Genomic DNA, 72,089 nt, shown 5'->3' with positions numbered 1-72,089 from the left:
GCTGTGTTGAAGGCCGCAGGGCATCTGGGGGTCCCTCCCTCCCTGCTGCCTGTGGACTCCACAAACGACAGGGTGAGTCAGGGCTTTTGATACGGGAAGTTTGCTCTTCTGTGTGAGCCAGCGTCGACACTGCATTATCATTTGTGAAACTTACCCTATAAACTACATTAGAGTATCTTCGGTTTGCCCCCCCCCCCATACTTTCTGCTCCTAAGCTGGAGTTGGACTCGGTTTAGGGGGTCAGAGCAAGTTCTCACGTGGGAAAGTCGTGAGCACTGTTTTAGGAGTGTGACTTTATCGCGAGCATTTCTAACCAGAATAATAAATCCAGGCATTCCATTTTCTACTTACAGGGAGAAAGACTCAAGAGGCTCATTCTTTTCTCTATACCAAGAAGCCAAACCCCAACAAAATGCCACAAAACTTTAAATAGAAACCAGCCGTTCTTTTATGTCTCTCGAAGCACCAATTGTCCTCTTAAAAAGCCAGGTTTCCAAAATACACAGATGCTGTATTCTCACTGCTGAAATAAAAGACCCAATTTCACTAAGTGAGCAAATGCATCTATGCTTTGAGACAAAACTAAAGTACATCTTCAAATGTTCTGCCCTCTAAGTCAAAGATCTCCCTTTCCAACTGCTGAAGTGCAAAACACCAGGAATGAAGAAGATTGGTGAGAAAAGGAGAAGGAAGGACACAATGCTCAAAGAACTCACAATGACAATAAAAGGAAAAAAAACTGAGGGAAAAATGAGGACATACCCTGAGTCTCATACCTTGAGCCTCATATGGACCCAACTGAAGTCAGAAGCCTTCCTCCAGGCCCTCAGGAGTTAGTGGATGCAAAATGTACACATAGGAACTGGAGAACAAATAAACAAATACAAGCAAGTAAATGGGAGCACCAATGATCCAATGATGGACATGTGCATAGAAATTACAACAAATACTCAAGAAGTTTGATATCAAGATGGGTTAAAAAGAAATGGGATGGATCTTCTGTAGACTCGCTACCTCTGTAGGGATGCGGTTAGCTCTGACAGTAACAGGACAAATCTTGGAAATTAAAGCTGTATTTGTGGTCTGGTTCCACCAACTATATTTCTGATCTCAAATTATTGAAAGTTTCTGAGCCAACTTTTTCATTTGTAAAATAGGCATAATCCTACTAAAATTCTAGAGTGCTGTTTGTATTAAGTAAGGAATTTACAACAATCCTCATTTAATGAGTGTCTTCTGAACCTAGTACACTGCTCACAAGCATTCGCTCGACAAACGTTTACAAAATGCATGTCAAGAACAGTCTGTGCTTTTGTGGTGTGAATAGGCAAAGAAACACAACTGCTGAAGGGCTACGCTAGGAGGAGGGGGATGGAGGAAACAAGGAGGTAATTAATGTGTGCAGCAGTGTTTTTTCAGCTGGATGCTGGCTCATGCCGTGCCTGTTATACTTGCTACTCAAGAGGCTGAGATCTGAGGATCACAGCTCAAAGACAGCCCAGGCAGGAATGGTTGTGAGACTCTTATCTCTAATCAACCACCAGAAAACTGGAAGTAGAGCTGTGGTTCAAAGTAGTAGAGCACTAGCCTGAAGCAAAAGAGCTCAGGGACAGTGAGTGCCTAGGCCCTGAGTTCAAGTTCCACAACTAATCAAAAAAGGGCTTTTCTTTTTTTAAAAAAAGGTAATATTTATATTAATTTATCAAAGCAGTCAGAAGAGTGAAGCATGAGAAAGTAGAGTGTCCAGCAGAAGATGGGTAAGAGTTTAATGCACTTCCCCAGATGGAGGGTGAGCATGTCTGAAATGCAGCCAGGGAAAGAAAGGCAGAGCTACTGGTCTGTTTGTGGGACCGCTCCATAACTTGTTTATCTCAAGCTCACCAACTTCCACCTGACCTTTTTTTTTGGTGGTCCGGCCGTGGCCTGAACTCTGGGCCTGGGCGCTGTCCCTCAGCTCTTTAGCTCAAGGCTAGCGCTCTACCCCTTGAGCCACACAGCGCTACTTCCGTTTTTTTTCTTTTTGCTTATGTGGTGCTGAGGAATCGAACCCAGGGCCTCAGGCATGCAAGGCAAGCGCTCTACCACTGAGCCTCCTTCCCAGCCCCCTACCTGACCTCTTTTTAAGTGACCCATGTTTTGAGTTCAGCCTAAGGGAGGATCAGCAGAGGAGTCTGCTCCCGTCCCAGAGGCCTGGCTGCCAACTTCTGTGACAATAGTGGCTCCCATCTTTCTGGAGACACCTCCTCAGGCCCAGCTCCAGGTCTTCAGGGACCCGGCCACTCTGGCGCTGGCTTTGTGATTTTATAGCTTGAAGTCCCTCTCAGTAGAGTTCTGCATGGCTCTTTTCCTAAATTGGTTGCAAATTTGAAAAGAATGACATATATATATATGTATATATATGTATAAATCTTGTATTTTCTGAGATTAACTTTCAATACATTCCATTTAAATAATCTGGAGTTTAGGAATAGCATGCCAAACATTTCAAAAATTGACTACATTTGGCTAATATATATAAGGTGTCCAAATGAAAATGCAAAGAAATTACTAGTAAGTATAGTTAAAAAAAATACTCATTTATTCCTTACAAATGATCTGACAATACCCAAAAGACGAAGACGTAGAAAAGAATGGGAAGATAATGGTAGCACAAGAGAGAAGGAGGAGGAATCTGACTCATGAGAAAGGAACTTGAACTTCACTGTCTAAGACCACAGCCTTGAACCACACACTGCTACTGAACACGTGAGGGCAGCTCATTAGACTGAGGAAAGGGATTCTTAGTATCATAGAATTTTAATTCAATTAAATCCGCAAAAGCATACACCCAGCCAAGCATTAGCTAGTATTCAAGCAGAGCTAGAACAACTTAGGTATGGATAATTACTTTTCCAATTACAAATCTTATGAGTTGAAATTACAGATCAAATGTGGACTTTTAAAGGATCATCTCATCACCTTGCAATGAGGTAAGGGTTAGAAATCCACACTGGAACTTGAAAACTTAATACAAAACAAAATTTCAGGAGCTACAGTTCAGGCTGCGGGTCTCTCCAGTGTGCTGGATGCTCTGTAGCAGCGTTATCTCCTTTACATTGACAGGCAGGAAATGGTGAGGGACTCAGATAAGACAGGCTGCTTTGGTCCACAGTAGCCTCGGCACCTCCCCCACGCATCCACCAAACAGGGCCATGCGGTAGTCACTGTGAGGACAACATAGCAGCAAAGCGCTCCAGATCCCTTCCCTCCCCAAAAGCCATTGCTGTTCTAAGGCTCTGAACTTCCACAAGTCACCATGCCCCCTGTGCATGAACCAAGGTGTACGAAGTTATTTTTATTGATGAACCTGTAAAAAAAAAAGAAAAATTAGAGAAAAATGTTCTCAGTTTTTATTCTTCCTAAGACTCTGTCACCCTGTAATTTCCTGCATGTCAATGTTTCATTGCGTCCAAATTAGCATGAGTTGTCAACTTCAGTGTCTGAATCATTTATCCATTCGTGACAGTGAAACAAACCGTGTGTTGAGATAGAATTAAGAAATTAAGCGTTTCCATCCCAAGGCAGGCAGGGTGACAGAGCCTTGGGAAAGTGGTTAGCAGGGCCTAGAAGTCTTGTGACCTCCAGCTCTGACAGGCGTCTGCCCAGTCTCTGAGTCTAGGAGAAAATGGGCATGTAGGACTCCGGATGTTCTTGCCCTTTCAAGACTGGACAGACAGTGCTGTTTCCATTCTCAGCACCTGGGGTCCGGAAGGAAGCGCCAAGCAGGTCCACAGGCCTGGGAATCCATGACACAGGGAACTCACTCGGGGAAGCAGACCGTTCCCCTCCTTCCAAGGGGCCTGCTGCATCTCCCAGCTCCACTTCTTCCTCTGAGGAATGGATCCTCTTGGGTAATGGATCCAAGAGACTTATTCTTCTTGAAAAGGAATGGCCAGAAAGCATCTTTGGGGGAATTTCATTTTGGCTGAGACAGTCACATCACATTACAGGACACAGACCGCATCCTGCTCCTGGGAGGGAATCTCAGTGCTCTTGCGTAAGCTATGAGGACAAACAGGGTTGGTGACACCGATGGTCCGGGGCTCCTGGGGCCTCTGGAAGCCGTTACCCGAGCGACAGAGCCTGTGCTGTTAACCACCAAGGAATCTCCAACACAGAAGACATGCTTCTCCTCCCCTCAGTTCTCCGATGTCCACGGGCCCGAACACTGTGGAGCGGAGCCATGAGCATACTTCATGATGATCGCTCTGCCTATCCGCACTTTATCACTGTGTGATGAGCATCCTGCCACACCAACGAACCCCCTCCCTTCCCACGACAGTCCGCCCTGTAAAGAAGCCTACACACCAGTGATGAAATCAGGAGCTTTCTAGAAATTTCTTCTCCCTGTCCTCAAGCAGAACCAATTGTCCTGCCCCCAATTCCTGGAAACTGGGGTGTTGACATAGGACATTATGCAAAATATATGTAGGTTGCAAGTGTCGTTTTGTATTTAGCTTTGTGCCAGTGCCCAACTCTTCTACTAGAGGGTTAGTTGTTTGCTTGTTTCCTCTGTCCCATTTTACAGCCTGCAATATAATAGCAGTTGAGTGGAAATATGCATGCACCCCAGAGATAAAGTGAATGAAATGCTTTCCTCCATCTTGTGGTTCAGAGGACTGAAAAAAGGAAAAGAGAGGAGGAAGAAGGTGGAGTGAGGGAGGAAGGAAGGGGGCAAGGAGGGAGGAAGGGAGGAGCCAGGGAGAGAAGGAGGGAGGGAGGAGGGAGGGAAGAGCCAGGGAGGGAGGGAGGGAGGAGGGAGAGTTGTGCAACCTACTGGTGTTTGCTGAGTGCTTGTTTATTTACTGATGAGTTACTAAGCTGCAGAGGGTTTGCCAGCTGAAAGGAAGTCCTGCAGATAAGATAAGAGGTACAAAGGTTCAGCATTCCACAGGCAGTTTATAAAGCAACTTCAAAGCTAATCTGAAAAACAAAGGCCTGCAGGTATGGCTGCCCAGTGTAGGCAGACCCTGGATTCCTAGGGCTCTGAAGTGAAATAATGTAACGCCGACAAAATGAGGAAATTGTCCTCTCCATTATCAGAGCCTCAGAAGTGGCCTGGGGACGTGGAGCAAGGAGAGACGCTGAGGAAGACTAGACCATGACCGGTAGGAGTTACAGCGGAGGACAAGCCTAGCCTTCAAATAAGAATGGATGCCAGCCATGGGACCCTGGGCATAATTAGGTGTGGAAGTTACTAAGTCGCAGGGAGTGGTAGAGATTCTGACTCCATGTTTGGGAAGAAAATACTGCTTTCCAGAAGAGGTTGACAATGTGTTCATGGAGGTGCTGTCCCACTGCAAGTCACTCCTGAGTTCTAAGCGGGGGTTGACAGTGGATAGTTCAGCCAGGAGGGACGGCAGGGTGGACAGTGGACAGTTCAGCTGGGAGGGATCGCAGGGTGGACAGTGGACAGTTTGGCCAGGAGGGACAGCAGGAACTCTGTCCCACTTTGAGAGACTTGGTGTGGCTTGAGGTGGGGTAGAGAGGGGCTTGGTGAGCTACAGCATGGTGGCAGGCCAGGCCCAGAAGGCAGAGACTTCAGGGCAAGTCCTGCAGACCAGCTTCTCCACAGGGCCCCTCCAGGAGGGTCAAATCACTGGAGGCGGGCACTCCCTTTTCAGTATTTATTTATTTATCTATTTATTAATATGTTTGTAGGATGTGGGACTTGAACTTGGGGCCTGGGTACTGTCCCTGAGCTCTTTCACTCGCGGCTTATGGTCTATCACTTTGAGTCACAGGGCCACCTCTAGTTTTCATTGGAGATAAGAGTCTCATGGACTTTTCCTGCCTGGGCTGGCTTTGAACTGTGATCCTCAGATCTCAGCCTCCTGAGTAGCTAAGATGATCGTATGAGCCACTAGCACCTGGCTTCCTTTTTATTTTTTGAAGGTGTCATTTTCGAGGTTTCTCTAGGTGTCGAAGGTTGCGAAAGAGATCATTTCCTTCTGCTCTCATAAAGTCTGTATTAAAATCGCTGCGGTAGACGCGGTGTCTCTCCGTGGAGACCGCCACAGCAAGTTTTCTGGCTGTGAGAGAGAAGGAGGGGCTGTGGGAAGCAGAGCTACTCTCAAGAAATAAAACGCCGTCTAACAGGTTCAGACACAAACCCCTGTCTGCACAGCCGGCTGAGCCAACGTGGCCGGGACAGGCGCAGGCCTGAGCCAGGCCGGCTGCGTTCCCAGAAAGGCGAGGGTGTGTGTTTCTCGAGGTGCTGCCTGGGGCTGCCGCTGTCTGCACAGAACCCAACCGTGTCACTCGGGAAGCCTGCCAAACAAAATGCTCGCCACCCGGTCATCCCGGAATGGCGGTGAAGCCTTTCTGCCATGCCAGGTCTCGGCTGGGCCAAGGCGCTGACCACATTTGCACGGTGGGCCCGTCACCGCCTGCTTAGAAGAACACTGACACAAAAATGATCCAGCACCACTGATCTGTAAACCTACCACCTGTGTGTAACTTCCATTGCCTTTCAAGCATTTCGGTAAATAGTTATCTTTTTGCTTGCTTACCTCCTGCTCTATATGCATACACACACACAAACACGTCCACACATGTGTGTGCGCATATCTGCATATTGCAAGATAGGGCACTCTAAAGGCAGATTACCAAGGGAGTGTCTTTGGCTTTTATACACACTTACCTGTTCCAGGAAATAGATTCTCCCCAGACAGGTTGAGACACAGAATCTCAGCCACCAACTTACTGCAATAAGCAAAATTAGGTTTCTGAGATTCATTGTTGATACATTCTTAATTTTCTCATCACTTCTTTGGTAGTGTGAAGCTTCAGTACCAAGAACTGTTGCAGAGAAGCCTCGCTCGTATGTAGCATGACGTGTTGTGGGACAAGGTAATGAATCATAGCTTCCATGCCAACACAGGCAGCAGGATCATTACTTAACCTGAGGTTGCTTACACACCCTTACCTAGACCTTCTGAAAGTGAGTTGTTGTTTTGCTTTGTTTTTTGTTTTTGTCGGTCATGGGTCTTAAACTCTGGGCCTGGGCGCTGTCCCTCAGCTCTTCAGCTCAAGGCTAGTGCTCTACCGCTTGAGCCACAGCACCACTTCTGGTTTTCTGGTGCTTTATTGGAGATAAGAATGGCCTGGACTTTCCTGCCTGGGCTGGTTTTGAACTTCGATCCTCAGATCTCAGCCTCCTGAGTAGCTAGGATTACAGATGTGTGTCACCAACGCCTGGCGAAAGTGAGTTTTTGTAGCCACAGAAAAAGCCTTGTTTCTTCGTCCAAAGGGAGTGTGGGGAGCTGGCTCAGATAACAGTATAAAGCTTGTAAATATTTTTGAAGACTTTTATTATTGTCCAAGGTGTTCGTGGTGACTTTTCTACACACAAAGCACCCCATCCCTCCTCTACCTCTCTCCCCTCATCTCTCTTCTTCCTACAACTTCCCCGTGTTCACAGACATACATGGTGCTCGGACCACAGCACATTTCCTTGGCCTCTCCTAGCCACATGCTCCCAACAGACCTATTCCACTTCCAGCTGCTCGCTTCTTCACAGGAAGTCAGTCAAGAGCCCTGGCATCCCCAGGGCGTGGTACCCATGAGCTACAACTGCCCAGAGTAGCTGAAGAGGGAGCTGGGCCTCAATGAAAGAAAATAATAAATAATAACATATATTCCATTTTGCAGATAATCTGGCCTTTCTAAAGATAGAACAAAGGTAAGTTTAAGGTTTATTCCAGACCGTCCAACGGTGACGTTCTGTCCCTCGAAGCCGATTTGCCTGGCTGTTCAACCTTCTGAGATGGACTAGGCGTCACCCATGCTTCTGCTAGCAGGGCGGGAGCACTGCCACGTGCCTCGCCTTGAGAGTGTTTGATGAAGACAGTGTGAGGGCTGAACTTCACAAGTTGCCTGCAGCAGACCTGCAGCTTCTCTAGATCGAAGGATGAACATGCTGACAATATATCGTTATGAGGTGATGACTGGTATTTGTCCCCCAGTCCTCTTGCCTGACAAACACCTCCTCCTTCCATCCCCTCTCCAGCCCCACGGCAGTACGATTCTGTGATCAGGTGCACCTGTCTGTATATTTCTCACCAGGAAGCGTGTGCATGGGATGTCTCTTTCCACCCACTGGCTGTGAACTCCTCTTGAGCTCTGCCTATTAGAGTTCAGGTATTAATTTTTTTTTTTAAAGGCTGGAACAAAAGGATATAGTCTAAGCATTTCTCATGCCAAACATCAACAGATCAAAAGATACCCGCAGTGCCCAGTTCTGCAAACAAGTCACAGGATAGCAGTCCCTGCCGGCCATACCTCCCAGCAAACCCACAAGCACAAGGCGACCAAGGATGGAACAGAGCCGAGGGATGGAGGATTTCAGAACAGAAATTGACACTCACGTGAAGCGTCCAGATCGGTTCCAGTGACTCTGGAAGACTGTGGAAATCATTTCAAGCCACGTAGCTGTGGAAGGGGTGGAGTCAGGCATTTCCCACCCAAGTATCACTCTCAGGACCAGGACATGGCTGTGAGCAGTGAAGTGGCCCTGCCTCTCCGGAGCCCAACGGCCAGGGAGCACTGTCCACAAGGAGAAGGACTGACCAAGATTTGAAAACAGCCCTGGGACTTCTGACTGTGCTGTGTGAATTTTATATTCATATTCTCTACCTAAGTCATATTCTCTTCAGAAGATTTTTCTAGTGCTGTTTAACTTAAACAGCAAAGACCTATCCATCCATTACTTTATGTCTTCAGCGTGCCACTCAGTCCTACAGTATGTCCTCCTTCAGGATGACATTCACCATCCCGCCATCTACCTAGTACTTATGGAGTTCCGGTCACTCAGTCAGTCACCTAATACTTACAGCGCGCTATCACTGTGGCCAGGTATTCTTCTAGTCCCATGGGTAAATCTGACAAATCTCTAACCTCATGAAGCCAACATGCCTTTGGGGGAGACAGAAAATAAACCTAACAAACACCCACACTACCTAGTATATCACATAGACGGAAACTGTTGAATATCATAAAAAATCAAAGCCTGGTAATTAGTTTCTGAGAGAGCAGATCGGTGCTGTGGCACTGAGGGTGTAAATTTCAGAGAGGATGGCACTTCCTTGATGATGGGAGAAGCATGGAGGACAGTTCCAGATACATTGAGAAGCATGGAGGACAGTTCCAGACACATTGAGAAGCATGGAGGACAGTTCCAGACACGTTGAGAAGTACCGAGGACAGTTCCAGATACCTTGAGAAGCACTGAGGACAGTTCTAGACACAGTTTCTAGACAGAATTCTAGACAGGTTGAGAAGGCAGAACCCACAGAGTCTGGACGCTGTCCCTCAGCTCTTCAACTCAAGGCTAGCGCTCTACCACATGAGCCACAGCACCACCTCTGGTTTTCAGGAGGTTCATTGAAGAGTCTTATGGACTTTCTTGCCTAGGCTGGTTTTGAACTGTAATCCTCAGATCTCAGCCTCCTGAGTAGTTAGGATTACAGGTGTGAGCCACCAGTGCCCAGCTCCCAGTCCTTTTTGAACACAGTTTTCTCTGCCCATGAAGCTGTGGCATACCAAGGTTCTTTTTCCACATGAAATCAGTCTCGGACCAACCTGTGAAGTTTCTTATTTCCCTGTTCCCATTTTCCCCATTACCTGTTTCCTTTATGAAGCTTATCTCACATTCTGCTTCTTTTGAATGTATGTGGGTACTTTCGTTCACTGTACCTGAGATATATGAAGAGATTTTTGTCCCCTGTTTTCAGTGAGGTATGCCCCAGGGCCAGGATAACTCATGGATGCCCAGTAGACTCTTTAGATGTCTGCCATACATGAGTGCAAAATGAAAGAGCCAGGTGCATGGACTGTTTGAGCAAAGCATCACGAGGGACTGTGATGTCTGAACGTAGGTGTGAGAGCCAGTGCTGGAAATGTGATTCCAGAAGATCGGTTCTAAATTCAACCCACAGACTAGAAGTTCTCAAGAGAGCATATAGACCCTGCAGCTGGCTAGGAAAGCAAACTGCATGCTAAAAGAGAACTCAGGGACACTTACTAGCGAGGAAAGTAAAGTCTGGCTTCAAACACATGGGCCAATCAAGGTACCCAGTTAATGAAAAATAAGTGGGCCTAAATTGCATGTCCATTGAAGTAAATCTTATTATTTAAATGGTTAGTGGCAATGTGACCCTGGCTAGTGCTAGAAAAAATAAGCGGCATCATAATTCCTGGGGTATGTCATACTAAAGGGCACACTGAAGAGAACATGCTAGCATTCATCTTGCTTGAAGAACCTGAAAGCTGCTATCTAGAATGACACCCAAAGCACCATGGCCATCAGCACTGAGAAAATTCATTATAATGAGTACCCGAAACACCACCTAAAACAATCGAGAGATTGTTATTCCAGGCATATGTTTGAGCAAGAATGCAAAACTAATAACTCTTTGCATAACCTCAAAAACCAACAAAATATTTGGAAATTGTTGTATTACCACAGAGCATATGTTAGACAATGGTCTGGCAATATAAGCCACAGCTGTCCCAGTTCACCCAGAATGGACTGACACGAAGGTGTGTCAGGCTTGGTGGAGTGCGGGAGGGATGGTGGGAGCGTTGCACGTGGAGCTGAGCATGGCCCTGGCTCCTTGCACAGGAACTGGCAAGCAGGCCCAGAGGAGGAGTGTGCGTCCTGCTCCTCTGTACACATAACCCCTGACCTGCACACACCTGGCACATGACACACAGCGCCTGCCTGTGTATCATCTGTGAGGACATGGGGACCACAGAGCCAGCAGATTCAACAGAACTCTCATCACTACCTAAAAGACACCAACAGAAGGCATCCACTCTGGTCTGCTGCAGATTGCTCATGGCAGCCAGATCTCGTCCAAGGCTGGGTTCTGTCACCTCCACTTCCGTGGCTAGGGGAAGCCAGTCTATTCTTTAAACCCGGGAAATGTCTTGAGAGAGCTTCCATTCATGTTTTATTCAAGAACTCAATCTTCCAGGCCTTGGATTCGAACAGCATCATTAGCAAAGCTCAGGGAAGGCAGGAGGCTAGACATCTAGCCAAGAGCTGTTTATCCACGCCGGACAAGCAGAAGGACTCTGCCAAGGCCACAGCTTGTCAACACTTGCTGCAGTGCTGGGGGTCGGTCCAGGCAGGAGAATGTTTGGATCACTGAAGCCCACTGCTGTTCCGTGAGGACAGTTTTCTGAGACATAGGATGCACGGCAGTATGTTGTCAGCATAGCGCATAAGCACCTGAGCGGGGAGACTCTGGGCCACCCCAAGGCCATGTTCTCCCTATGACTTGGAACTCCACTGAGCCATAAAGCACTGTGGCATTTGCTCCAGTCAATGAGCCCAGGATATATGCTCTACTCCTCCACAACTTAGAAATTTCTGCCTTTACCCCATCCACATTTGCCTCTCTTTGTCTGTGGGCATCTCTAATGTGTGGACATTTTTGTTGTGGCAGCAGTGCTTGAACTCAGACCTCATGCTCCCTCTGCTTTCTGGCACACATCTGACGCTTTACTGCTTGAGCATGCCTCCAACCAGTTGACTTCTTCTAGCTGTGATTTCTTTTTCCATTTCAAAAACTTCATCTCTTCTTTTGCCTTATGAGAACTGCTCATTTCCCTGTGTCTTCCACCATTATAGGCAGTGTTTGTTTAATTCTAGGGTTGTTCTTGGTGTCTAAATGAGGGAAGGAAGATGTGCAAAATCTCACATCTAAATTAAACTCAATCAATTAATTTATAGCGGGTAACCTGAAAAACTAAACTTCAGAATTAGAGGGAGTTCAATGTGTAAAATTTTAAGTTCAGGAAAATATGAAAAGAGAAATGATGAGGTAAGAGTATTTTTTACCAAGAAATCAACTCTATACTTGCAGGCTGAATACCTGGTGAATTTTTAATAGACATCTACTTTGTTCAACCTGACCTTATTCATTTCTTTCCCATGAAGCTCAGTCTGCTGCTCTGATGTAGAAATGAATATATTACATTATATATCTATGTAATATATATATATTCTGCTGCTTATCCAGAGGCTGTATATCCAAGAATACATTTATGTGTGTATATGTATAGATACATATTTATATATATCTGTTATTGAGCCTCAGTTATACATGTATACATAAATGTATTTATATTTTGCACCTAATTCTAAATGCATTGTTCTAAATACATTTTACTCATGAGATCATGGCCTCACTTTTATAAATAATTTTTAATGAATAGGTTTGAGTTTTGTTCCTTTCTTGCTTTTAAGAGGCTAGCCTGGAACCTACTCTTCCCAGGAAGAGGGAAATAAACAGAGAAACAGATCTAAGGATCTTACAGCTTGAGGCTTCTAAGCTGTCTTTGTAGATTAGTCTCTGCTTAGAGAAATGCAGACTGTGTGAAGCAAAACAAATTTAATCTAACTTCTACTATATAAGCAATGCCTTGGGTAAGAATGGAGAATTACTTCACAGCAGGAAACCTGATACACTGGTGTTTTCTGTGGGTCCTTCCTAAGAGGCCCCCCTGTTCTCCATCCTGACTGTGAGATTCTTACCAGTCATCCCTTCACCCAAACCCTCTTTTTCTGATCACCTTATCTTTGCTTGTGTCTACTAAGCAGTACCCGCTGGTTCTTTCTCCAGGGGACACTTTGCAAGTGTTTCTTTTAGAGAAGTGATATTTAGAAATGTCTTCACATCATTAATCCTCCTCTGATAACTCAGGCCCAAAACCAGCCCAGTGGGACCTGAAGAAGACCATATCCTTTCCTCTCCTTTCTTCAGGGCATACCATGTCCAGAGGAGGAAGCGGTTACACACTCTTACTTTTATATGCTCTACAAAAGTTACCCAGTGGTCATTTTGCTTTCGACAAGTTCCTTAAAACAGAAATACAAAAGGAAATTCAAGAAGGCATCCACGTCAACTTTAACACTATGTGTACCATAAATCAGCTGTCTGGCCAAAAGCTGGGTGAGAAGATGATAAAGAGCATGTAGTATGTTAGGAAGGTTTGTGGAAGCTGTTGTGTTTGAGCTCATGTGTTCTATCAAGAGGAGGGCGCAGGCTTCTCATTGTGTCTTATTTTTCCTTTTTTTTTTTTTTTTTTTTTGTCTTTTCTTTTTTGGTACTGGGGATCGAACCCAGGACGTTGCACTTGCTAGGCAAGCGCTTTGCCACTGAGCTACATCCCAGCCCCGATGTGTCTTATTTTTCCTAACAAGAATAACTCTATAAGACAACACTTCCAGCACCACGAAATATTTGGGCTTTTCTCTCTGCAGGGCAATCCATGGGTATTTTGAAGCCATCTGTTTCACGGTGGCACAAAGGGCAGCAAGGGATGATGTCTGGGGAAGACTCTAGAATAATCTGTGCCGTTTTCAGCAGTGAGCAAGGGAAAGCATCCACTTCTTATCTGTAGGACTGAACTGCCAACCCTTCATAACACAAAGGAAAAGATTGCTCACATTGTTAATTAACTGCTCATTCTCCAAGCCCCACACGGACTCACACCACACACAGGTTAAAAAGCAAGAGTTGGCTGGGCACGATTTCTGACGCCTGGAATTCTAGCTACTCAGGAGGCTACGATCTGAGGATCATGGTGGCTTGCAGCCAGCTTGGGCAGGAAAGTCTGTGACTCTTAACTCCAATTAGTCACAGAAAAAGCCAGAAGTGATGTTGTGGCTCAAGTGGTAGAGCACTCACCTTGAGCAAAACGAGTTTAGGGACAGTGCCCATGCCCTGAGTTCAAGCAAGCCCCAAGATCTGAAAAAAAAAAAAAAAAAGTAAGAGTTGAAGTTTGATGACCTTGGTCCTAGCACTTGGCCAGATTATTATCACTCTACAAGTCTCCATTTCTTCACTGGGAAATGGATAGCTCCTAACGCACAGAATTATTGTGACAATACAAAGATATGCTATAGGAGATGCCTACCTTGAGTAGTGACATGTAGGGGGCTCTTAATACAGAGCTAATAATACCACTTTGGTAATACCATCTCCAGGGTAAATATTTCATGTTCTCAGAACGTTTTCTCACTCTGTCCTCGGGTATGACATTTCCCAGCACCGCTGCCGGATCTGAGATCTGCTCTCCATCCTGCTCTGAGCGGGGACGTCCTGCCCAGGCTGCTCGGGGAAGGAGCGCGCCAGCTGAGAGGCCAGCACAGGCTGAGAGCTGGGGAGGGAATAGCCAGCCCTGGTGCGAGTTCTTCCTACCTGGCACCTGCTCACACCAGCTGTGCTTTCTCATGGACTGTCTTTGCTCCCGACTGACCGGAAGCCCTCTGTCCAGTCCCCTCCTGTTTCCAGCTGTTTCAGGGTCGGAGTGGCCAGGGCTCTCCCTCCAGCTCACACAGCCCTGTTTCCTGTTTCTCCTCTTTCATGAGAACCCTCAACTACCTGGACTTCCATTTCCTGTTGGAATCCTAGCTCTATCCAGAAGTTGGCACTGCCCCAGTTTTGCAGTTGATACCGCCGAGGCTTTAAATCAACTCCGCAGGAAAATAAAAGCAGCCGGAATTTCAAGCCAAATCCAGAGTGAGTCCAAGCAAAGCATTTAAACTCCTTCCCGTTGTGCGAGTCATGTGAACTCACTTTGCAACTGCGTAACATTAGACAAATCGTTGCGACTTCGAGGTGCAGTGGTCTCCTGATTCAAACCACGGGGAGTCTATGTGACAGAGGCCATGGTTCAAACCACTGGGTGTCTGCGTGACAGAGATCATGGTTCAAACCAATCATTGCCATATCAGACACAGTGGTGCGAATGTCAAGAGATGTTAGAATCATGTCTCTAAAAGTTTCACAGTTCATAATCTTTGGGACAATTCTAGATACAGTTTGGCAATTTCCTACTTGAATTTTCTCCTGTTTATAATCTCGTAATCACATCTTCACCTGTGCTGCTATCAAATAAGAGTTCCCTGCTGTTCTTTTAGTCTCTGCTTGTGGGAATGTAACTATATATAACCTCACAGCTTACCCTTCAAGAGATACCTTATATTCTGCAGTAGAAAAAACAAACATGTGGTATTCACATTCTAATTTAAAGAGTACCCTGCCAGGTTGGCCTTGTATGGAATCTTTCATCAAAAAGGACTTCTTTGAACATGACAGCCATCTTCAATACTAAATATCCCTTTCAGCATCTTCCTCCTGTGTAGTAGTTCCATATCTGGCACAGAGCAACAAATCTGATTTAGAATTGCTTTCTTGGAAGACAGAGAATTAACTTTCTCAATGGCATTTTACTTGAAATGACTGTCTAGTCTTTGGGGATTTTCAGTTATTATCAGAACTCCACTTGGCGGCAGCGGTGGCACCGGAATGGTTTATGGAGCTGGTGTCTTGTATGACAAGCATATTGACTGCAATGTGTCAGCTCTCTTCTCACAATGGTTTTGTGATGTTCAATGTACCTGTCGCCTGGAGGTTTCACAGGAGGTACATGGGTTCTAATCCTCCCAGGAAAGAAATGCATTGCTTATTTTTAAAAAAGCATGCTGTAGGCTTTTGACACACCTGCCAGTTCAGAGTAGGGGATGGTCTCTCTACAGGCAGTGATGTTGTCTGGAGGTAAAGCCAAGGGAGCTGAGGTGCCTGGAGCCCCGGCCTGCAGGTAACACTCATGGGCATGGATGCACCCCAGTCAGAGCCACTCCTGGAGGCTGGCATGGACTCAGCAAGCAGCTCTGGGCCACTAGGCTGGGTGGGTGGGTGTGGGCTCAAGCCCTGGCTTCTCTGCTGATGCCACCTGACCAGATGGCTGGCCATGGATCCGCCCAGCTTGGTTTGTCTCCTCCCACTCCCGACTCCATGGGGGCCAGGCCGACGCCTCTGCACTCATCTTCGCTGGCGTATCCCACCTCCCAAAGTTCCTGTGTCAGCCATGCCTTGGGGACTTGGGTGTCGCATGGGTGACTCTGAATCTGGGCCTGGCTAGGGTGGAGTCTGATCCTCAGCATTGGGCCTGCATCTCAATCTCTGCAACATTCCATCCTCAATGGCATCTCCAGGTAACCCAGCCTCTCAAACAGGTCCAGAAATGTGCGTTTTTCTGGCAATTTTGAAAATCATTGATCTAGGAAAAAGGGAAATGAGATGAGTCTGTGTCTATGGTCTGGCCTGCTGCCTTCCTTCCTTTTTTCCTTCCTTTTTTCCTTTTTTCCTTCCTTCCTTCTTCCCTCCCTCCTTTCCTCCCTCCCTTCGTTCCTTCCTTTCCTTTCCCTCCCTCCCTTCCTCCCTCCCTCCCTCCCTCCCTTCCTTCCTTCCTTCCTTCCTTCTTTTCTCTGTCCCTCCCCTCCCCTCTCTCCTTTCTGCTCCTGCCAGGGGGCTACCCCCACACCAGGCCAGTGCCCACTCCCAACACACAGCCCTGGTCCCCCAGGTTTTCCTCAATAGTTGATCAATTGAGTTGCTGGGGAAGCAGACAGATAGAGGGAAGAATGCGTGAACAATGAGGGCCAGCTCCCAGAAGATGGAAGGAAGGAGGACGGCCTTCCAGGGTCTTGGCTTAACACTAGCTAAGCAGAAGTAGGGGGCTGGGGGTGGAGGGGGGTGGGGTGGAGGGAGCACCGTCACCATCAGCGGAAGTCTGAGCGGCAATCCTGGCTCTGGCCGTCCAGTGCTTGCTCTCTCAGCGCAGAACTTTGCTTGTCCCAGGCTCCCGGAGAAGGCTCAGGCCTTCCCTCCTGCCATCTCCCAGATGCTTGGATCAAAGCACGTTTTGGCTCCTCTGTGGGCAGTCTGTTAGGTGCCAAGCTCTGAACTGGGCGGCAGGCTGGACTCCAGAGAGAAAGAGAACACGCTGCAGCTTAGCGAGGTGCTGGCCTGAGCCCAAACAGGTAGCAGATCCGTTTCAGAGCCGCCCTGAGAACGAAAGAAAACCTCTGAGAAAGCCCAGAGCCAAGTCAAAACACACCCATATGCCGCTCTGCCGGCAGATCTACTGTAAAATAAGAGCCAGCCAGGTGCCAGGTCATAGTCATTGACTCACAAATGCCATTATCCATAGATTGTGTTTCTGGAAACGCCGTTTTAGAGCTCGAGTGCTCCTGCGAATTTCAGAAATGTGGAATCAGGCTGTGAGACTCTCTCTGTCGTCCCCTCCCTCCTCCCTCCACCACTAACTTGGAGTTTCCTTCTGTATCATAACACCAGCCTCCCCCTTCTTCCCTTAGTGTGTCAGATACCAGCCTCCCTGCATTGCCCTCCCAGTGCCCCCCCCCCTCCAGCTCCCTCTGGGGTGTTTGCCCTTCTCTCCTCACACTTTTATGGCAGGATGGACGGTGTGCTTGTTAAGGCTGCGTTGGTACCAAGGCTGTCTCAGGCCGGCTGGCACTGTATTTTAGTAAAGTAGGATTGTCTGGCTTGGAATCTGTTTCGAGTCTGTGTTTGCCCTCTCGTTCATGTGCAGTGGTATTGAGAGCTTGCAGCCAGCTGGCGATTCACTGGCTGCCCAGCCCTCAGGCGACGGGGCCTGGAGGAAGGACTTGGGCAGTGGTCAGCCCATCCTCCCCTCCTCCCACATGCTTCCCTCCACCCTGTGAGGGCACAGGCCCCCCTTCCCCAGCACACAGACACAGGCCAACCCACTGGTAGCAAACGGTGGCTGTCCCTGGACTCTGAACCCACTCCCAAACTCCAGGAAATATCCTTCTTTTCTTTCCTTTTTTTTCTTTGGTGGTACTGGGGATGCAACTTGCTAGGCAGGAGCTTTACCACTTGAACCAGGCCTCCAGCCTCTTTTTGCATTAGCTATTCTCAAGGTTGAGTCTCACCTCATTCCCCAGCCTGGGCTGCCGTGGGCCTGCGTGTGCATTCCTTTGTCTGTTTGGATTATAGCGGAACACTGCTGAGCTCCACCAGTACCTCCCTTCGTGTTGGGATTACAGGCATCCCTGTCTCACCATTGGTTGAGATGGAGTCTCGAGAACTTTTCTTTTTGCCCAGGCTGGCTTTGAGCCCTGGCTTCCTATTCCCTCCACTGCCCAAATAGCTAATGTTATGAGGAATACATTCCTAGTGTCCGTGAGTCACCAGTCTGGGACGTTTTATTGTAGCAGCACAGATGGACAGAGACAGGCCACGCTGACGTCACACAACCTCCTACTGCGACCTGATCAATAGTCTCACTGTCCACGCCTCTTCTTGTAAAATGGGACTGGCAACACGCTCTGCCTGGTCAGATGTCTATGAGGTTTAAATAGAAGAACACACCTCATCACTCAAGAATGGTCGTCCATGCTCTGAGCCATGTAATAGGTATATTCTGAAAATAACCCTTCATTGTACATTTGGTATGCATTTACAAAATCCATGATCCAAATAGCTCAATCTGTAGGTGGATAAAACACAATTATCAGCACAGTTTGCAAGTGTTGCAAGTATGTCTAAGTGCATGCTAGACAACTACCTTCTACTGAGCTACATCCTCAGCCAATCTTTCAATGAATTCATTTAGTCAGTTCATATGTAAAATAATTGACATAATAAAACTTAAATTTGTCGTTTCAATTTGTAGTTTCTTTTTTTTTCCTGCTAGGGATTCATTACTTGATACATTTTAAAAAGATTTCTTTCTTATTGTATTGGTGAATTTTGTTTTGAAAATATCACTGTTCATATGCCAGTCTTGAACTCAGGACCTGGGTGCTGTCCCTAAGCTTTTGTACTCTAAGCTAGCACTCGACTTCTTTGAGCTACAATTCCATTTCTGGCTTTTTTAGTGGCTAATTGGAGATAAGAGTCTCCTGGTGGAGAGGGGGAGTATAAACAAAGAGTCTCCTGGACTTCAACCTCCGTCCTCAGATCTCAGCCTCCTGAGTATCTAGGATTCTGCTGAAACTCTGAAACTATCAGTTGGAGTAGTTTCATAGTGGTTGATGTGGAAGTATTAGAATATTCATATGCAGCTTCTCGCTGCACGAAGGTGTCAGCATCACCACCTGCAGCAAGTGACTGAAGGTGGCTTCCAGATGAGCCCTTTACCCTTCATTCCCTTCACATAATTTCTTTACATATCCTTACATACACTGGCACCACAACAGGAGGGGCTATAACATTTTCCTCAGGTGAACAGAAGGATTTAGGAATTCAAGAGGAAGATGATGTGTTATGATATTTACACTGACCTATTATATTTACAGTCTGTTGCTCTTTCCTTTTTGAGGTGCTCATTTTGCTCCTACTCTCATCTTTCTGGATGGTTTCAGCTATTACTCAAAGGCAGATGTGTTAGAAATCTCCTCTTAAATAATTGCTGATCTTATTTCTCCTGTTCCGAGAAAATAGCTCCACTCGGTATGGAGTGAAGCATTCCCAACACCCTTCCTTCAACACGAAGTCTTGTGCTACTCTCCTCGATTTCATGGCTTTGGATGAGAAATTTGTTGTGCACTGTGTATTTACTGCTCCTTTTAAAACAGATTTCTTCTCTCTCCGTTTCCAGCAGATTGGCGATCGTAAGTCTTTGCATGAGCTGAATAATTGAATAATCCTTAAATTTGCTGAGCTTTTCTGTCATTTTGGCTGAGCGGATCCAGTGAGCTTTGTTTGCATTTGAATCTTGTACTTCTGTCATGTCCACGTGATTCTCTTCTAAGTTCTCTGTCTTTGCTAAGACTTTCAGTTGCTCACTCACTTCCAGGAATCATCATTTCCTGTTGAAGCAACCCCACATTGGCTGCTTTAAAATGCTTTTTGTTGATAACACTTAATTCCTTTTAGTGTTGGCCTCGGAGATGGAGATCGATACCCCGGCTCCGGGTGCTACTGGCCAGGCCTGCAGCAGAGAGAAATGCCCCTTGCGGTGTTCCCACAGCCTATGCGGGACCAGGCGGTGGGCTGTGGCCACACAGGCCCCACAGCCATTCCCCCCCCCCCCCCACTAGGTCTGCAACTGTTCCTCCAGCATTCTATTTATTGGCACCATTTCTACTGGATCAAACCTACTCCATTTTGCACTGATGCCAGGCAAGTGTGTGTGTGTGTGTGTGTGTGTGTGTGTGTGTGTGTGTGTGTGTGCGCACAATGCATATATACAGACAGAGACAGAGACAGAGGGAGAGAGCCTTTGTCTCCTATTAATAATATTGACAATGGAATGAGACAAAATTAAAGATTATAACCACTACTGGATATGAAACTGGCATAATGATATAAAAAAGAACATTTGTGTTGAACTTCGTATAATAATAATGGACTTAAATGACTACATTTGTAATCATGCCAAAAATCAGATAGACAATTGTTTGCACTAAGATCTAACAGCTCTTACTTGTACCTCCAGTTAGTTTAATCTTTACAAGCATTATTAGTGTGAAAACTTAAAACTTGACATGCAGCCAAAGAATGTATTCAGTAGTGTTAATTCAACAAATAGTGATAGATGATCTTCCATTCTTTCTGTGTTAATTACTTCAAGAAAAAAAGGTTTTCTGGAGTGAGACTTATACTCTCCGTTTTGCCCTCCTGCATCAGCATTCACCTGTCCTTTGACCTCAGCAGATCCTGTACACATCCTGTATAATCCATTTCTTTCCTGACAAAAATCGATGTCCAATGACGAGCTGGCAGATGTCTGGGGGTGTCCAGGGCATCCGACAGCTGGAAGGGCCATGGGTGTGAACCCACCCCAGCATGGCCTGCACGTCCACACCTTCAGGATGCGGGAGGGCATGTGGCAGCCATTTCCAGACATACCAGCACACAGACCTGTTATTTCATTACCACACCCAGAGATTTCCTGACTTCCACCTGATGCTTCATCTGAGTTATCATTTATACAACCGATAAGACTTTATTTGTCCTTGTATAAGAGAGAAATTTCTGAGGGTAGTTTTTGAACTGCCTTCATTGTTCTTCACACCAGGAACCTCTGTTTAGTTAGCAAACTGTGGCGTTTAATAGCAGGCCAGGTTTTACATCTAAAATATACTTGTATACATAATAAGCCCATGAACAGTGCTTATTTTTCAAAAACTGGAATCAGATGAGAGGAACTCAGGGAGAGTCAGGGCACAGGGCTTGTTGCTTCCCCAGATCTCTGAACTGCCCCAGATGTTGCCAGATGTTTCTGGAACACCAGCCTACCACTGCTCCTTGTTCTCTTTTGGAGCATGTGCCAAAGCATCTTTCTTAGCAGTTTTGGAGCCCTGGACAGTCGTGCTGGGCTTTCAATTCTGGCTGCTCAGGTACCGGGCAGTCTCCAGACTGGCCATGCCCTCCATTCCCCAGCCTATTCTTGATGATCCCAGGTGCAGTGAGGTGTGGATTCCAACCACACTCACACAGGTCAAGAAGCTGAGGAGCAAAGCTGAGTGGATTGGAAGCCCAGAGCACAATGGTCACCTGGGCTTGAAGCTGACCATATGGACGACCCATGGAGGTTCATCCTGCGTGAGCCTCACCTGCGTGGACCTCACCTGGTGGATTTGCAGCCATCCTCTGTTTCCCAAAGTAGAGGGTAACTTCTCTGATGGGGACTAAAGCAGGTCTTGAGGAACCATTCCTTTGATGAACCAAACTTCGAAAGTGTGAAAGATTTCCAGAAACTAGTTCTATAATTACGGCTGATCTGGTGGCATTGCTGCTGAATCCCAAGACTGTGTGCATCTACAAAGAGTGTCTGCTCCGGTGGCCAGCCTGTCTGCCTGTGCCTGCGAGAGCTGTCGGATGGGACGGACCTGCGGAAGTCAGGATGTCCCGGGACTGGAGCCAGCACTCGGCTGGCCTCCTTCACCGCTATTCAACATGTCCACTTCTGGCCAAACTTAAATTCCTTCCTTCCTTTCTCCCTTAAGTCCACACATCTGAAGTTTTTAACTCTAGGAATTAATTCAATTTTTTTTAAATTATAAGTTAAAACATAGTCCAGATTTGACTTCATGCTGTGCAAGTTTGTGATCCACTCTCATCTGCTAAGTGAGAGGGTAGACTGAAGGAAACGGGTCAGGTAGCTGGGTTTATTTCTCTGTTCGTCTGGGGTTTGAGTCAGAATAAACATGGGCTACTGTGGCTCCCATGCGTGGTCGATGGAAGCTTCCAGACTGCAGGCGCTCATCTGTCACTGACTGGGCTCCGTAGTTCCAGGCGCTTATTTGTCACCATCCGGTCCTTCTGTCTGCACACAGCCCCCTGGGGACGCCCCAGGGGTGGCTGAGAAAACCCGTTCACTGCCATACGCCTGACATAGAATCTCAAACGACCATCAGCCTCTCCCTGTCCTTGCTGATCGCCACACTTCTTGTCTGCACCTTTACACTGAACAAGAATTAATTATTTTACCAACCAGTTCCTGCTTTGGATAGGTACCCTGGTTTCTGATCGCTTGGATAAACTCTGTGTGTGTGTGTGTGTGTGTGTGTGTGTGTGTGTGTGTGTGTGTGTGTGTGTCATAGGGCTTGAACTCAGGACCTAGGTGCTGTCCCTGCCTAAGCTTTTGTGGTAAGCTAGTGCTCTACCACTTGAGCCACAGTTCCACTTCCAGTTTTTTTTTTGTTTTGTTTTTGTTTTTTTGGTCATTAATTGGCGATAAGAGACTCATGGACTTTCCTGCTTGGGTTGGCTCTGAACCGTGATCCTCAGATCTCAGTCTCCCTGGTAGCTAGGATGACAGGCATGAGCCACTGATCCTATGGAGGTGAGGTGTGGAAAGATGGTACAGAACAGCCCTGAGAAGACCTGGCAGGTTCCCGCGGCCCGGCCGAGATGTCCAGCTCTGGATACACTTTTAACCCTTTTCAAGCTACTCAGTTGTGCAGGATTGTGGCCCTAAGTTCTGACCGGTCAGAGCAAAGCTTGTGACGCCCCCTCCTTCTCGCTGTACCCTCACAGCAGAAGGAGGAGGGATATTTTGAGAGTCTCTTTTATAATAGCACAAACCCCACATCCGAGGTCTCCATCCTCATGGCCTAACTGTGTCCAAAACTCAAGGCTGAAAACACCAGCCCTGGGGTTTCCATGTATATGTTTGAAAGGTACCTGGACATTCAATTCAGGGCAGGAAGGAGGAAGACTGGGGGGAAGAGAAGGAAGCTTCAAGCAGGCCAAGGAAGTTCCAGGCTGAAAGCTCCGGGTGTAAGGGGCCGGAGCCCCATGGACCCCTTTATCCTGAGGAACGGCCTGTGTGGCCTCCTCGCTGCTGGGATAACCCACGGTGACATGACAGAAACCACAGATGTGTCCATCGTCCTCCACCTGGCCGGGCACCGACAGGAAGATTTCACGATTGCCTGTTTACAAGCTCTACCCACCTGTCCTCCCTGCTCCTGCTCCTTCTCCTCCTAATCTGCTCCCTAGACATGGCCTCCTCTTCTGGGAATACCAGCTGCATGCCAGCCCTGGGGGCCTGGGGCCTGCTGAGATCCCTCTCACAAGCAGATCCCCTCTGGTAACGCCAGTAACTGCACTCCGGTTTTCTTCCACCAGACTCCGGGGACAAGAGCCGAGCATCTCAGCCGGGCCTTGGGAATGTGCTAGGTCCTCTGGGGCCGGTCTGCACCATCTTTCTGCACCTCACCCCTGTCCAGAAGTGTTCCATGCAGTTCACTGACCGAATCTGCGATCTCCCCAGCCTTTGCACACACATGCACCTCGGGGTCTGCCGTGTGATCTCTTATCCGCAGTTAGGATGGGCTGTATCACAGCCTGCCTAAGCCAGGGCTCTGCATCTGAGCTTGGTGGCAGCCAGGGAGCAACAACCATGCGTGGCTCCCACGACCAGAATCTGTCTGAGATGTAGCTGGATGTGAGGAACAGTGACACCCTTAAGAGAGGTCCACCCGCAGAAAGCAGAGCCGAGCCGCGGCTCGGGCCCACCTCCCTCCACTCTGCTTCCATGCTGTCCTCCCGCAGTCCAGTACAATGTCTGGGCCTGGTGCGAAGGAAAAGTACATCCTGTATTATGTGACTTCTTTTGCGTTATCCATTGAGATGTGGGCACTGGTGGAATTTAAACTGGAGAAAGATTCTGAAGAGAAGAACGTGAAGAATTGTGGACATCGGTCCCTCATATTTTTCCTGCTGTCCCATGTCCTAGTGAGAGTCCAACACAACGCTGGAGGGGGCGTGGCCTCATTTTGTCCACACTGGAGGGGGCGTGGTCTTGTTCTGTCCACACTGGAGGGGGCGTGGCCTTGTTCTGTCCACACTGGAGGGGTGCAGCCTCGCTCCGTCCACACTGACGTGATGTGTGTGGACCGGGTTTGAATGTTCACACTGCCCGGCAGTGTCTCCCGGTGTGGGCAGCAGCCAACTGTTCCTCTTCGGTGTGACATCGGAGTGCAGGTGTTCTTGCCCTCCATTCATCCCATCTCAAGAATTAGCCCACAGAAGCTGTGGGGACCACATACAGGTTTACCCCCATTGTAATGTGCGAAGTAATGTTGGAAAATTGCTTTTTAGTCTTTTGCATTTGGAAGTAAGATGGAAATTAGAACTATAACACATTGCCCTGTCATGTTCCACACACTACTTACTAATTCCACTTGCTGGCCGGTCTGTCCTCCCATAAGGTTGTAGCGTCCAGGGAGCAGCGACAGCACTGACGCACTCTTCCTGGGCCATGATGTCAGCAACCTGTTGTCTCAATGATCTGGGAAGCAGTTCGTAGAGCTGACCAAACTAGGAACTCGTGATGGCAGAACTGAAGATGAGGCCATTGAGTCTGGGACTGAAAAGCTGATGTGGAAGTGGGAGCTCAGAGGCAGCTGCATCGGCCCTGCCCTCGTGAGAGGCCTGAGGTGTGGCCGGAAAGCAGAACCGGAGGAGGATGTGACTGGCCAGTGCTGTCTGAACACACTGGACTCCAGCTTCCTGTGAGACCTCCGTCTGCCAATGTCTGTGAAGCAAGAGGGACGAGCTCCAAGCCTTGTCTCCCCGAAAGCCTCCACCGCAGACTGGTGCAGCTGAGAGAGATGGAAATTGGGGAAGTCATCACTGGCAGAGGGAACAATAAAAAATGTAGTAAATGTAGAGTCTGAGAAGATGAACAATTCAAACTACAGAGACAGGTTTAAAAGTAAAAAGTCAGAGCCAGGAGGCAGTGGCTTAAGCCTGAATCCTAGGAGGCTGAGATCTGAGGATCAGAATTTGAAGCCAGTTGAAGTCAGACCACGCAAGAGAGGCCATGAGGCTCTGATCTACAATTAACTACCCAATGGCCAAAAGTAGAACTGTGGCTCAATTAGTACAGTGCTAGCCTTGAGCAAAAAGCTCAGGGATAGCACCCAGGTCCTGTGTTTAAGCCCCAGGACCAGCATAAACACGCGCTCTCATGCACACACAGGCACACAGACACAGACACAGACACACACACACACACACACACACACACACACAGTAAAAAGTTAGGAGTTAGGCCCAAGACTGAAGCTATTGTATTTATCTCTTATAGGTTTGGGATCGTTTTTAAATAACCTTTTTGTTTTATGCATATCATAAAGAGGCAGCTGCTTCAAGCATTGCTAACCATTGAACTTTCAAATGGTTTGAGAACCTTTCTGACATTTATAAAAGTCGGTCAGTCCTTGGCAATGTGAGTGAAGAAATATCAGAAATTCCTGCAGGATTCTTTCGGCGTCTACTGTGGACTTTTGTTTATGATTCAAACCATTGATATAATCATTCAGTCCATGTCTGAAACACAAACCACAGCACTTCTGTCTCCTTGCCATCTGAGAAAATCCTAAAACCTGAAAGATTCTCTTTTGCTGGAATTTTCAGTTTCCCTTCCATAGGTGGGGGGGAGGGGGGGAGGGGAGAGGAGGAAGAGGAGGAGGAGGAAGGACAAGGGGGAGGGGTTAGGAAAGGGAAAGGGGAAGAGAAGGTGAAGGAAGAAGAGGGGGAGGAGGAGGAAGAGGTTAAGACAAAACCCAGATGGTAAGATAAAGTTCCACGTATTTGCCCAGCTTCATAGACAAGAAGAAGCAAAGATTCTATCTTTTTGGAGCTGGGTGACTCTTTGTGGCAAACTAAGACAAGGTGCTATGGCCAAACTTTCAAAGAATACAACAAACAAGACTAAGCGATGTGGTGGGCTGGGGTGCAGCTTCGAGGTAGAGCCCTGGCCTGACATGCAGAAGGCCAGGCTTGATACCCAGCACTGATAAAGACCATTTCTTAAGTCAGTCCTAACTACGAGTTTTGAGGTTTTCACAACTGATTCCAAATACAAGGACGTTTTGTGCCAGAGCTCACCCTTGTGCTGGAGTTACCAATGCTGTTTATTTCCAGTGATTCAAGTGTTTCAAAACATTGAAAGCCTGTTATTGATATCCTTACCAACCCATAGCAGTTTAAGGCCCTGAAACTTCATCAGTTCAATAATTTGTAATGAGAGGCAGGTGCCGGTGGATCACACCTGTTATCCTAGCTCCTCAGGAGGCCGAGTAGCTAGGAAGGTTTGGAGGTTTGGAGCCATCCTGGGCATAAAATTTCATGAGAATTCTGTCTCTAATGAACTACTCAGAAAAAGCCAGAAGTAGTGCTGTGGCTCAAGTGGTAGAGCGTTAGCCTTCAGCATAAAGAAGCTCAGGACAGTGCTCAGGCCCTGAGTTCAAGCCTAAGACCAGCAAAAAAAAAGAAAAAAACCTAATGAATTGATACTCAATGCTCCTGCTAGATGCCTTCAATTTGAGGAAAGGAAGTAGGGTGAGTCAGGATGGCCTAGAGTGGAATCAGCACTGAAGTCAGCTATGGCTTGCTTTACCCGTGTGAACCAGGGCAGACCTGAACAATTGGGAAAAGTCACCATGAGAAGTATCTTGTTGGTGTGGAAAGGAGGCTTTGTAACAGCTTCAGCAGTTAACCACAATTGCCAGTACTCTTAAGGGTAAAGGACATTTGCACAAGTAACTATTACTCTGAAAGGCGATTTTTCTCTCCCGATTGTGGCCATGAGGCAGGATTGACACAGGTCTGGGGAATACACAAAAGCGAGGGCTTCTCCACAGATCCAGGCTTCCGGGTCCTTCGCCAGCTCAGACCACAGCCGGCCAGCCAGTTCCTCCCAGCCCCGGGAAAAGTGAGCACGCTGGGCTTCCTGTCCTCATACAACGGCAAACAGAGGGGCTGGAAGACCCTTGCATTATGGAGAAATTAGAACTCCTCTGCCCCAGGAATGAGTCTGAGGTGGGTCTTTCATTCATCCCCTAATTCTAGCAGTGCGGCTGTGACAAACAGAAACCAGAATTTGTAGGATTACTGTCGATGACTGGTGCTTTGCCACTGGGACAATGCTGTAATTGACAGGTGGTATTCCTGACTCTGAACTTGTCATTGTATAGCTCACAGTAACTGTGGTGTGTGATAAAAAGTAAGACACAGAGTTCTAATAGTGTGTGTGTAGTGCCAGGTTGAGAGTTCATAGCATAATAATGCTTACATAATATATTCTAAGAATTTCTTAAAAATAGAAAATGAATATGGTAGAGATAATGGTGGTGGTGATGGTGATAGTGATAATGGTGATTGTGGTGATGGTGTTGGTGTTGGTGATGGGAGTGGTGGGTGATGGTGGTGGTAGTGATGTGGTGGTGGTGATGATGGTTGTTGGTGGTGGTAATGGTGGTGGTGATGATGGTGGTGGTGATGATGGTGGTGGTGGTGGTGATGACTCACTGAGTAACCCACTAAAATGTTCTACTTGTATAATTTTTCTGTTTTTTTTCCTCCTTTATAGGGTACTTTTCTATGCCTTAAAAATAAATATCTCTGAGCTAGGAAGGTGGCTTAGTGGTAGAGTGCTTGCCTTACATGCATGAAGCCCTGGGTTTGATTCCTTAGTACCACATACACAGAAAAAGCTGGAAGTGGTGCTGTGGCTCAAGTGGTAGAGTGTTAGCCTTGAGCAAAAGAAGCTAAGGGGCAGAGCCCAGGCCCTGAGTTCAAGCCCCAGGACCGGCAGATACACACACGTGTGCATGTGCATACGTGCACACACATACACTCATGCACATGCATGCACATTCCTTATTCCACCCAACTTGGACCTCACTTCTACTGTACAGCCCCTCCCCAGCTGAGCTTCTTGCACTTCCAGAGTCACAAGGCCCTGTCTGGGCTCTGGCTTGTCTTTGAAGCCCCTGGTCTGATAAACCAGAGAGGAATGGCCCACCGCCATTTCAAGGAGACCTGTATTGGTGATCTGGCTCTCAAACACACCAACCTTAATCAGCAGCATTGGCCAACCTTGGTATCATAAATGTTTGCATTGTGATCTACTTCCACCTAATGTCATGGATCCCTTCCTGGAATTGGAGCTATCACTTAGCATTTCTTTGTACTTCAGAAATAAGAGTTGACTTTTTTCATCCTAACATTCAGGCAGTTCAGCCTTGGAAAGACCGTAGGACTGTGGGAGAATGACCATCCTTCACAGCACGTGAATGCTTTCATGGTGGGTGTTTCTTCGTGGCTGACAAGATTGATCTTCTGGAACAAAGGAGGAGGAGAGATGGTGCCGAGGAAGGCGATTGAACACAGAGGCGAACACAGCCAGCTAGGTGTGTGTGCCTGGTGGAAGCCCTGTTGGGACTTGCTCTGCACAAGCATTTCTGCTCCACCCATCAGGCTGCCCATCCCCCTCCAGGCACAAGCAGCGACTCATGCTGAACTCCCAGCCATTCCCTGACAATGCCACGAACATGCTGCGTTCTGAGATCAAGGCTTCAGATTTTGTCTGAGTACCTTTTCCTGTCAATCTGACTTCACTTTCAACCAGGGATTAGATGGAGATGTCTGAAAGACAGGAATGAGAAGTCCTTTTGGAAATGATTGAGATGGAAGTCAAGACATCTGAGTGAGACTCTCCTTATGGTGGCTTTTACTTCTCACCACAGCTGGGGTGGTGGTCACACATAACTAAGTCCAGCTATTGGTTGAGATGGAGTCTCATGAGCATTTGCTGGGGATGGCCTTGATCCATATTCCTTCTGATTTCTGCCTCCTGAGCTGAAGGGATTACAGGTATGAACCACCAGTGCCTGTCTTCTCATTTAAAATTGATCTTGAGTTGGGCACTGTAATCCTAGGTACTCAGGAGGCTGAGATCTGAAGATCGCAGTTCAAAGCCAGCCTGGGCAGGAAAGTCCAAAGAGACTCTTGTCTCCAATTAACCACAAGAAAACCAGAGTGGAGCTGTTGCTCAAAGTGTAGAGTGCTGGCTTTGAGCAGAAAATGCTCAGGGACAGTGCCCAGGCCCTGAGTTCAAGGCCCACAATAACCAACAACAACAAAAATTAAAAATTGATCTTGTAAGAAGAAAATGGTTTATAGTTTTAAGGGACAAAATGTGCTAGTGACTGGTAGTGTTGCTTAAATTAAATAACCAATTGTTATTTTGTATTGGCAATATCTGCTTTAATGTTTTAGCCTACCTTTCCTTATTCATGGCTTTTATTCAAGACTGACCCTTAACAAGCAGAGTAAATCAGAAGACTCCTCTGAATCACTTTGGCAGACTTTAGAAGTTTAGAACTTATTTTTATATTTTCATTATTTTTACATGATGTATATACTATTTTGGATTCTTCTAAACTGGAGATGGTGACAGACCCCCTCACAGAAAGATCCAGACAGAAAGCTGAGGTGACCACAGTCAGAGCTTCCAGAAGTGGCTGTTGGCCTCTTGGCCACTCGGCTGTGGATGCAAGTGGCATGGGGTGGGGAGGCCTGAGCCCAGACACAAGCACTGGCTGTGGAGGCTTGGGGGCCACAGGAAGGTTGAAGGGAATGCATGGTACATCGCCTGTGGCTGCTGCTACAGTCATCTAAGTACTTAGGAAAGCCATCTTTGTCTGGAAAACTCAAATACGTTCACCATCATCATTTAATGTGGAAAGAAAGAAGGGTAGAATAAAAATGATTCCAGGTGGGGAGAGATGGGGGAGGGAGATGCCATGGCAGACAGCGATATCAAGATGTGTGATGAATTATAACCCCTTTGAGCAACCAACAAAAAGTAAGCTTTAAAAAGTGAGCAAAGAGAATATTAAAAAGTCATTCCATGTGAAGGCCATTCCGTATCTGGCCAGTTTGTAACAACCATCATGCAAACACCATTTCCCCTTCTCTGTGTGTGGAGAGCTTTTGATGAGGTTGATTTTATACTTTTTCTCTTTTTGAATGTATTTGCAATTATCTTCAGAGCCTTCTTTATTTTCTTGAATGCACGGTCATTGTTGTTTCTTCTAGTCTTACTATCACAACATTACCCTTGAGCTTTTGGATTTCTTTCTTGTGTCCCCTAAGGTGCCTCAGAGGTCCATTTTCTTGTTCTTTGAGAATGCTTTCTTCTGTATTTGGGTCATTATCTTCCTTCAGTATTTACTAGTCAGGAAAGCTGACTAATAAATAACACACACTGGGCGGAGGTGTTGTTATTTATACATGGGTTTTGTTTGGTCTTTTGCGGTTGAACCCGAGGCCTCTAACCCTACCTCTGGCCCTTTCCCCTCCTTCCGGGAGACATTGCCTTTGTTCTTGTCTTGTCTTTTCCTTCACTCTCGGCTTGAACATTTCTCATGGCATTCTGTCAGAGGGAACTGAAACTTCATGTGACAGTCTGGCATAAGCATCCTCTCTGGTCCCCACAGCACCCGGCCAGGCTTCTTTTGGCCTTCTGGTATTTATTGGACAGATGTTTTGTTTTCTGTCCATTTGAAGTAGTCTGCCTCCGGGATCCTTCCCTTACAGGGCCCAGTCCCAACTAATGTTGATCTGGAGAAAAGAAAGAGGCTAAAAGAAAAAAAAAAAAGACTCCAACTCCTTGTTCTTCCCTTCTCCAGTCTCCTAACTTGCACTTCCCGCAGGCCAGACCCACCTGGAGCCACTGGGCAGGGGACCGGTCCGAGGAGGGGAGGTGGCCTGCCCGGTGGAGCTGGGTACACAGAGGAGGCCCAGGGGATGTGGGAAGCAGAGACGGCTCACCCCAGAGCCACATGCCAGCATTCCAAGGCTCATGGTGTCCCCCAGGATCAGAGGCAGACACAGAAATGCACTCCCGATGGATGGGAAGAAAGGCACAGAGGTTATTACAGAATCCTGTGTACAACAAAGTTGCCCTTCACACTTGACAGAGAGGCCACATTCACTACTACACCGGCTTCCAGAGACTTCCTTGCGTAGAACTCGGCAGCAAGGGCTCTGACTGCAGTGTGGGGGTTGAAGCCTACCTTACATAAGATAAGAGAAGGCTGGTCCAGGGTCCAGCGGCTGGCCCGGACCAGTATGCCCACTCTCCATCCGTGCTGTGAGCACACGAGTCTTGTTGATTGCCTGACACAGGAATTTTGTTATCCCTGAGTAATAATTACCCAACTGGAAAAGTTAGTCTTAAAGAGATGACCCAATTTCCAGATGCTGCACATCTCAGAACCGAGATTGAAGATGTTGTGTGCTGGAATGCAGCCAACTCTCTCCAGCCGCAGCAGGCCAGCGTCCCTGGGGCCATCTCATTAGCGTTTGCTGACTCACTCACCAGATCAGACAGCTCAGGCTCGAGAGCTTGGAAGTGGCCCAGCTGGAATACGGCACGGCTCCTTGATTTAGATACTGTAGAGTCATTCTACATGCTTTCTGGGAGTGAGAAGGGGGGTGGGGGGAAACAAAACTAAACGAAACTAAGTTTCTCGTTATATAACAGAATAAAAATACCAGATTCTTTTGTAAGAGAAATAATGATTTCTGAAGATAATGAGAGAAAAACTTGGAATTAGAAAAGAATGTCTCTCATTTAGTTGAAAGCCAATTTGAGGAAGTACTACGTCCACTGATTACATTTGCAAACTAACATTCATCTGAACCCTAGCTTATCTAAGAATGATGTTGTCATAGCAATTTAAAGTCTGAAAGAGGAAGAGTCACCTGAGGAAAACAATTCTTTTAAAGTGATCTAGGAAATATGTAAAACCTTAAATACAGCGGTGACACTGACTACAGCTCTTAGCTGGACTTGGTTTGGTTGCTATGACAGATTGCACAGCATATTGTTCCGATGGTCAGTGTCTCTCGTCATTGGAGCATCTCTGGCTGACAGGAATTCAGACATCTGTCAGTGGCCACCGAGTTGGGTCCAGGAGGAAAGGTGGTCTGGGGCCCTGTACTCCTGATGAGGGCAGTGATTCAGCACAAGGACTGGGTGGAGAATCACAGGTAGGTTGCATGAGTTCAGCTGGGAGAAGCGAGGTGCAGGAGTTGAAAGGGCATCATTGTCCCTGCCTGCTGGCTTTCTAACGACAGCCTTCTGTGGGTCTACAAGGATTAACTACCTTGCTCTCCCTCCTCTGGTTCTGATTTCAGAGTAAAAAGTGACTCTTTTTTTTTAAACCACGAGATCTGTAGTTCAGCTGCTATCTGAAGAGAGAAAAGAAAACACTCACGTGCTTTGAATTTCAACACTGAAAATAAACTCATAATAAATATTAGAACAAATCACCTTGCTTTCCATTTAACAGAACATTAGATCACTGCAATTTCCCCCTTTTTAAAATGCAGAATGTACCCTAACTACAGGAATTCACCCGAGACGCAAGGGCAGTTTGTGTGGTCACCATTTGTAGAAGATCACCTCAGGAGGGGACTTGAATTATCCAGTTTGATTATGTAAATTTTACCTCCTGTTTACAGGGGGAATACCCACGCACATAAGTTCGGCAAGGTTGTCCTTCATGATGAAGAGAAGCTTCAGAATTACAACTTCTAAAACAATCGCAAGTGGAGAGCCCGGAAATCATTGTGCAAACAACTCAGTTTCCTGAACTACTTAGGAGCAAGTTGTCACTCTGGTACCTCATTAGCTGAGAAAACCTTGGTGAGTAACTCCCGTAAACAAATGCCTTTTCCTACACAACCACAAAGCAGTCACTTCTGATTCTGCCTTGATTACCTCCCTAAATAGCTTGAATCTCCCACCTCTGAGTAGCCTCTGAGATTTCCCTGTATGGAAGATTAAAGTGTGGCTTCCCTGGATGGAAATGTTCTGCTGGCACCTGAGTATGTCCGTATGAGGTCTGCTTTTGTGATGGCTTGGTCCCCACCCCGAGCATGTGGCTGTTGTCTTTAAAAGCTTGGTGCAAGCTCTATTTGGGGCTGCTGGTCTTTGAGACAGGAGTCCACCATGCAGTTCCTGTCCTTTTTTTTTTTTTTTTGGTCCGGTCGTGGGTCCGAACTCTGGGCCTGGGCGCTGTCCCTCAGCTCTTCAGCTCAAGGCTAGCACTCTACCACTTGAGCCACAGTACCACTTCCGGCTTTTTCCTTTTTGTTTATGTGGTGCTGAGGAATCGAACCCAGGGCATGCAAGGAAAGGTGGTCTGGGGCATGCAAGGCAAGCGCTCTACCACTGAGCCACCTTCCCAGCCCTCCTGTCTTTTTAATAAAGACTCCAAGATTCGACCTCTCAACACGTGGCTTTTCTATTTTCTCACTGTACAACACTATCTGAGGGGCACTGTTCTTCCCAGAAGTCCTTGGGCGCCAGCTCAGAATCACGTGACTATAGTGGCCAGGTGCAGTGTCCTCCATCTTTCTTTGACCACTAGGACCCAGGCCTCTAGATGCTTAAGGGCCAGTGGTTCTGTAGAACAGTCTGGATTTTCTTGGTCTGTCTGAGCAGACTTGGCTGCATACCTCTGGCAGGAACGATGCAGGAGCGATGTGTACTGTGCTCTCAGCTGGTGAGTTTGGCTACTCCATTGCTGAAGACTTGCTCTGATCACTCCAATAGTCTGAAAGTCTTCACCCTAGAGTAAATTTTCCGTTTTTCCCATCTCTTAATTTGCTTATGAACGGATGTGTGGGTTCTTGTGTTATGTGCCTTGAAGCCTATGCTGTCCCTGCCTGGCAGCCTCCCTTAGTCTCTCTTCACCCTTATGAGGTGGCTACCCCGCAGCAGATGCCGGCCCTCGGCAGATGCCTTCTCCACAGGTCAGGGCCTGGTCTCCCTGCAGTCCCCCAGGAAGACGCCAAGGCCAGCCTGGGCCTGCTGTGGCCAGACATTAGGAATGGTGGTTCTAGAAAGGAAGAGGTGTGGGATGTGAGGATAAGGGAGAAGAGGAACACGAAGAGGAAGAGAAAGTCCAAACTGCAATAAGAATATAAATATCAGCTTTCTCCTCTATGTTCTCAGTTTCAAAACATTCTTCTACAATTCTACGTATTCTAGTTGTATGTCCTGGTCAGAAATAGCTTTCAAATGTAAACATATTTATCTTGATTCTTGTTTATCCTGAGCCTGTGGGTGGAAAATGCCATTGAGGAAGGATCCAGTCAAGTTAAAGAGGAAAAAAAAAAAACGAAACCAAAAAACGAATGATGGATTTCTGAAAGGGTTCTTTCAGAAGCTTTCCAACTATGCAATTTAAAATGTCTGCAGAGTGAAGATAAAATAATAGAGTATGGAGTGAATCTGTTCCTTTTTATTATGGGAAGAAAAACATTTCCTTTTAAGGTGATAGAACTATTGTGTAACAACCAAAAAACACCTTGTATTTTCTGCTCCAAGAATGTAAACTTTAACCCTAATCTGACCTCCGTGGAGTACATGCCCTGGAAACACCAGAGAGGAGGGAGCCCTGGTTCATTTGTGAACTCACACTCCTGAAGGAGATACAGATGCACCTGCAGAGCTACCTGACACCAAGATAGCTGTCCTGCCTGTGTGGCTGACACCCAGACATCTGTCCTGCTTGTAGCACTAGCTGACACCCAGATGCCAGTGCTGCCTGGTGATGGCTCTGCTACTGTGCCTTGTGTTCACTTTCATGCTTGAAAACGTTTTATGACTCTTTGTTGATTCTTTGCTTTGACTGCAAATTAACTGGCTACAGAGACCATCCTTATGTCTTTTTTCTCATTTTCTTCTGCATATCATGCAAACAACAGTAGGTATGAAACTTGAAAATGAGTGAATGAGTGAATAAATCAATCAATCATCAATCACCAAATCAACAGAAGAGTTTGACATGGCCTACATATAACAAAAAGCAGTCTTTTTCAGCCCTAAAAGCACTTGGGTTAGGTTTTCCGGAAAAATAAAAGACCTCATTTTTTAATAATCACATTTCTGCTTGTTAAGATTCTAGAAGCTGTGCACCTGTGGTTCACGCCTGTAATCCTAGCTACTCAGGAGGCTGAGATCTGAGGATCGCAGTTCAAAGCCAGCCTGGGCAGGAAAGTCCGTGAGACTCTTATCTACAATAAAAGCCACCACTAGAAAACCGGAAGTGGCGCTGTGGCTCAAGCAGAAGAGCGCTCGCCTTGAGCTGAAGAATGCAGGAACAGCGCCCAAGCCAGAGTTGAAGCCCCATAAGTTCTAATTCTAGAACTTAAAAAAGTTTTTTTTGTCTTTCACTTTAACATAAGAAAACCATCATGGCATTATTAGGCAATTTATGCCACTATTTGCATACATTGGAGATTGCTAGAGTAGATGAAAGAATACTCAGTTTTTAAAAGTCATAGAATGATTTTAAAATCTAATCTCCTGCCTCAAGGAAAATGTTTTGGCATCATTAAAAATTGGCACTGCTGCTAGAAAAACATGAGTGATATGTGAAGACAAGCACAGAGCTTCAGTGTTTGTTTTTATCCTGTCTTAGCTCTCCAACTTCTCTTTAATTAGGGTTTCAGCAGTTCTGAAGAATATTGTTTCACAGGTGACAAGCAAAACATCACTTCAGAACATAAATTATAACATGGCGCCCAGCACAGCCAGTTCCTCTCTGAGACAGTGCTGCCAGCACCTTCTTTCTGAAGGCCGGCACTCACTACACATTGTGACGCTAATGCTGAACAGCAAGGTGCGTCTCTGACTGAGAGACAGCCCAAAGAAGACATTTGTTAGGAAAATAGAGAAAGCATGACAGCAAGTATTTTGTCCTCTCTAAATGTCCTGATTTTCTAACTTAGATAAATAGGAAAAATGCTCAATTTTTCTACAATAATAGTAATTTTCCCAGATGACAACCTAAGGATTTAATATATGAAACAATTCATCCCTTACTGGTTCTCTACTTAGTACCCTCTAACACCTGCATCATCTATCATCAGCCTGGCTTGGTGAGCACTCATGCTCAGTACCCTCCAGCATCTGGTCTTGTGTATCAGCCTGGAGTTGCGAGCACCCATGCTCAGTACCCTCCAGCACCTGCTCTTGTGTGTCAGCCTGGTGTGGTAAGCACCCATGTTCCAGGCATCACCCTCATTACTCACCCAGTTTTCCACCCTGTTTGGCAATGTTGAATGTCTGCCCTTCTTCTTGGAGACCCCAGATCCTCTGCCTTTGTGCCTGAGCTTTCTCCACTCACTCTGCTCATCCCTAGGGGCTGTCCATGTGTGCATGGAGGGGGTACTCAGCACAGGTACTCTGTACCAACTTCTTGCACAGCAAGTAACCTGTGCTGTGTGTCAGCAGAGTATGTCTTCTATGCCAGTGCTATGTTAGACAAAAGCCTTCAAACTCCTGAGGGATTGGCTGCTTCTGTGAGGGATCTGTTCTATGGGGCCTCCTCCCATCCCTGGCCACCGTGATTGTGACTGTGTGGGGATCTGGGAAAAGGTCACCCCCTGGACAGACCCGGGGCTCAGGGAGGCTGGCATGGTGAGGCTGCATGGCGAAGCCGGGTCTGAACCTTGTTATCCTCACTTCACTCTGGTCCCTGGGTGGTTTCAGACTCTTGGAGAAGACACTCGGTCCTGGGCCAAATGACTTCTGCACCATATTTAAATGCTGCTCTAGTTATGAGCAGGCCTTTGAAAATAAAAGCAAATGAAGAGGTTTGCATGGTTGTATTTATTAAAGCTCCAGTCTGGGGCCTAATTAATCAGAAGATATGCTTATTAATTAATTGACCTCCCCCCTCCCTGCTCACCCATCCCGTTTCATTTTCTGGAGCAGGAGATGCAGAAGCTATGGGAGGCCAGGTGCTCTCTCCTGGCCTCCTCTCTACTTCAAACCTCACACTACCTGAAGCCTTGGCATTCACAGTGGAGCCTGTCCAGGTTTTCTTATGGTGACCACCTGTACACACACACACTGTTAGGTTTCGAATATTCCATCTTATTGACAAGTGTTCCTCCCCCCCCCCCCCCCCCACTTCCCTTTCTCTGTTTGTACTAGAGCTCCAGGCCTGTGGCAAGCATGTTACCACTTCAACCACACCCCGTCCCTTTGGCTGTTTACTTTGTGTTTAGAGACAGAGCCTAGGGCAGGCCTCAAACTCCCAGTCCTCCCACTTCTGCCTCTGGAGCAGTTAGGGTTACAGGTATGCACTACCATACCTGTTTCTTACTTTAAAATATATTGCAAACTACTTGCCTTTCTTCCATGTTTAACACATGGAAGAGTTCCTTTAACAGGAAGAGTCATGAAGAAGTTTCCTAAAGGAAACTCAAGGTCATCATTCAAATGCGTATCTATTTTCATTATTTTAAATAATTTTTAAATAGCTGTGTAAAGGCTACAGTTTGTGAGTACAATGACTCTCAATCTATGTTGCCTTCCCTCCTTCCCGTCTCCCTCCCCCCAACCTCCCTCCCTCTCCCCCAGACCTGCCAGTTCCCTGCTCCTGCCTCCCCTCAGCCCCAGACGTCCTCAGACAAGACATGTTTCAGCTTCTGGGTATTTGTTTGGTTTAACTGTCAGTTCATTGTTAGTTGTTAATAGAAACACATCCCAGCTTATGCCATACTGTGGTCAGTTAGATAGTGCATTGTGTGTATGGCCTTGTGGTATTTCACTGTGTTCATAGTTTAAATCTAATTTCTACACAGGAGAAAAAACACGTGCCCTTTGTCTCTGAGCCTGACATTTCACTCAATGTCACTTTTTCCAGACCAATCCATTTCCCTACAACTGATATAATATTATTCTTCCTGATGGATAAATAGAATATATATATATATACATATATATCACAGAAATGGGTAAATCATTAATCAAAAAGATGTCAAGAATAACTTGAAAGAACATATATTTTTCTTCCAAAATAAAAATCTCTCAGACACATTAGTGTTCATAAAATCTGAAGGAATTTTCTAAATGCCATCAAACACAATCAAAGCAAAATTAAACATAAAATTTAAGCCTTTCATATTTATTATAGATTTGGAAACTGAAGTTGTGTCTGTTGAATAACACAATTTATAATTAAGGCGACATTCTGCTGCCGTTAGGTTGAAATGTAGTATTTTAAGACTTATTTTAAAATTTTCCTCATGAAAGAAATAAAAACAGACAATTACTTCAGGGTACTTTTCATGACAAGAATGACCAAATTATAAGTAATAAATAGTGAGTATCAGAATAGTAGTAATGCAGAATTACATATATCGTAGGAAATTCATATATTCAAATGGAATAATTAGGTATTTGCATAGTTTTATCCCTTGAACAAAATTGAGGTCAACTTTATTTATACATCAAATCATTTGTTTTCTAGCAAAGAATGTAATTTTGTGACCTTTAGATGTTTGTAGTGCTAAAAATTATTAGTATTTTTCGTTAGCTCTAAAGAGGTAGTTGGGTAGTCCTTACTAGGACCAGTCAACAAATTTATAAACTTACGTGCAAGTGAGTTGAAAAAATCCATTACTATTCCAATTACTTGTGAAACATTTAAGTTTTTTTTACTGTGTGTGTGTGTGTGTGTGTGTGTGTGTGTGTGTGCGTGCATGGCTGGTTCTGGGGTTTGAACTCAGGGCCTGGGGATTGTCCCTAAGCTTTTTTGCTCAAGACTAGCACTCTACCACTTAAGCCACAGGTCCACGTCCAGTGTTTATGGGATTAATTGGAGGTAAAAGCTCCATGGACTTTGCTGTTTGGATTGGTTTTGAATCATGATCTTTCAGATCTCAGCCCTCTGATAGCTTGGATTATAATCCTGAGCCACTGGTTCCTGGCATGTAAAGAGAATTTTGTAAATTGCTAAATGTCCAATAAGGTAAACATTATTTTTAGTATGGAGAAGAAATTTGTCCTGAGAGTAGCAAAGGCTTAGTACTGCAGCTATGGAAATGAACTTCATAACAAAAAGAAACACTAGAGCCAACACTGAAGGTTCATTGTGCTCCAAAAGGGGATCACAGCCCTAATGGGCACGGGGGCGGGCCTGGCCTTGGGAGGGGCTGTGCCTCCGGAATTGGATTTTGAAGCTGTGGGAGGACAGCGTCCTGCAACTGGGGCTGCTTGTTCTTCTCCAGCTGGAAATTTGAACAACGATAAGAACATAAACATAAACAAAACATAAACTTCCAGAAGTAATACATTTTGCCACGCCACCTTGGGGAGAAATATGTTCTCTGAATCCGCCCCGGATACCCAGGGTCCCTCCACCCTTCCTTCTGAACTCTCTGGTTTTCCCACTCCTTGTCCACTGTCCTTACCTCCCTCCCGGCTCAAGCTCTTCCCCTTGTTACCCTGCTGACCACAGCCTCCTTTCCCGTTTCTTCCACCCCCTTCCCTCTCCACTCTGCTGTCGGGCTGTTCTGCCTGGTCTGCTTGGCTGAGACTCCAGCTTGTCTCCAGATCTGCCCCATTTCCTGTCTCCACCAGCCCAGAAGGCTATCGACCTGCTCCTGTTCCTGGGTTCCCAGCCTCCATTCCTTGAGCACTGTCCTCCTTTCCCTGAGCACCTTCCTCCATTCCCTGAGCACCGTCCTTTATTCCCTGGGCACTGTCCTTCATTCTCTGAGCACCCAGTAGGAGTCGGGCTGATGCAGGGTTCACAGGGACACCGTTGGCCACTCCATAGAGAGGCTCGTCCACTCATCCGCCATCAGAGGACAGCTCGGAGGTTCGGGAAAGTCAGCCCAGTCACTCATGTCCGGCCGCTGTCTGCGTTGGGATTTCCGAGTCGTAAGCTCTGTAGATGCTTGCTCCCTCTCTACATGTTAAATACTCGTGAGGCAGTGTCTCTAACTGTGGTTGTTTTAGCTTCATTCGCTTACATACATGGATAGCATCCATTGTACTTCCAGGGAAGGAAAGGCGGCTGTGCACACCTGAGGTGCATCATGGACATCGAAGGGCTGTGATTGGCACACAGCAGGAAGGCTTGATTGGTGCACATCTGAGGAGGACCGTGATTGGTGGTGTCTGAGAAGGACCGTGATTGGTGCACATCTTAGGAGGACCGTGATTGGTGCACGTCTGAGGGCTGTGAGGTTTTGACTGGCTCACACTGGAGAAGGATGATGGTTGGACCTGTGATTGGCGTACACTGGAGAAGGATGCTGATTGGGGCACAGTCTGGGGTTGGCGCATCTGAATCTTGTGATCGGCACACATCTCAGGGCAGTGATTCCCTAGAAGCTGGCAGAAGCATGCTACACTCCTCTCCTTGCTATTGAAGCAGTGTATTTCTCAGCCTCCTCAGTCAGTGTGGAAACTTCTCTCCTGTAGACTCCATCCCTTCCACACCACCTCTCCTTCCCCACCTCCCCCCCCCCCAGTCCAGGTGTTATCCTTCCCTTCCCCCTCTCCCCCCAACCCCTCAGTCTTGGTGCTATTCCTCCCTTCCTCCCCACCCTAGTCCAGGTGTGGCAAACTTAGGTCTCCATGCACACTCTCCAAACGCTCTTCCATGGCCTCTTTGCACTCTCAACATGCAGGGGTAGAGGGGGCTGAGTAACCTCCTGGGCTTTTCCCAGACTCCACAGAGGTCAGCTGAGCCGGGTGAGCCTGGAGCTCCTGCTGGTGCCTGGACTCCTCGCCTGCACTGTAACTCTTCTTCTAATGGACCCAGCATTGTGAGGCCCAGGAAAAGCTAAGGACAGTGAAAGTCTAACCTTCCTTTCCACCTTTCAGGCATTTGGTGTCTGGAGTCCTATCCTGCAGTACAGGTCCAGCGTCTGTATGCCCATTATAAACCAGCACAACCTAGCAGTGCAGTGGCCGCACTTCTATCCGGTCAGGCCGGGAAGAGGTTGGTTCTGGGCACTCGGTCATGTCACACACACACACTAGCCAATAGATCCTTCCATTCCACTCTGAGGAGAGAGCTGTCCAAGGATCCTTTCCTTCTGCCCACACAGACAGGCAACAGTTCCCTTAGTATTGGCAGCCTGAATCCTGCTTTTACAGTCCAGAGCTTGATCGTTCTAGGTCCTAAGAGCTACAAATTTATGGCTCCCAGCATTTAAAGCTAGAGGTTGACAGCTCTAAGTGTCCAGGCCCTGGAGAGCTAGAGATTGATGATCCCAAGATTTCAAAGCAGAAACAGAGTGATGTGCAGATGTTGGTGCTCAGATCTGAGGCGTATTGCTTTGGGCTTTAAGCCCCGAAAGTTGACACCAGCAGTTGGTATTACAGATCGTGTGTTTCAGGTGCTGGGAAGCCTTGCTTTTATTCCTTGGCATTGCTCTGTAAAGCTTCACACAGCAGCAAGCTCTTCACAGCCACTATTCTTCCCCAGGCCACGCAATTTCTTCGCCCTGCTGCTACCTGGAACTCTGGGGCAGTACAAGGAGAGAAGGACTGCCCAGTTTCTAATCCAGCCTCTGTGTCTGCTTACAACTTCTAGTGTACCACAAGCCTCTAACAGGTACCAGTACGAATATGTAGATGTGCGCCAACCGTGAGCCTCAAATGTGCACAAATCACCAGCTTCAAGTGTGTATCCATCAATCCCAGCCCTCCAATAACCAGCCTCAGTTGTGTGCTATTTACAGCTGAATGTGCACAGCCCATGCTTTCTGCTGACCTGCTTGGGGGCAGGGGGTAGGGACTACCTCAAGGCCTGAGTGAGAATTGCCCCCAAGAGGGGGCATGGCCATGTGCAGCTGGAAGTGAATTCTCCTTCCAGGACAGTGTCCTCCCGAAGCAGTCATGGTGTCAGTGCAGAGCTGAGTGGAATTTCCCCAGAGCTCCTTGGAGCTGAAAGCAGCCGGCTCTCCTCTGCGACTCTCTTCCACAACTACGGCCCATTAATACTGTTCGTTCTCAACTACTCTTCACGAGTGAATCATTTTGTTACTGGAGCGCCTGTTAAATCCCAACAGTGTCATGAAGACAGGGGTTCGCATGGTAATATTCACCCAGGATGGGGCTGCTTGTAACCAGTTTGTGTCGACATCCGACTCACTGTGCGTATGCATCCCTCAGGCACACGGCTGGATACCAGCTCTGATGGGAAGGTAATCAGTGTTCTTAGATCACCTCTTCCTTTTACTTTCACCCCGGTCCTACACCTACATGCGGGCTAGATAAATGGAGAGAGCGCTTTCTCTCCAGCTACAATCCATCTTAGGTTGTAAGGTTGTCTGCATGGTGTCACCAGTGGCTCTCGAAGTCAATGGCGCAGTATAGGCCATGGGGGTCAGAACTTCTCACAGATCTCAGTGGGGAAGGTGTTGCCTCTGTTACGTGACCTCTGAGAGCTCAGCTGAGAAGCATTGTGCGGCTGTGACCTGACTGCTGCGTGCTTGACTCAGTCCTCCCATTTGGTATAATTGGAATGACTGGGGGCTCTGTGCAGTGTCCCTGTGTCTGTCTGTCTTTCTGTCTGTCTATCTCTCCCTCCTCCTCTTCCTCCTTCTCAGACTTCCTCTCCCCACTTCTCTCTCACCTTCTTTTCAGAACCACATCACAAAGTCCATCTTTCTGTGTGTAGCAGTCTGAATACCCTGCTTCTTTACTGCAGCTCAGAGTGGCAAGCCACATGTTCCCACAAGCAACACTGTGGGCCTCAGACATCACATTGATTGTTTTTGTCACCTCAAATTAGCTAAAGAGTCAGAAGCCCTCCCAAGTTCAAGGGGGAAGGAGTGGAGACTCCCTGGCCTGCCCAGGGCATGGCATTTCTGCCATGTTGTTACTACCCTCCTCACAGGAAAAGGGACACCTGAACAGCAATCTACACCTGCCACATAAATCTCTGTCTTGAAAACAATCGCAACCAGTTCTAGCAGCCTGTCCATGGGTTCGGAGCTCTCACACGCTGAGCTTCAAGTCAGCATCCTCACACAAGTCTACAGAAGATAGCCTTCCCAGCATTGGCCATGCCTTACCCTGGCCTCAAGGTGGTGGCTGTCCTGGACTATGAGTGTCCTGTCTGTCCATGCCCAGAGCTTCCTCTCCCTGAAGCCGGCCCTCCCTTTCCCCCCGTCATCTGCTTCCCACCCCATCTACACCACCTTCCTTCCGGCTTCTCCCTGCCGCTGCCCTTGGGAAGATTCTCCTCTCTCTCCATTTCTAACTTTATTGTCTCCACTGTTGGAGCACAGTCCTCCTCTCACTGACTTACCATCTCAGTTATAACCACTACTTTTTAATAATTACTGTTTCAATCTTCATAATGACTATGGGTAAATGTAGCATCAGAAACACCAGCCCTTTGTAATCTATAAGGCAACTGGATTCTCTCTTTCTCTGCCTCTGTCTCTCTGCCTTTCCTGGGAACTGCACCTAGGCCCGACTAGTGTTCTCTAGCTGAGCCACAACCTCGGCCTTGATTTTCTTGAGATCATGCTCTGCTGCTGACCTCTGACTAAGGATCTCCCGGCCTGGGAGGAATGTGCCACCATGTGCAGCTCACAGATTCCTCGTGACACAGATATCCTCTGCACCAGACGTCTCTCCTGCATGTCATGTCCTCAGGACACAGTCTGGGCCCCTCCAGCTTGGGTCCCTGAGGTCCCTTCTTGTAGATGGCCGTGGGGTCTGGCCACCGCCCTCAGCCTGTACTGCTCTACCGCCCACAGTCCCTGGAAGATGCCCCTCCTTTCTGCACCGTGGCAATAGCCTGCCCTCTGTGCCCCCACCCATCTCTCAGTGAAGAGTGCTCACAGTGGCACGTCGCACCCCCAAGCTGCCCAGCCTCCGTCTCCAGCATACAGGTATCCTCATGGTTTTACACGACCCCCTTCCACACAAAGCTGGTAACATTCATTACAACATGATACATGTGCCAGGAAGGACAGTGATGGCCAGTTTTCAAAGTGAACAAGAGATTTTTCCACCATGTGCTATGAGCTGTACAAGGCAGGCCATATGCCAGATGAAGGTGGCCAGTGAGGTAAAGACGGAGGCTGACCGGCCAGACAGCAGCTCGAAGGATCTGCAATTATGCCAGCTGCCCTCATGTCAGTGGACATCATCCATCACCCTTCTTATTTAAGCTCTGCAGGCATCTTCCTGATGCACAATTAGATCCTCTTAAAGGAGAGTCGGGTGTCTGTGATTGTGACTGAGATACAGACAGTATGGGTGCAGAATCGGCAGTGGGGCTGGGAAGCCATCAGTGTCAGTCTGCTTGCCATGAGTTAGTCCTCGAAGGCTTGTGAACTCTGGGTGAACAGTGGAGAGATCAAGCTTCTGAAGACCAGACTCTGGGCTAGAGTGAAGTAAATGGTGAACCTGGACAGGGTGTACGGGGGAGGGGGGGAGAAGCAGGTCACACAACCCCTCCTATTAGTGCATTTTTAGCCGGATGTACTTGAATTGGGTGATATATCCCCACAGGACATACCAGAGTTCAAACACATGATGGAGATCCATAGTAAGCGCCAGTCTGACCATGTGAACCCTTTGAGACCCAGAGTCACCAGATGAGAGCAGACAACAAGTCCTAGAGCCCTGGTCGCAGCTGGACCATGACGTAGTGTGGCTCAGCCTGCTGCTGCCCAGTGTCCCTGTAGGGTTTGCTCTACCTGACACCACAGGCATCCTATAACACCTATGGTGTGGCCCAGTTATATAAGCAGTCAGAAATCTAGGGCTTTAGGCCTGCAACCTGACCGTCAAAAGCACAGGTGGATTATGTAACTGCAACCCCTTTGTACATCACCTGCAAAACAACAATAAAAAATTACAAAAACACACATGCAGGTTTGCTTTCCTGCTCACAGTTCAAACCAAGAGAGGCAATAAAACTGTCAGCATTTGCAGAAATCAATTCACTGATACTATCTTCAACTGAAAATAGCTGTCTGAGAGAGAGAAGGAACACTTGTAACAAGATTAACAACTGAGCAGCTCTTCGCTCATTAAAGATCGTTTTGAAAAAGTCTCTCATCCCTACTTCTTTCCACCTTTCGTAGCAAAGAGGAATGTGCAGCATTTTACCACATTCATGTTAAAATGCAAACACCCAGCTGGCAGAAGTGGCTCATGCCTAGAAACTCAGCTACTTAGGAGGCTGAGATCTGAGGACTGAAATTGGAAGCTAGCCAGAGCAGGGAAATCCATGAGATTCTTATCTCCAGCTAACCACCAAAAAGCTGGAAGGAGAGCTGTGGCTCACGTGGTAAAATGCCAGCCTTGAGTCCAGGGAGGGTACCCGGGCCCTTGATTCAAGCCCATAACTGGCAAAAAATAAAAATAAAAACCCAGGACGAAAGTGCGTGTTCATAAACAGGTATCATGTGTGAATGATAAACACTGAACTACAGGTGTTCCTCCAGCTCACTCTGTTTCTTTTGGTTAACGGGTGTCAGTATCGGCCTGCTGTCCTGGCCTGCATTCCTTGTGAGATCTGCTTTCAAATAAAGACCTTGCTATCCTCTGAAGCCAGAGCCAGGGATTAAGTCGGTCACCTGCAGAGCTCCCTTCTGAGTGTGTCATAGATTTTTCCCAGCCAGGTAATCATGATGGCAGTGTTCTTCCCTCCCGTGTTACCCCTCCCCCCTTCCCTCCCCCCTCCCCAACCAGCTCACTCCAAGTGACTGCACTCCTGCCAGCTGCTCACCCAGGCTGCGGCTGGCTTAGACTGTGCATCCAACCCTGTGCCCGTGCTGGCTGACAACAGCAGACCAGGACTGGCTCAGTCTACCACCGTGCAGGGTTCATGCGCCCCCACAGTGTTTGTATATCAATGGGGTTTGAAGGTCCTGTGCTGTGTCTGCAGTGTGCATCTCACCACAGCAGACGCCCTCCCCTGCATTGTGACAGACACCCTCCCTGCACTGTAACAGACACCCTCCCACCCTCAGCACTTAGGAAGAGCTTTCCATTGAACAAAATTTCCAGGAAGCAACCTATAGAGTTCAGTTATTAACATGAAAGTCGGAACTAAATGCATACTGATGCATGGAGAAAAAAGGTTCAAGGACTCCAATCCTAGGTTTAGGAAATCAAGAGGAGTTAGGGTGAATTCTTCTTGAATCAGAAGGATAATTATCTGTGTCATTTTATGTAGGTATTAAGTAGACACACATGCACCTACCAACACACACACACACACACACAAACTCTTCCAAAGCTGATCTGAGTATGAGTCACAAACAGTGAAATTTACACATCTAACCAAGGAATGAACAGAGACCGACATGTCAGGAGGACAGCATGAAATCTGTACTTTTTATCCACAGGCATTTATTGCAGGAGATGGCAGAGGCACTGGAAATCCCCAGAGGGTCACCCCCCCCCCCCCCCGCCACCTTCACAGAGAGGAAGAACAGTACAGACTTAAATTGGTTCCTTCCTAGTATTTGCCATCTTTTCCCCTCTCTCTTTCTCTCTATAGGTATCTCTGTATATCTACAGATCATCCACAGATGATACATAGATATTAGGAGACAGGTGAATAGTGATAGGTGATACATAATAGGCAAGAAAGATTAGATAAATGTAACATACCTAGGAGAAGCAGTGTAGGCTAACAGAAGCTCAAAATGACTGTCAGGATGGTTATCTCTGTGGATTAAGATGTTAAATTTACATTAAAAATGATTAAAGCCAATGTTTTCAGCCAGTATGAAAAGTATGTCTTAAGGTAGCATTCAGTATTTTAAGGAATTACGTTCCTAAATGATAATCTTAGGGATTGTCCTATACGGGGAGTTGCTCTCAAACACTCGTTTTTACAGCTCTTAAGAATTCACCTGTGCTGGACCCTTCCGTCCACAGCCTTCCCTCCGCCTAAAGATGTGGGAAAGCTGCTCTGTCCGGCTCTGCAGGAAGTAGGAGCCAATGAGCCCAGTTTCATAGCTTTATTGATTATTTTCCAGTTTCACTGGTGTCAGACAGCACAACTCAGTGGCCGTGGCTGTGAAGCCCTGCCACATCTATCAACAGCAGTCATGAGGCTTGTCACCGGGCTGTAGATGTGCATGTGTGCACGTGCATAATACACACACGTGCACACAAATGAGCACACACACACACACATATACAAGATTTTGCATATTCCTGCATGCAAACTATACTATGCTTTTACAAAAAAATGTGCTTTTTTTTTTTTTTTTAACAAAACACAATTACATATAATTGGTCTGGGCTTCATTAAGCTACCAGGGACTGAGAAAACTCCAAAGAGGCAGAAAATGTCAAATAACACTCCAGTGGAACCACCATCACCAAGCTATCTCTATTAAAATCAGTAATATAAAAATAAAAAGTGCTTTTTTGAAAAAGCACTAAACCATAACATAATTAAGATTCACAAACCTTGATATGTAACATATTCATATTAATGTATGTTGATGTAGAAGATACAATGTACAACAGAGAAAAAAGACACGTTGTCAAATTTGGAAGCCCCAAAATACAGTTACCACTAGAGAATTAAAGTTAGCAGTTGCCAAAGGAAAACAGCCTGAAATCAACAGCAATAATTGGTAGTGTGTTACATATAAACCCTAAAGGAATTATGATTCTTCTATTAAATCTTAAGAAGAAACGCAATAAAAAACAGTTCAGAAATAAGTAGCAGCAACTGATTGTACCAGTTAGCTTTTTCTCTTCCATCTCCCCAAAGTTTGTCCTTGAATTCTAGTTTTGTATCTAAGAATGTGCAGTCTGCTAGCCTTCTACACTGAGAGGTCATATCTGCAACAAACCTTTGGCTTTTGGAATAGGAGCTCTGTACACACACACACACACACACACACACACACACACACACACACACACACACACACACACACACACACACACACACTATAAGACAATATAGACCTAATCTGGCTAAGGTGCTTTATTATACTCTGTACTAATCATAACTGGACACCAAACCTAATCTGCAGAAATAGATCCCGAAGGAGGCAGACATGCAAATGTACTACTAGGTAAAAATAATCACTTATATTACAATATGGATTTTTCATATTTTACCAAAATAAAAACCAAAGTCTTGAATATTTCAAGTTCCGATATTTGAATAGCATCACAATACAGAACTCTCACTTTACCTAGGCATTGTACATTATGTAAAACACACTAGTTTGTCATTAATATTATACATGGCAATAAATATAATTTACATCTCTATACTGTGCTTCCAAGAGGCGCTTGCAGTCTGTACAAGCAAAGGACTGATCATGAGCCTTGTCAATAAATACTATTACAACGCTTACAGTTTGACCAGCAAAGTTACATTTTCAATAGACCTCACAAGCAACACCCCTCTTGGTACAGGGACTCACGAAGCTCCCACTGCTGCAAGCACCATCCACGGCAACATCCAACCAAAGAGAGATTTGTGTCCTGTCTAAGCAGAGACGACGCAGAGCTGGGACCTGGCCAGCTCACAGCTGGTCAACCCTGTAGGAATTTTCAGACAAGGACTGACTAAAGACAGAAAATACAGGAGACATCGCACACCCCTGGCTGCCTAGTGGTTTTACTGCTTCTCTTATGGGAAGCAGATGGACATCATCCAACCTTGAAAATCCACCAAGACTGGCCTTCTGAGGGCCAGGCGTCCCACCATATCAGGTGTCCATCCGAATTCTGACCTTCACACTGCATTTCATCTTCATCTTATTTCCATGACAAATCCATGTTCATGAGCTGAGCTGCCAATTTTTAAGCATTCAGAAAAGCTCGGACTTAATATTGAAATCTCTTCGTAGAGTGAAATGGTTTGTTTTCTAAGGCAAACACAGCTGTAGCTATCCTTCCATCCAGAGGCCTCCAGACTTCCGTCTCTACTATCAGAGGATGTGCGTGGTCATGCCACATGCGTGGATCAGGCTCCTGGCACTCTGTGCTCATCCTCTGCATGTCCTGCCAGGAACACAGATCTTCAGGGATTCTCCTCCTGGAAGAAGCTGACAAGAAAGGCCATCCTTGTAACCATTTGCCCGCATCCATGCATCATGATCTACTTGGGCTGCGGATGTAGCTTAGGTAGACCCCTTGCGTAGCATGTGCAGGACCCTGAGTCCGTCTCCGGCACTAGGGAAAGAGAGAACAAGAAAAGAAAAAAAAAATACCAAGTAATGAAAGGATGTCTTCAGTGTCTGCCTCTACCCCACACACCCCAAAAGCTGAAACAATATTTTACACACTCAAACCAGGCTGGGCAACTAGAAACCTAAAAGGAAGAAAATTGAAAGAGGAGGAAAGACTACAGAAATGTGTCTATTAGGTTGTGAGTTCAAATACCAGCACAGGCCCTGGAGCTTCCATTCTTTATTTTACTGAACACATATTTACATGTTTCAAGGGGTCAGGGGAGTAAACACGTATGGTTGGTATTGTCTTCTAGGTACTGAAACAGACAGTGTTGTATGGACCTTGGATGTAAGGGCCTTGGAGATCTTGTCACACTGAAGTACAGGAGGCTGCTTCTTGATATAAGTTCTGGAATCCTACGAGTAACAACCGAGTGCGTGGAAGAATCACTGTGCAGGCAGGCTAAGAACAGCTTTTCTTCAGTGAGGTAATACAGAAAGCCTCACAAACCCTCAGTCCACCCAGGGAATGACTGGCAAGAACTGATAACCAGTACTGAGCCCCACAGGACACCGCGGGGCTTCCTTCCCGAATGCAGCCTCAGGCGTCACTCCGAGAGCTGTTCAGCATCAGCTGCAGCCTCTGGTGCAGGCTGTTTGCACAACAGCTTTCCAACAACAAAAAAAAATGCCTTTTATCTATAGTTACTGTGTTTCTTTACTACACTCCTTACATAAAACTTGACCTCTCAGAGGGCTGTAAATTCAGCAATTCATCATTCATTAAAAATTACTATTCAAGTTGCTGAAACATTTTACAAATGTTTTATTCATGCCTGCCAGAGATCACTTACAGAAAAGCAATGCCATCATTTTCAATTCTTAGTGGCTTGTTTAGCACTCCCTACAGCTTACTTTGTTTCAATGATACTTCAGATTTTAGTTAAGAGTTTTCCATTTTTCTCCTTCCACGTGTGTTTCTTTTCCTTTCCCAAACCCAAATGTCCAGGTATAAAATGTATTAAAAGATTATCTCCTGTCCTGCTGCATTTGCTGTTTCCAAACACTCTGAAGAAGCCAGTGGAACCTTTACTACTCTGACTTAAAAGTCCTCATGTAGGGTTCTCCCTCTCTTCGCCTAGCCCCCCTCCCCATCCCCTCCTGCCCCCCTACCTCCTGCCCCTCCATCCACCTCCCACCCCCCCCCCTCTGCCACTTCTGAGCAAAGTTGGCCTGCTGTGGTGTGGAAAGCTTCAAGCTCTTCAGGCTGAAATGTCTGTTATCTTGCGTCCCACAGCCTTCAATGCTTGGGACCTGAGTTTGCCATTTCTGGGCACTGTTTTTACAGGGGAGAGAGGCTCAGGCTGGCTGGGAAGCAGAGCTGTCCCTGGAGGGCCCTGCCTCCCAGCCACGGAGCCAGGGAAGGCTTGGGGCCCCAGGAAGCCTGAGCTGTTTGCAGGTGAGATGCCAGCCAGGCTGCCAACCCCCCAGCCCAGGCTGCCAACCCCCCATCCCCTGGGATGGCCTCCCAGAAATGATCAGGACAGCCTCTCTTTCCAAGGCTTTCCTATGTGCTTCCCACAGAGAAGTAGGCTGCCACCCTGGATGTGGCTCGGAGGGGAGACACACCAGCTCCAGGGCTGCAGCTGTGTGCTCAGTATTGTCTTCTGCTGGGGATTTCAGCTTGCTCTGACTGTCACGCTCTATGGCTGGAAGCAACAGAGTCTGGACAAACCCAAAAGCCAAGCTTCATGGGCAAACTTCCCTGCAGGAACTCTACCAACATCTGACACAAGGGCTCCAGCTCCTGGAGAGGCTTGACGCCTGTGGGTTCAGAGGCCTCTGCACGCAGGAGGCAGAAGGGAAAGGAAAAGCTCAACCACCGTTGGCTCCAGTTGATCAAAGACAACTGAGGGAAAGGAGGCAGAGTGTGAACGTGCCCTCTCCAGCAGTCCCTGTGGGTTTTACAAACCACTTTCTAGGATGTGCTCTGAGTGACCGAAGCCAAACGGGGAGGCACGGAGAGTACCAGGAGAGGCCTTACCGTGCAGGAGGGCGGGCACCGGCCCGGCGTGCCTTCACAGGCTGGTGTCTCCGTTCTGCTTGAACTCGGAGAGGATGTTGAGGGTCAGGTCTTCGCTCTTGGACTGCAGGTTGGCCTCGCTCCTCCGGGAGGCCTTCCTGGTGGCCCGGGAGAGCCTCCTGCGGAACGTATCCCCTGCCAGGAAGTAGAGGATGGGGTCCACGCAGCTGTTGAGGCTGGCCAGCCCGCGGGTCACCTGGTAGGTGGCGTAGACGCGGTCGTTGAAGGCGCACATCTCCGGGGTCTGGAAGTCCAGCCGGGCGCGCAGGTTCATGGTCTTCATGACGTGGAAGGGGATGTAGGACACGGCAAAGACGGCCAGGACAATGATGACCAGGTAGATGGACTTTCTGCGCAGTGGTGAGTGGTCCAGGTCGTTGCGCACGAGCGCGCGCACGATGCGGCCATAGCAGGCCAGGATGAGCACGAGCGGCACGCAGAACATGGCCACGGTGGTGCACAGGCTGTAGAGAAAGTAGCCGCGCAGGTGCTCGTCGGAGGTGGTGTCGTAGCAGGCGACCGTCTTGTTGGGGCGCACGCCGGTGCCCGAGTAGAAGAGGATGGGCGCGATGGCGGCGGCCACTAGCAGCCAGACGAGCGCGCTGACGCGCACGGCTCCCGCGCGCTGCAGGCGGCCGAGCGAGCGCAATGGGTGCACCACGCCGCTGTAGCGGTGCGCGCTGATGCAGGTGAGGAAGAGGATGCTGCCGTACAGGTTCACGTGGAAGAGGAAGCGCTGCAGGCGGCACAGCGCGTCGCCGAACACCCAGTCGGTGCGGTTGAAGTAGTAAAAGACCAGCGCGGGCAGCGTGAGCACGTAGAGGAAGTCGGCCAGCGCCAGGTTGAACATGTACACCGAGATGCCGCTCCACGGCCGCAGGTGGCACACGAACATCCACATGGCCACGCTGTTGCCCACGAGCCCCACCACCGCCACCACGATGTACACGGCCGGCAGGTAGTAGAACTGGAAGCCGGTCTTGGTCAGTGCGCAGCGAAACGCGGCGGCCGGTGGTGCGGCCGAGCCGTTGCCCCAAGGCGCGGACACCGACGCGGGGCCGCCCAGGAAGGCGGCATCCGTCCCATTCGGGACCGACGGCCACGGCACCGCGGTCATGCTCTGCGTCGCGGCCCGGGCAGCGGCTCCGAGGGGCGGGCGCGGGCTGCGGGCGGGCGGCGGCGGCGGCCCGAGGCGCGGGCCGCATGGGCCAGGCGGGCGCGCGGGCTGGGCGGGCGGCGGGGTTCGCCCGCGCCGGCGGCCATGAAACCCGCCCGGGGCGAGCCGCCGAGCCCGCCCGGGGCCGCCCGGGGAGGTCTCTCGGTGCCGCGGCGCGCGGGCTCCGCCGCCAACTTTCCCGCCGCGCTGCCCCGGGCCCCGCGCCGCCCGCGGGGCTCCTGCCGGGCTTTCCCCGCGCGCGGAGGGCGCCGCCCGCCTCCACCGCCCGAAGGTCAACTCGGCTGCAGCGCCGTCCTCGCGCTGACCTGGGAAGCCGGGGCCAGGAGCCGGGCGCCCGCCGCACCGCCGCCTCCTCCTCCTCCTCCGGCCGCGCCCGCCCCGAGCTCCGCCCCGCGCCCACCCCGCGCCCGCCCCGAGCCTCCTCCCGCCCCGCGCCCGGCTGTCCGCGCCCGCCCCGCACCGGAGCCGCTCCCCCGCGCCAGGTTCCCTGCGCCGCAACCCCGGCCCTCCGCGAGGCAGCCGCGCTCCCAATGCCGGGCGGGCGGAGCGCCTGAAGTCTAAGGAGGGGGGCGGAGCCTGAGTGCCCGGAGTCCGCGCCCAGCCGGAGGAGGGCGTGCCCGCCCCGGCGGGTCCCGCCGCGCGCCCCGCGGAGTCCCCGGAGAGGCCCAGGGTCTTCCGGAGGGAGCCGAGGGGCTCCGCGGAGGCCGGGGTTCCGGAGAGGGTCGGGGTCCCGGGGAGGCCGGGGTTCAGGGAGGGTCAGGGTCCCGGGGAGGTGAGGGTCCCACGGAGGTCGGGGTTCGGGGAGTGTCGGGGGTCCCGGGAGGTCGGGGGTCCGGGGAGGTCGCGGGTCACTGGGAGGCCGTGGCTCAGGGAGGGTCTGGGGCCCCGGGGAGGATCGGGGGTCCAGGGAGGGTCGGAGGTCTGGGGAAGGTCAGGGATCCCGGAGAGGAAGGGGTTGCAGGGAGGGTCGGGGTCCTGGGGAGGTGAGGTCAGCGTCCCGTGGAGGTCCGGGCGGGCCCGAGCGACCCCGGCCCTGGTGCACCCCGGGCCGGGCAGCTGGCTGGCGGAGGCCGGGCCCCGGGGCACGCCGTCGTCTGGCTCCCCCTCCTGTTCCCCAGCCTCGGACTCCCCGGAGAGAGAAGCCCGCCGCCCGCGGGCCGAGGCCCTCTGGGCCCGCCCGGCGCCTTCTGCTGAACGGCCAGGCCTGGCTGTGTGAAACCGCAGCGCTCCGCAGAGCCCAGCGCTAATTCCAGCCCACTGCTCCGAAGGCAGCCATGGCAGCTGGGGTTTATCCGAACCTCACTTCTTTAAATTGAGCTGATCAGCTGCAGTTGCGCTAGAAAGTTCCCTTTAAAGGAAGACCGGACCGCCCTCACCACTGAGCTCACTGCACAACCTCATCTCAATGAATGGAAACACGAGGCTGTGCATTTTAAAATTTTTAATTATCAACTGGGTTTCTTACAATCCCTTTTCTGTAACGTGTTAACACAGGCTTCTCTCCTGGAGGACAAACAATCCAAGGACAAAACATCCACAAAACACACAGGTTAGAGAGTCTTTCTGGTTCCAATGTTATATGACAAGTGCACCCTTAAAAGTACTCGGAGGGCCGGGTGGCTCACACCTGTCATCCTATGACTCAGGTGGCTGAGATCTGAGGATCATGGACGGAGGCCAGCACAGGCAGGAAAGTGTGTGAAACTCATCTCTAATTAACCACCAGAAATCGGAAGTGGAGCTGTGGCTCAAAGTGGTAGAGCTCCATCCAGTCTTCAGCAAAAAAAAGCTCAGGGATAGTGTTCAGGCCTGCGCATATACGCAGGAGCACGCGCGCGTGCACACACACACACACCTCCTTAAAGCCAGACACATGACCTAGAGAGCTCCCTCCTCCTTTCCTCCCTCCCTTACCCCTTGAAGATTCTGTCACCATAGAGGAACCTGCCGGAGAGCCAGGAGGAAGAACAATGAAGATGCCAAGAAGGGTCCAAGCAGACAGACGAGACTGCTGGGTTTTCCCTCCATCCAGTACCCTGTCTAGCCCACCAATCACCTTTCTGCTTGTTGCTTCTTCACCAAACCTCTCCATGACAACAGTTTTCCATTTCCCAGAGTTTCCATATGTCAAACCTTGGTTTCACAAGGTTTCTATGATTTTTCTCTGTCTACGAGTGCTGGTGATGTGATTGATTGAGTGGAGTACCAGGCCCTGCCACTCTGCCCTCAGGATGCTGCCAGTCCTGTCGGTGGTGTACATTGGAATGCCCACAGCTAGCCATAACAGCATGTAACATAGCAGTCCTAATAGATCTACTTTATACTCAGCCACTGTGCACCCTAAAAAATAAACATCATTTGCTTTTCAATTCTTGAGAATATCCTTAGCAGGAGTTGACAGTCTCACTCCATTTTAGGAGTGATGACACTGTGGTAGGGGAAGTAAGTGGTCATCTGTAGTCACACACTGGAAACAGGGTTTGAATTTAGCCCGCCTCTTTTTTTTTTCTTTCTTTCTTTTTTTTTTCTTTCTTTCTTTTTGTTATTGTGAAAATACTGTACAGAGGGGTTACAATTACATGGGCAAGATAGTGAGTACATTTCTTATCAAGCATTGTAGCCTTCTCCTTTGTTTCCCCTTCCCATCCCTTCCCATACTCCCTCCCCACCCACCCAATCCTCCCGCCCCTGCCAAGTTGTAAAGTTCGTTTTTGACATGACAACTTGTACTTCTCATTGTTGCAACAGGTCCACCTGTGTCTTTATTTAAACGACTTGTTTTTCCCCTTCCCCTCCACAAATTATACCGACATCAAATACAGTGAAAGCAGTGGTTATACTGGGGGAGGGACATACAAAGCAACAAAGAAATAATCTTATAATTGCGTTAGAAACAAATGCATGAAAGAGAAAAAACATTTAAAATACATATCTTAGGGTTCATTTTCCTAACATCACCTTATCTGACCTTTTCTGCTTGACTCATACATATACCAGATATTGCAAATAAGGGAAATCATGGGACCTATGTTTCTTTGGGCTTCCGCCTCTTTTTTTTTTTTTGTAATTTTTTATTGTATACAGAGATACTATACAGAGGGTTACAGTTACATGAGCAAGGTAATGAGTACACTTCCTATGGAGCATTGTTACCCCCTCCATTGTTTTCCCCCTACCATCCCTTCCCTCCTTACCTTCCCTGAGGTTCTTTTTTTTTTTTTTAATTGTGATTAAGTGATTACATAATTTCCCAAATTTCACAGTATTGTGGACTAGTGATACTCATTTAAAGTCACAAGTTCATTCTAACTTTCCTGGAGCAAATTGTCTATCACAGTCTATAACATATAACGGTGTACACATATACACCATACATGTGATCAGCAGCATGGGGATATTTAGTAGTGGTTCGACCAGATGAGTGGGAGTTCTTTGTTTCTTAAGTCCTGTTAATTTTGTCGTATTACCTAACATTTTGGATTTAGCATCCACTTATCAGGGAGACCATGTACCGTTTGTCTCTTAGCTCTTGGCTTACCTCGCTCAACATGATTCCTTCTAGCTCCATCCATTTCCCTGCAAATGTCATTTCTAATTAGCCTGCCTCTTTTTAAAGCCCACGGGCACGTAAGCCCTGTCCCGTGATGAAATGCAAAGAACTTACAGGCTGGCCACCAATAGGAAAGCTGTGCTTTTAGTGTCCTTACAGGTGGCATGGTGCTTTTAGTGTCCTTACAGGTGGCATGCAGAAAGGGCGTCCCAAAGACTTCCATCTGGACTGAACACCAACCAAATGTAGAGATGCTGACAGAAGAGTTCTTCATAACCTACCAAACATTCCACCTTCCTATGTGGGTTTCATAAAAATTGACCAAAATTTATATACAATCCGAACAAAAAGGTACTGGAAGTCAGCTTTGATCAGCTGTTGACTGATAGACTGCCTATGTTGTATTTTCACAAATTCTCATTAATATCATTACAAAACCTTCCTTTTTAAATCACCTTCTTTAAAATAGCAGAAACTCTAGGAAGTACTGAGCATGGGAGGACAGTGAAAAATTCTACTTGAGGCCCCAAGAGAAGGGAGAAAAGCCTGATGAGTATCAAGCCTCTAATTTTAATATAGATAAATGCCAGATCCTGATTCTGGGAGCCAATTGAGAAGAGAGCCAGTGGCTTGCACAGCTGCCAGAGCGTTTCCAGTGGGGGGAGATGCCCTGGCTTAGAGGAGGAGATCTGGGAGCTCCTGTGAGAGTCACGGTAAAAGCATGCACAATGTTGACACACACCTTCAGAAAACGAGACCACTTTTCCCATTCTCATAGGAGAATCGGAGAGAGAAACAGGAGTGTAAGGGCTTACCAGCGGATGTCCTCTGCTGGAGGAGAGCGGGCGACAGATCGGAATTGCAAAGTGGGAACCGGGAAGAATGACAGGATTGTCCCACCCCGAGGCCCAGCTGCTCCCTTCAATCACACACTTGTCCTTGACCCCTGGAGCTCATCTAGGGAGGGATCTCAGCACAGGGCATGGATGCAGAATGCAGACAGATGGGCTCACCCAAGGCTGGAAGGAGAAGAGGAAGAGGGAGCAGGGCACTCCCTGAGAGCTGGTAAAGTGTGTAGGTGAGCATTGGATTCACTCTAGAAATGCCTCTGGGGCTTCTTCCAGCTGAGATTCCTACAGGAAGGCTGGCAACTTCTGTCAGCTAGCTCCTGTCAGCCTTCCTACAAGAAGCCAAACTTCACCTTTTCTCCTGGAATCACCTATTGTTAGCCAAAGAAAGCATCCAAAGAGGCAGCAGACTGAAGTGGGGAAGAGTCCAGTCCCTTGTCCATGGAAAAATAAAACACCACATAGAAATCAGTCAAGATTTGACTTGGAAGAGGCCCACCATCCCAGCGTTGAATGGAGGCCATGCCTGAGGCCAGGAGTGGTCAGCTGGTTAGGGATATCGTTTGTGTTTCCCACGTAGGGTTCAGCAGGACCTCCGAATCTCAAATTCATTCTAGATGCCTGATGCGAAACTAAATATTATCTTAAGGATTATGGTACTGTTAACAATAAGCAAACACTCACCTTCCTCGCCCGGTAGTGACTGTTTTGAGTCCCTCAGCAGTTTCTTTGACTTGACTGTGCATTCATAGCCCCAGGCAGACCCTCCCTGAGGAGCCATTAAGGCCCTCCTGGTAGGGCTCAAGACTTCCTGTTACCAACCCCTTCCCCCTAGACTCCAAGCTGAGCTCCTCTAGCAACTGCCTTTGAGGAGGAAAACATCATGTGGCCATTGTTTTGCTGCACCCACTTAAATAGGCTATGGCTGCTCCTGTGCAAACTAGTGTACTTTCAGCACTTAGGAATCTGAACAGTGACTCACCTGTGCCGGGAGCTGTTCCGAAGCTGTGCATGCATTCACTTGGGGGTGAGCCTGGGGCAGGAGGAGGGGAGTGGGGGAGGGGGGCAGGGCGTGGAAGACGGAGCTGGGTTCAGAAGTCATTTACCAATGATCAACTCCTGAGCAAAGATGAAAGAGCATGGTCCAGTTCAGTTCAACTTTCAAAGAAGAAAATGGGCCCAAGTGGTGGGAGCCTTTCCCCAGCGCCAAGCAATGGACCCCAGATGGAGCACACGGTTCTTTCTGGGGACGGGCTAGGGTCCTGCCAGCCAAAGCCGTGGGGAGCCACGTGTAGACTAGTGCTGAAAACAAAAAAGGAAAGAATGCCTTCTATAGCTGGGGTAAAGGGCCAGGTTATGACGAACAAAGGGGGAATAGGAGGCTTACAAATGCCTGCTGGGGGAGGAGGGTACAGGAGAACTCAGGAGTATGAGAGGACTTGGAGATACAAGAGGACTTGGGGAGCAAAAGCAGGCAGGACCCGGAGGCCAGCAGAGGGCGGGAAGCAGGAGGCTGGCTGCACACTGCCCAGTGTGAGCAAAGGAAACAAGCCATCCCGTCTCACAAAACCCTCCTTGAGTCAGGCGCTGGTGGCTCACCCATGTAATCCCAGCAGCCCAGGAGGCTGAGACCTACAGGGCCAGCCCAGGAAGAAAAATGCTCAAAACTCCTATTAACTAACAAGATGCCAGACTGGAACTGTGGCTTAGGAAGTAAAGAGCCAGCCCCAAGCCAAAGAGAAAGGCAGAGATCACAAACTTAAAAAGCAGAGTAAAGCAAGTTAGGTCTGTGGAAATGTCAGAAGGAGTGGATGTCCACAAATTAGATGCTGCCGTTTGATGACATGGAGAAGAGGAGGAGGAGGAGGAGAAGGAGGAGGAGGAGGAGCAGGAGGAAGAGGAATAATCAGGGGATGCAAGAAATGTAGCTGGGGCGCAGCAGAAAGTCTTGTGAGACCTTCCACCTGGCGATGGAGCCTGGGAAGGAAGGAGGGTGGATGGGGGAGGCGCGCAGGCCCTCGGATACAAAGCAGGAGTTCCTGAAGGAGGGGAGTGGGGCGGAGCTTAGATCAAATCCATCGCGTATTACTGAAGCAAAGGAAAGAATCTGAATCTTGGGGATAAAGAGACCTTGTGGGAGAGCAGGGATAATGCCGTGGGCCGCAAGGGAGAAAGCAAGGTATATAAAAGTTGGCCCAGCCACATCCCAGCCCAGGGGTGGAGTAGGAGGGAGCCCCGGAGAGGAAAATGTGGTGAATGATTTTTCAGTCAGGCACTTGCTGGCTAGAGCAGAGCAGTAAATGTAGACATGAGCTGTGCTTCCAGCACATTTGCAACGGGAAGTGCATAAAGAGAAAGAAAATATTCAGTGTGGAAAATGAGCACAAAGCACAAGTGTGCAGGCTGAGGCCTGGCTGCATTCCGGGCTGCGGAGCACATGGCCCTGCCAGCCTCGAGGCCCAGGAGCCAAAAGCATCGCTCCCATGCCTGCCCGTGCCTCCCCATGCCTTCTCATGGCTTCCCATGCCTCCCCGTGGCTTTCTGTACCTTTCTGTGGCTTCCTGTGCCTTCCTGTGTCTTCCTGTACCTTCCTGTGGCTTCCCGTGCCTCCCCGTGGCTTCCCATGACCCCAAGTCTTCCTTTCCAAACCCTACCCTTCTTTCAAGGTGAGAGAATTTGGTCTCATGGCTTCTGTAATATTCCGTCCTCCTAGTCTTCCTTTGTGCTATTTACTGTCTTCCCTGTCCTACCTGTCTTTTCAGTTTCGTTCACCATTGCAACTAAAAGTCTGACAAGGTACAGGAATACATAGATAATTGCTCGCAATGAGTGTTACATGCCAGGCTCTTGCTGGCTGGCTTATCTGCAAGGGTAACAGCAGAGTGCTTGTTTACACTCACTTCCCTGTACTGGTCACAGCCTGTGCTGTCCTGAGAGGAGGTACTCAGCTCTCTTCCCAGCTCACCTGCTTTGCCATCAACACCCCGGTGCACCTCTGGGCTGAGAAGCAGAGGAGGGGACAGCAGACACACTCACTGCTCCCTGCCTTCTCTAGCATGACATGACAGGCCTTGCTCTTTCCTCACTATCCAGAGAATACAAGAACATTTTTTCATAATGAAATTACAGTTTTTCGTTAGTTCATTCTACTTCTTCTGCTTTAATACCTGGAGTTTCCACAGTCTTCTGCTGTGGATATCGATAAAAATATTAAAATAGGGGGCTGGGAAGGTGGCTCAGTGGTAGAGCGCTTGCCTTGCATGCCTGAGGCCCTGGGTTCGACTCCTCAGCACCACATAAACAAAAAGAAAAAAGCCGGAAGTGGCGCCATGGCTCAAGTGGTAGAGCGCTATCCTTGAGCTGAAGAGCTGAGGGACAGCACCCAGGCCCAGAGTTCAGGTCCCACGACCGGACCCAAAAAATAAAAATAAAAATATTAACTCATCTAACAGCTAGTAAACATAGTATTATATAAGAAGGTAGAGTTTTGAGTGCTAACAGTCAGCAGTTAAATATTTCTTTAGACCCTAATATTCATTTTAAGTAAAATTAATCCTATAATAACCTAAATTTACAAAACTCATGTGAGACAGTAAATTACAATATATCAAAAGGATATAATAAAACTTTTGAACAATCTGAACAGGTCTATTTAAGGAAGTTGAGTCAATAATTAAAACCATAAAAAGCAGAACAGCCCAGGTCTAGAAATTAGATCAACTCTTCCTAGCCACTTCTGTAACAGATAGAAGTGAAAGAATTCTTGCTAGCTTGTTCAATGAGGCCAGCATCACCAAAATATGAAAAGTAGATAAAAATATTACAAGCAAAGGAACGTGTAGAGATATCTCTCTCATGAAGATAAATGCCAAAAAGCTCAACATAATATTAGCAAGTAAAATCCAATAGTGTATTAAAAAAACTATACACCACACTAAGAATATTCAATCACAGGACTGCAGGACAGATTCACTATGCAAAAATGAATTAATGTAATCCATCACAGCCAACAGGCTAAAGAAGAAAAGTCCACAACAAACATATCAACAAAGAAAGCACCCAGCAGAACAAGAAACAGGGAAAATAATTCTGCCTACTTGCTAATAAAGATGGTTTCATTTCCTCCGTCTCAATCTGTGCACCTTCCCTTGGCTAGTTATGTTGGCACTGTGATCATCAGGCTGTCTTTGTTCAGAGGTGGCATGATCATCCAAACAACAAACCTCTCCAGGAGCTAGTAGGTGATTATGGAAAGGTTGAAGGATGCAAAGTTGTTGCACACAAGCCAATGGCTTGTCCATAAGCCTGCGACAGATAAGTAACATTTGGAATTAAAAGCATGAGACCCTGATAAAATTAAATGTGTCGCTATTACTCTAAGAAAATATGCTCAAGACGTCTCTGACGATAACAACAAAGCTCACAGTTGGAGGCCAGCTGATGAGGTGCACAGGAGTGTCACAATGGAAGCCTCCTATACTTGTGAAAAAAGTCATAAAACGGGTTCCGCAACTGCAGAATGTACATTGATTTGCACTGCTGCTTTTAAACACAGAGTATATTTTTTTATCTATTCTGATGTATACATGAAGTTTTGCACTTTGTTGTATTTGCATTAATGGAATTAAGTTCAGCAGATTACATCCTGATGGAACACTTTTGTTTACCTCGAGGTTTTCATTTGTCATTTGAAGTTTTACCCACAATATAAAATTCCATGTTTCATCAGAAACAGAAGGATGAAGAAGCGCTCCTAAGTTCCACGTGAGAGGAGATCACGAAGCTTGAAGGAGCTCTTCGGGAGGGAGGGAGCCACGTTAACACAGACAGGGAGGCAAACCCAGTCAGGTCCCTCGTTCTCAGGATGAACAGAGTGGTCTGGGTGGACAGGCAACCCCTTGTTTTGTCCTGACATGTGGGAGGAAGACAGTGGGCTCCAGACAGCAGGATGAAATCTTGAGTGGCCATGAAGCTGCTCACTGGTTTCCTTTCTATCTTTGGATGAGAGCTGGAAGTGACCCCTGTCTGTTTTGATGTTGGTTAGATAGATCACTATGCAGTCACGTTTTAACAGAAAGCTCCACTTCCAGTTCTCAGATGCCAATAGGAGCAGCATCCACGGGAGAGGTAAGTCTGCCTTTCAAGGCACATAGACTCCATGCCTTACAAAAGCTATCAGAGAGCCATGCTTCAGCCTGGTCCCTGCATCAGACAAGGATTCGAATACACAGTATGCAGAAGCTCCAGAGACAAAAAAGAACGAGCAATCCAGTGAATAAAGAGATGAATGAATAAGATGGTTCTCAAAAGAAATACACAAAGAATGTCAACATCCTTAGTCAAGAGGGAGATGCAAATCAGCACCGTACCAAGGTTCCCATCTCAGTGCTTTGGGGGCAGCTGGGGAGAGGGGAGATGTAGGGAAAGGAAGAGTGGGGCAGGTGCAGGGGATGTGCGGGGAGTGAGCAAACTCCAACCAACAAGGTGTCGACATGGAGACCTGTGGAGACTATAACGTGGCCCTACCCTGCTCCCCATCCTCCCTGCCCCTCTCCCCATCCCCCTTCCCTACTCCCCATCCTCCTACCCTATTCCTTATCCCTCTGTGGTCTGCGTGCCCCTGGTGGACTCACACCTGTTGGAGTATGCGTACGTCCACACACGGCGGAGATAGTCATGTCAGCACGATTCACAACACTAAGGGGTCATCCTCCATGCCCACCAATGAAAGAGCAGAGAAGAAAACGAGTCAGACATGCCCCATGGCACGCCATTTGGCCATCAAGAAGAAGGAAGCCATCCTGCTCGCAGCAACATGGAGTGGACCAGCGACTCTCAGCCCAGCAAAGTGAGCCAGGCTGGGAAACCAAAGCTCACGTGTATGTGCACTCCAGAGGGAACTCTGGGCCCCTTGAAACACATCCCAGGGATGTGAAACTGGCCTGATCTAGGAGTGGGAACCAGTGGGGCAGAAAGATGGAGGGGCAAAGAGGTCTGAATATCATCCAAACACTCGACACATGCGTGAAAACAGCCTTAAAATAGTCTGAAATGGAAGGAAGAGAGATAAGAAAGAGCAGTGGCAAGGTGAGGTTGGCTCAAGTACGGTGTGTGTATGTGTGGAAATATTACAATGAACGCCTTTGTCCACTTAATAAATTCTAATAAAGAAGAATCTCACATTGGGTCGGAGATGGCAGCAGGCATCTGGTTTATATAATCATCACGAAATTTTAAGACAATTATATCTTGGAAATTCCTGCCACTCCATTCTCAGATTTTCCACTTGGAGCAAGGCCTGTTGGAAATTATCAGACACTCATTCCCAATAAGGCTGTCTAGGGAGACAGCAGGTGCGATGTATGGATTGTCTTTCCTAGCTCTGAGCGAATGTGCAACAACACTTCCACATCTACACCCACACGGCAACTCTGTACCCACCACGGTCCCCATTGGACCCTGGGCCTCACTCTGTGAGGTGCGGCTGGCTGCCTTTCTGGCAGACACAGGCTGGGCCCAGCTGCAAGGAGATCCTCTGTATTGCTCTGGGGTTGAAAATAGTAGAAACTAAGCCATGGCCCCAGAAATCCATTAAAAAGCTTGTTTGTTATCAGAAAAAAAAGGACAGGGAGAATTAAAACAACAGATTGTGGATTTTATGGGAATTTGGAGACAGGACCTTCAGCTTATTGGACTGAACTCCCGCTTTTCCCATAGTACCCCAGGGGTGAGCGGGTAATCGGTATCTGTGAATGGTGACTGTGTAAACAGCTCCAATATCACATTAGAGGCTGTCTGATTTCTCGTCTCACAACATGTAAATATGGGAAAATTAAATTTAGGCAGCATTTAGACTTTCAGAATACATTCACAGCAGTGTTTTAGAAAAAATATCATTAGCTAAACTGTCCATGGTGCTGCCACCTATAATCCTATCTACATGAGAAATTCTAGAGATGTTATATTGCCCAATAACAAGCTGGGTGAGTGTCCCGGCTATACTAGGAAACGTAAACAGGAGAATCATGGTCCAGCCTGGCCCTGGAAGAACATGGTAGCCTAATCAAAAAAATAAAGACAAAAAATTGAGGTCATGGCTCAATGGTAGAACACGTGCCAGGCAAGTTCAAGACCCCAAGTTCAACCACCTAGGGGCACCAAGAACTAAATGACCTAGTGTTATCATCTAGTTTTCCATGGCTGAGAAGAAAATCCTCTAATTTTGGACATGATTGAAGATTTTAAGACTAAAGTCAGACACTAGATAGCAATGTTTATTTCATCTCGGAGTGTAGCATTTATGCCAGATGTTAACAGGAGTGGCCCTCTGCTTCTGAGATTTGTACACATTTGTCAGCCTTCACATCATCTTTGACTTGAAAGGGCAACACGTTTAAAATGTTGCAAAGAAATAAGGCCGTGGCCTTGTAGTCATGTTATCAATCCTGTGTCTGCAAATGTTTCCTGGATACATCCACACTATAGTCATATATGACGTTAAAATGATCATGCTTGAAACAATATTAAATGACAAATTCTTATTTATATCTCCACTTCTTCTAACTTTGACCTGATAAAAAAAGAGAAGTAAAATTCTGAACACCAATAATCAAAGTAATTACTGTTACCAAATGAATACTGAAAAGCTTATCTTTTTCTGAAGCTAACATTTACAACACCAAACTTAAAGAGGGCAATCCAGGTAATTAATATTTCTGTCTCTATTTTTTTAGAAGAGGCCAAGTTTTGTGAAGAGGCGAATTTTGGTTATTAATCCTTAACTATACTCAAGTTACTTAAATTTTCGAACCTGAGATTTAGGATACACTCAAGTGGCATCTGGTGATCTATCCTTTATACCCCCAAATAGCACTTCTATTATTTATAACATGCCCTAAGCCTTTAATGAACAAATATGTAACTTTCTAAGACAACTAATACTTTTAATTTAAAAGTAAGAATGAAAATATCTCTCTGGCATTTTCCCATTACAAGTACGGTGTTCCAAAGTAAGATAAAGAAAGAAAAGCTCAAATTATGTTATTAGCCCTGGTGGAAGGCTAATGAGCCTCTGTGGTAATCCTTATTTTAGAAGCTTATTTTCTTATATAACTTGTTATTCTTAAGGTCCGTAATTATTTGTAGAATTTTTGAAAAAGAGCTACTTATTTGGGAATATGCTGAGATTAATCCTTTTCATCAGTCGGAGTGGGATTTCTGTTTTCCAGAGGGGGGAATTAGGCCAAGAACCCTTCTGCACTTTGTGGCAAGGCCTATGCAAAGCCAATGTCCAGGACACCGGCAGGGATACTGTGCTTTGTGTGGTACTTGGTCCACTCCACAGCATGAGGAAAGGCCAAGTCGGGAATCTTATTTGGTTAATTTAAGACCATTAAGGTTTTAAAAGCAACTTCAGCAACATCCAAGCAACACAATTAGGTATTGATTGTTTCTTGACCCACACTGGGAGAGAGAAATCATAATTCCTCCTGAAAACACCACCGTGCTTTCTGGTAGTCCAATAGCCATGGGGTATTTTTACGACTGAGATGGATTAAGTACTGGTGCAGGTTAAGAGAGGGCAAGTGTGTGTGTGTGTGTGTGTGTGTGTGTGTGTGTGTGTGTGTGTGTGTGTGTGTGTGTGTTTCCAGTGGAGATGGCGGACCACAGAGTGGACCACTAGGTGGACTTTGTCTCACTGTGGATCAGGAAGTGTCTCAGGCCACATTGACTCCATCGATACACAGAGATGAGTGAGTCTGCAGATTGGGAGACAGATCTTCCAAGATAAGAAGCCAGGCTTAGATAAATCAGTACACGTATCAGCCAGGCTTTGGCAATGCATGATATCCTTTGGGATAACTTTGGATTGCTCACACCAGCTACTTTTCCACATCTTTGGATTCATCATCACAGACTTCATCGAGTCATGCTGTAGTCATTTCAGCTTGTCTGTCTTGGTGTGGGCATTGTGTCAGATGTTGAGTGGATAAAGCCCACAGGCAATATTCTTGTCCACTGATGGGTGACAGACACGCCAACTCCCGTGCAGTGAGCCGACTCGGGCTGTGAGTCTACAGAGGAGGTGGAGCACTGAGTGCGAGAAGGAGTGTGGGCGCTTTCCGAGAGAGAGAGAGAGAGAGAGAGAGAGAGAGAAAGGATGGTTAGTAGATGCACCACCCTCATACCAGCCCGATTGAGAATGGGGAGCCGCAGAAAACAGGAAAGGTGGTAGCAAGATGAGGATATCCACAGCGGTGGGTGGGTTAACCAGCCAGGGCGGGAAGGTGGCATGGAATATCCAGAAGCTCCCAGTCCCAGCCGGGGCGGGGGGGGGACTTTGCCATCTTACAAACATTACACCATGTTACACACGCGGAGATCATAATCCTGGCTGGGGGCCTTCACCATGTTACAAACGTTATACCATGTTTGGCGCACTGAGATCACAATCCCAGCTGGGGGCCTTAGGCGTGCTACAAATGTTACAGATGTGGCACGTATTATCATGCTGAGATTACAATCGTGTCTTTCGTAGCAGAGCCTACTTAGAGCAAGCGTGCAGCTGATTTGAGATTCTAGAAAACTGCACCGGAAGACACCCTCCTTAAGTGATTACAGTAGAGTTGCTTGCTCTAAGTCTGTTTTATTTTCAGTAACTATGTAGACATCAGTATTTGTATAAGGAGATGTGGGAAGAACATTGGAATTCTTTAGGAATGGAGAAGGGAGTGGTGAAGGAAAGAGGGAAGAGAGAGGACAGGAGATGGGGAGGGGAGGAGAGGGAAAAGTAGGGGAGAGGAAGGGGGGAAGGCAAGGGAGGAAAAGCCACAGGATTCTGACAGCTCCTGGGTCCAAGCATTCTGCCTCCCTCGTTCCTCTCTGCGCTTCCTCACCTTCCTGAGTTCAGGACTCATGGACAGATGTAATGAAGGTGGCTTGATGGCTCCCCGCCACAGCTCCCTCGGGTGACAGGCGGTGCCTAGGAGCTTGTGAGCTACTCACAGCTGCAGGCCGTGCACCTGCCTTCCCCGTGTCACACACACAAACGTGTCCCATGTCCACTAGGAAGCAGCTGGGGCCAGGGCATCATCTCTAGTCCCCAAGCCAAGGCCCTGGACCAGCTGCAGATCATGGTAAACGGTAGTTCCTGGGCTCTTCCCAAGAGGCAAGGCTCTGGGGTTAGATGTGAAGATGGCTCAATTAGTGAGCTTACCTAGCACAATTTCAAGATAGGAGATGTAGAATTCATGAGCACAGATACTTATATTTTCCAATAGGTGCTATGAAAAGAGAACAGGAGATATAGTTTCCATTTGTTTGCTGAAAATTTAGTAAGACTTCTAAAGGTCATAATGCATTGCTACAAATCAACAGCCTGAGATGTGGAAGTAGCTTTACCCAGCCTTTCACAGTGCCTGGGCATTTTTCTTAGCAGTAAGGAAGAAGCTGGCTGCTGATGGCTCACACCTGTAACATCAGCTACTTGTGAAGCTGAGATCTGGAGGATGAAGGTTTCAACTCGGCTCTGGTAAAAAGTCCCTGGGACTCCATCTCCACAGAGGAAGCTGGAGGAGGCCTGCTGTGTTTAACCCCAGCAAAGATGGGAAGTCAGGTTGGTAACTCCTGGCTCACAGGAGTGAGGCCTGGTCCCCAAAATAAGCACACAGGACCAGAGGCACGTCTCAGCAGTATTGAACACACATAGTAACCTTGAGGAGTTCAAACTCCATACTGCAAAAACAGGAAAGAAAAAAAGAAAAGAAAAGGAAGGAAGGAAAGAGGAAAGATGAAAATAAAAAGTTGTCTATGTTATTTTAGGTATAGTTTCTGTTTCAAACTATTAGGAACATTTTATTTTCTTGTAAAATCATCACATTTCTCACATCTTTTACTACTGGAGACCTTGCTTGTACACGTTCTTGATCTAAAAGGATATTTTGTTGTTTCAAAACTGCCTTCCAAGGTAATGTTTTAAAATAACTTCAATAGTTAAAGAAAATAGTGTAGTGTTTTCTATTCATAGGCCTCTAAAATAATGTCCACTTGATTTCCAGAGGAAAAAAGTCTCACGTGAGTAGCCACTTTCAGTGTAATTTCCTAAGAAGTGTAGTGGGCAGGAAACAGAAACGTGTTGGGTCTGTGTTGTCGGCTTATTGCAAATGATCAGAAGAAACGTGACCATCTCCTCTGTCCTCGAGTCCCTTCTGTGCTGTGTCCTCTCCCTTCAGGCAGGGAACTGCCTGCTCCAGCAGTACGCGGGCTGCGGGCCTTGCCTGGCGAGGGGCTGAGAAGTGGTTCACACCGGATGCCCAATAAGGCAGCCGTATTTGAAGGAAACCGAGTTCCAGACCCTCAATTTCCCTAGGTGTACCCTTTGGTTCCATCTATCTGGGAATGTTCTGGAAGCAGCTTTGCTTTGTCCCCCTCATTGTCCTCACCCTCCCTAAATCGTCTCACCTGGCTTTGTCTCTGGGAAGAAGAGCCAGTGCCCACCACCTGAAGGCTCTTCTTCCATGTTATTGTTAGAGTGTGGGGGCCTGGAGGGGGGCCAAGGGGGGGAAAGAGAGGGAGATGGCCCAGGAAAAGGGCACACTGCAAACATGTCAGAAGCCCACACCATGAAAAACACCAAAAACCATTTAAAAAGAAGTGGGAGGAAAGTAGGAGGTTAAGAAGGATGACCATGCTGGGCGCTGGTGGGTCACGCCTGTAATCCTAGCTACTCAGGAGACTGAGATCTGAGGATGGCGGTTCAAAGCCAGCCAGGGCAGGAAAGTCCGTGAGACTCTTATCTACACTAAACCACTCGAAAACCAGAAGTGGCGCTGTGGCTCCAGTGGTAGAGTGCTCGCCTTGAGCTGAAGAACTGAGGGATAGTGCCCAAGCCCAGAGTTCAAGCCCCACGACCGACAAAAAAAAAAAAAAAAAAGAAGATGAACACGGGGGAGATGAATTTGACTAAAGTACACCAAGGCATGTATCTCAGTGAAACCCCTTTGAATAGTTCATTTGTGCTTATTAAAAGTCTTAACAATATTGACAATAAGTAAATGAAGACACACATATATATTATAATTACATGTAATTATGTATACATCCTAGTTAAAATATGATGAAATTATTGGGGAAAACTTTGTGTAAAGTTTTACTACAGGAAGTTAAAATTCCACTCAGGGGATGTAGAATAACATGGCAGAAACCAGAGATTTCTGAAGTCCTGTAGAACTGTTAACTCTTAGCTCATTCATGTATCATTTAAAGGATGGTGGCGGTCACAAATTGCTAGGGCATTAGAAATCCATTGCATTTGAAAGAGTACTGTAATAGCTGATTTAAATATTTATCATATCCCAGAAGTCATATGCTTGTAGCCATTTAAGATACTTACGACAGAATTTAGAAGTCGAGTTATCTAGATGACCCTTCTCAGCCCATTCCACAGAAGCCGGTCCATAAATAATTTTCCTCTCTAAATTGTTTTTCCCTCTTTTCTTCCCCTTCACCTGGGACAGAAAACTTCCTGGAAGCTAAACACAGTTGGGAGATAGCACCTGTGAAGATGAACTTTTATGACTTTGCGGACATAGAAGGAACTTTGGGAAAGAACTCTCTCTAGAGTAGATTGAGTCTTATCTGGATGGAAGTGAATGGCTTCCCTTTCTGGGATGGTTAGCAGAGAAAGGGTAGCAGAGACTCGGGGTCTGCACAGCGCTGTACAAATGGGACCCACCGGGCTGGGGACCCCAGCGCCGACTCTCCTACCTTGTGGCCATGGTGCAGAAGAATGGCTTTCAGTGGCTTGAGATTTTGGTGTGAAATAGCTTTCCATGGCTTTTTAGCTTCTTCCTCTTCTTTTGTCCTTGAAAGAACTTTCTCTGGGGGGGTTGGGGGTTTAGCCCGGTGGAAGGGCGCCCGCCCAGCGCATGCAAGGCCCTGGGTTCGGTCCTCAGCCCTGGAAAAAAAAAAAGAACCTTCTCTGGGTGCCTTAATGATCATTATGAGTTCTTTCATCTTTCCTGTTGATGATTGCATGACATCTAGTTTTTCCTCTTCCATCACTGCTAACCTACATGTTTTGTTCTCACGACGGTTGTAAGTGCAGACATTTGAGCTCACAGAACAGCAGACTGCTTCTCAGGTTCCCGTTGCCGTACGCATGGAAGTCACTGGAAGAATCTTGGTTGGTTTTTCTTTGCTGTCATTCACATCAGATGCCTTGGTTGGCATGAAAACAGAGCCCGTGTTAATGTATAAATCTTAAAGAATGAGCCTCTCATCGTGGGATGCAGGAAATTAAACAGTTCAGTGATTGATGACATGTTTCGGAAAATGAGATCCTACCTGTTGTTTCACTTGGTTTATTTTATCTTGGAAGGTCTGCAGAGATAAATGTACATTTCAAACAAACTCTATCGGCAAGTGCGTTCTCTCGTTGGGAGCTGGGTGAGGGCCAGCCACCGTGTCAGATGTGGTTTTGTGGCTTTTAAATTGTGCTCCCCAGACCAACCTGCGCCTTGTCTTCAGGAGACCCCCCCCCCCTCCAGCCCACCAAACCGCATCGGCTCCTGCCAGGGCCGGTCAGTGTGTCCAGTCACCATGGATGGATGGACATGTGCATCTCTGTTTCTCTGGTCTTGGGATGTCTCCTGGCCTTCTTTCCACTGTCCCATGGTTGAAGCTGACGTGGTTTCTGTCGCGTACCCACTTGTGTCACGTGTCAGCATGGGGTCCTGGCCGGGGGCCCCAGCTCTGCTGTTGTGCCCGCTGCTTCACCAGCACGGATCTTCACACAGGGCTGCTTCACTGGCACACATCTGCACACAGCTGCTTCACTGGCACACATCTGTGCACACAGCTGCTTCACCAGCACACAGCTGTGCATAGGAACTGCTTCCCTGACACAGATCTCCGCACAGGGCCTGACACTCACACAGCAATGTCTGTGTGGCACTTCTGTCTGGACTGATCTCCTGGTCGGCATCTGAAACTCGGATTCCAGCCTCCGGAGCAGCGTCATTGCCGGGTATGGGGAGCAGCGCGTCGCCAGCCACTCTGCCCTCGATGTGTTGGGTGGTCCCAGCTTTGAACTCAGGCCCTGCTCATGCCAGTGCTGCCTGCAGCTCACTTGGAGCTCTTTCTGATGCATTGGTTCCACACTGAATGTGCCTTCCAGTCCCCTGTACCCTGGCCTCAGGCGCCCGCCAGCTCTCCTCCCCAGTCCTGGACCACAGAACCTCCATTTGTAGTAGAGTATACTACAAATGGAGTGGCTGTGGAGTGGAGGGAGGCTGACAGGAGAGGCTGGGAGCAGAGGCTGGCAGGGGAGGCTGACAGGGAAGTCTGAGAGTGGCAGCTGGCAGGGGAGGCTGGCAGGGGAGGCTAGCAGGGAGCTGCAGTGCTCCAGGGGATGACCACACAGGCTGTGGAGCTCACGCACAGGAGACCAAGGGGGACATGCGTGGAGGAACTCGAAGTGCAGTGCCTGGGCGCCTCAGATCATACAAAAGAGTGCTCATCAAAACAAACTCCAGGAAATGGAAACTGAGGTTTTATCTTTGCTGTTGTTGTTGTTCTTTCCCTTTCATCCTGTTTTTCATGTATCTGCCTTTGGGAGGGTGAGGGGGACACAGAAATGGAGGGGTGGGGGTGAACAAATGCAGCCGTGACACTCGCTAGACACCATGTTCAAAGTGAACTATATGGGTGGGCATGGGAGGGACAAACTGGGAGAGAGAGAGGAAAGGGCGGGCATAGTTTCAAGAAAAATGTACTCTTTACCTGGCTTACGTAAAGGTAACCCCTCTGCACATCACCTTTATCATAACAACAAAAAGTTGAAAACAAAATACATAAATATTTAAAGTATCATTTAACTATTCAAGACTTTAAATATCTAATCAGCTGTTTGCTCTCTTCTAATGTCCCACAACTTTCCATAAAGCATCTATTAGAAATGGGATTGTGAAGCAAAGCCTTTTGGTTTTGCGAGCTAAAGTTGTAACAAAATCAACTGCACGCTTAAGTGATGGAAAGAATCGATATTATAAAGATGTTCTGACTGCTTACATTCATCTTCTGATCCCTAAAACTCACATTGGCTCTAATAATGTCTCAAGCGATTCCAAAGCCACATCTTGGAGCAGGCAGTCTTAGGTCCTGTGGGAGTCCTGAGGACTCTGTTCCGTGAATAGTAGTGCATCCTCCCTGAGGGAGGAGACATAGCAGAGCGTCTGTGTGGTCCTTCCTTTGCCGTGAGTGGGCCAGGCCCAAACTTGCATGA

General features: G+C 47.7%; 1 protein-coding gene across 1 annotated transcript; it reads right to left on the bottom strand.

Annotated features, from left to right (window-relative positions):
* Positions 1–51,198: 51,198 nt before the first annotated feature.
* On the bottom strand, positions 51,199–52,384 carry P2ry1 (purinergic receptor P2Y1). The gene has a single exon (XM_042685615.1). It carries the CDS (start codon positions 52,346–52,348, stop codon positions 51,227–51,229), a length of 1,122 nt encoding a protein of 373 aa, XP_042541549.1. The 5' UTR covers positions 52,349–52,384; the 3' UTR covers positions 51,199–51,226.
* Positions 52,385–72,089: the final 19,705 nt, after the last annotated feature.

This window comes from Dipodomys spectabilis, unplaced genomic scaffold (genome assembly GCF_019054845.1).
Source record: "Dipodomys spectabilis isolate Male_0828 unplaced genomic scaffold, ASM1905484v1 ptg000095l, whole genome shotgun sequence".
Lineage (NCBI taxonomy): Eukaryota > Metazoa > Chordata > Mammalia > Rodentia > Heteromyidae > Dipodomys > Dipodomys spectabilis.
Note: the sequence above shows the minus strand (reverse complement) of the source record. Positions and strands in the feature narration are given on the sequence as shown.

What these genes read in the sequence shown, in the direction of transcription:
- P2ry1 (XM_042685615.1), bottom strand. Translation starts at nt 52,348, where the DNA reads ATGACCGCGGTGCCGTGGCCGTCGGTCCCGAATGGGACGGATGCCGCC.